Source organism: Neoarius graeffei, chromosome 18 (genome assembly GCF_027579695.1).
Source record: "Neoarius graeffei isolate fNeoGra1 chromosome 18, fNeoGra1.pri, whole genome shotgun sequence".
Classification (NCBI taxonomy): domain Eukaryota; kingdom Metazoa; phylum Chordata; class Actinopteri; order Siluriformes; family Ariidae; genus Neoarius; species Neoarius graeffei.
In genome coordinates this window covers 28,968,868-29,040,956 of record NC_083586.1, presented here as the reverse complement: position 1 = coordinate 29,040,956, position 72,089 = coordinate 28,968,868, and the positions used below count along the sequence as shown (strand labels likewise).

The 72,089-nt window shown below is 41.8% G+C and overlaps 2 protein-coding genes across 2 annotated transcripts; both read right to left on the bottom strand.

Moving 5' to 3' along the window:
• Nucleotides 1–1,853: 1,853 nt before the first annotated feature.
• adamts1 (ADAM metallopeptidase with thrombospondin type 1 motif, 1) lies at nt 1,854–7,216 on the bottom strand. Its single transcript, XM_060898642.1, has 8 exons — nt 6,235–7,216; nt 5,313–5,653; nt 5,073–5,205; nt 4,512–4,969; nt 4,242–4,428; nt 3,973–4,151; nt 3,677–3,852; nt 1,854–3,587 (listed from the first exon to the last, which is right to left on the bottom strand). The coding sequence occupies exons 1-8, from the start codon at nt 6,851–6,853 to the stop codon at nt 2,873–2,875; spliced, it is 2,808 nt and encodes a 935-aa protein (XP_060754625.1). The 5' UTR covers nt 6,854–7,216; the 3' UTR covers nt 1,854–2,872.
• Nucleotides 7,217–23,879: 16,663 nt separating this feature from the next.
• On the bottom strand, nt 23,880–64,508 carry LOC132866071 (A disintegrin and metalloproteinase with thrombospondin motifs 5). Its single transcript, XM_060898641.1, has 8 exons — nt 63,360–64,508; nt 44,806–44,938; nt 38,709–38,876; nt 38,090–38,373; nt 33,553–33,736; nt 32,569–32,744; nt 31,548–31,723; nt 23,880–27,786 (listed from the first exon to the last, which is right to left on the bottom strand). The coding sequence occupies exons 1-8, from the start codon at nt 64,356–64,358 to the stop codon at nt 27,156–27,158; spliced, it is 2,751 nt and encodes a 916-aa protein (XP_060754624.1). The 5' UTR covers nt 64,359–64,508; the 3' UTR covers nt 23,880–27,155.
• Nucleotides 64,509–72,089: the final 7,581 nt, after the last annotated feature.

The window sequence follows — 72,089 nt, the reverse complement described above, 5'->3', positions numbered from 1 at the left end:
TCTATCAAAGTCTGATCTTCACAACACATGTTTGTGGAAGTGTATCATGGCACGAACAAAGGAGATTTCTGAGGACCTCAGAAAAAGTGTTGTTGATGCTCATCAGGCTGGAAAAGGTTATAAAAGCATCTCTAAAGAATTTGGATTCCACCAATCCACAGTCAGACAGATTGTGTACAAATGCAGGAAATTCAAGACCATTGTTACCCTCCCCAGGGGTGGTCGACCAACAAAGATCACTCCAAGAGCAAGGCGTGTAATAGTCGGCGAGGTCACAAAGGACCCCAGGGTAACTTCTAAGCAACTGAAGGCCTCTCTCACATTGGCTAAGCCCACCATCAGCAGAACACTGAACAACAATAGTGTGCATGGCAGGGTTGCAAGGAGAAAGCCACTGCTCTCCAAAAAGAATATTGCTACTTGTCTGCAGTTTGCTAAAGATCACGTGGACAAGCCAGAAGGCTATTGGAAAAATGTTTTGTGGATGGATGAGACCAAAATAGAACTTTTTGGTTATGTTTGGAGAAAGGAAAACACTGCATTCCAGCATAAGAACCTTATCCCATCTGTGAAACATGGTGGTGGTAGTATCATGGTTTGGGCCTGTTTTGCTGCATCTGGGCCAGGACGGCTTGCCATCATTGATGGAACAATGAATTCTGAATTATACCAGTGAATTCTAAAGGAAGATATCAGGACATCTGTCCATGAACTGAATCTCAAGAGAAGGTGGGTCATGCAGCAAGACAACGACCCTAAGCACACAAGTCGTTCTACCAAAGAATGGTTAAAGAAGAATAAAGTTAATGTTTTGGAATAGCCAAGTCAAAGTCCTGACCTTAATCCAATTGAAATGTTGTGGAAGGACCTGAAGCGAGCAGTTCATGTGAGGAAACCCACCAACATCCCAGAGTTGAAGCTGTTCTGTACAGAGGAATGGGCTAAAATTCCTCCAAGCCAGTGTGCAGGACTGATGAACAGTTACCAGAAACATTTAGTTGCAGTTATTGCTGCACAAGGGGGTCACACCAGATACTGAAAGCAAAGGCTCACATACGTTTGCCACTCACAGATATGTAATATTGGATCATTTTCCTCAATAAATAAATGACCAAGTAGAATAATTTTGTCTCATTTATTTAACTGGGTTCTCTTTATTTGCTTTTAGGACTTGTGTGAAAATCTGATGATGTTTTAGGTCATATTTATGCAGAAATATAGACAATTCTAAAGGGTTCACAAGCTTTCAAGCACCACTGTAGTTATAGAAGTGAGTTATTTATAATCACGCTATCTGTTATCACCTAGATGAGGATGGGTTGCCTTTTGCGTCTGGTTCCTCTGGTCCACCATTGCCTTAGGCTTGCTCATTAGGGATAAATATACAAATTCATATGTTTAAAATTTATATCCTGAATTTATATTTTTCTGTAAAGCTGCTTTTTGAAAATGTCTATTGTTAAAAGCATTATACAAGTAAATTGAATTGAATTGATATGCTGTTATACCACAGCCGTTTTGCCAATGATAACAATGTTGTATTTATTAAGGAATGACACATCATTTTTGTCTGTTTATAGCTACCTCAATATCGAGGAACGTCCAGAAAAAAAGTTGTTTCCTGATATTATTATTTTGGATCAAAGCATCAGCCAAATTAATGGAAATGTGTCAGTCATATTTGTTGTACCATGTATGACAAAATGACGTATATTCTCAAGCCTTTGGAGATTTGTAAAACAAAATCTGTCCCTATGATTCCCTTCCAAAACCCTTTAAGCCCATAATAACAAGCACACAAATGATTTCGGTTCACATATCAATGTGATACTTTATTCATAAACCTAAGGCCATATATATAATACTGTATAAATACTCCAATATAATCTACATCCTTCTGTTATTTCAATAATAATAACAACAAATAAAAATACAACAATAATAATAAAAAAGCCACAAGATTATATTTCACAGGCTGTACAAAAATAAATAATGTTTCGATATTCTGTACAAAAAGATGACACCTTCTTGGAAGGCACGAGAGACTTACTTATGAAGTAGTAGCAGGAGAGAAGTCCCTCACCCTCCATATATGCCTTCTCACTCACTCACTCACTCACTCACTCACTCACTCACTCACTCACTCACTCACTCACTCACTCACTCACTCACTCACACACACACACACACAGATACAGAAACCATGTTCTTTGGCATTTCTCCATTCTATCCTTGTTAGTTAATAATGGGGTATGCTTTGAAAACTTGCAAATACAGCAACCTGTGTACTAACTGTGTCGCTATAGTTATAAATACATACATGAAACCTGCTGTGTATTATAGCAGCTTGTGTGTCTTGGTAGTCTGAGATGTTGAATGGGATTCAACAAGGGTTCAGTATGGTCTCATTTACTGCATCTTTCTGTCCCAGCCAAATACTAATAGATTCCAATATGTTCACATCAAATTACCTTTTTTTATTCTACAAATACTCTCATATAGCAACTATCTGTCCAGTCCAGCTCAGACAGACAGTACAAAGACATATGCTAGAGTTTTTCAGACAGCCATTCACTCTAAAAACACACTCACACTCAATGACCTATATGCATGTCATTAGCACCTAAAGCAGCTGAGGTGTCCTTATAGTTTTTTATACTGTTCCTCTATCCCAGCTTTTCAGACAGGTACACAGTGTGCCAGCTTTGTGTCCTGCAACCAGTACTGGAGCAGTGGGAGATATAGCGCTGGTTCAAGGTTAATTGCAGTCACCGTCATGGAGGGCCCATTGGATCCCAAACTTGCATTGATCTGCTTCATACAATGAGTAGCAGAATTTACAGTCAGAGATTGTCTCTAGTCCTAACCAGTCTTAACAAGCACTCTGGATGCATATGTCCAGCAAGGGTCGTGGCCGATCTTTTGCATGGCAACTGTCATGGGGCAAAACATGACCGTCGTGACCCACACAGTGCAGCGGACGTTTCCGGAAGCCTCGGCCACAGGTCTTTGAACAGGCTGACCACTCACCCACTACCCAGGATGGGCAGGCATGTGTGGTACAGGGACGAGAGGAAGAAGGACGCAGCTCTTCAGGACAATCTTGTGATGGTCGACCCCGGGCATCTAGACAGAGGACGTCCCGCTTCTGTGTACCTTCACCACAGGTTTGTGAGCAGGGACCCCATTCACGTAGTGTCCACTCTGCACCTCCTGCTTCTCTGATGGCATTGATGGGACGTCGGTTTGTGGAAGCTGGACGCGGAGCAAAGTAGCTGTACTTGACACGGGGCCGAGGAGAGTCGCCTACAGACAGTACCTGGACTGTCAGTGGCTCTGGAAGAGGAGCAAAACTGCGGAGGCGCTCAAGAGAGGCTGAGGAACCGCTGTAGCGCAGAAGTGCCCCTTTAAGAAAGATGTCAGTCTCCAAAGTTGTAAGCTTGTAGTCACCATTTATTAGGAAGGTGCCATCTTGCCGGCGAACAGCCAGGTAGCTATTGTCATGTCGACGGGCACCAGCGGATCGCTGCTTGACATCAAGGTGGGTGGCACCTGCAGGGATTGTCACAACATCCTGATAGCCAGGTCTGAAAGCAGAAAACATACAGGTCATCTTCAGAGCTTAAGGTTTGGTAAGTAAACAAGGAAACTTATTTATAAATAAGTGTTTGCTTACCTTGCATACTCCAAGGATCCAGACACTTTCTTGCAGGTGGATCCGTTCCCTCCACAAATACCACATTTATCAAATTTTTTATTTGAGCCAATCACACGGTCACATCCAGCCTTAACGCACTGACCTTGAACACAAACAGAAGTGGAGTCGGGGGTGCAGGGAGTTCCATCTTCCACCTGGGGGCAGTAGAAAGTCAGGTATGATGTCTTGTTTCTGACATTATGTTACAATCCTGAATTATTTTTATATATCTAATAACTGCATAGTAGCATTATCTATTAAGCATTCGTACATACTTTTGGCTTGAGGATAAAGAAGTAGCCTGTTCCCTTTGCTCTGCAAACCAGCTTACAGCGGTCTTTGGGTGATACGCCAGCATATTTTGGTACCCATTCAACACCTTCACCTGAGCCAAATGTCACATGGGAGGAAATCTCGTTGTGGGCCAGACACTGCTCTTCACGGAAAGTTAAACCTGGACAGAGGATCAAAAAGTAGTATAAGCTCCAGACCAAATGCACAAACCATGATAAGTCATGCCACATTCTTGAATTACGACACTTACCATTGTTGTCAGGGCAGTCTTCTGTATTGCAGGATCTGTACTGAACTCTTTTACCCTCACAGTATTTGCCTCCGTTCTTGGGCATAGGGTTGTCACATTCCCTAAAAGAGTACTGCACACCACCACCACAGGTACGTGAGCACTCACCCCATGGTCCCCAAGTTCCCCATCCACCATTGACCGGGGTCTGTGAAAACCAGAGGCAGAAACTGTTAGACATCTAACTGTCATCTTGTTTCTAATGCAAACAACACACCAAATGGTGCTTACCTGATAACTTGCTGCTTCACTACTGCTCAAACACTGGCCTGCCATACAGTAGCTGTCATACCCACATGGAGTTCCATCAGCCCATGGAAAGTTCTTGGTTTGGCACACCAGAAGACCATTTGTAGTAGTGACTGTGCACCAGAGAGCTGCACAGGTGGTGCTCAGGTCAGGGCAATGCTGTGACTCCTCACCAAATGTGAGACGGCACTGATAGTCAGCACTGTACACTGAACCTGGCAGGGCTTGGGGTAATTGCTGAGGCTTCTGTGGCTTGTCGAGCAGACACTGACCATGGCCATTATCCAGGAAAGTTGTGATCATCAGTGCACTGCATGGAGACCAGGGCTGCAACTGGTCCAGGTTGGAAAGAGTAGACGCCATCATGTGGGAGCTCCAGGTGTCACCATTGATGTTAGCACACTGCTTCGCATCATCATGGGGCATGTTGAATACATGACCTACAGGACAGTGAAATCAGCTATATAAAATTTTGAATGTTTTATAGTGTAATTTTGTACTTTTCTGTTGTCAGTGGTTCATAGGCAGATGAAGATATCTTACCCAGCTCATGTGCAACAGTGAAAGCTGCCTGAAGTCCGTCATCCTCAATGATGGAACAACTTCGTTCTGGATCACACACTGTACCAACATCAGCCATTCCTAATGTGTCACAAGAGTGAGCACCACATAGATCCTAAGGAAGAGAGAACGAGAAATTATATATATAAAAACCCAAGCCATTTCAACATCTAATTTCAGTAATTATACTGTATTTATTCATTTTGTCGATTGTACACTTACTTGTCGAGTGAACAGGATGGCGGTGTCATAATGTTCTGGGTGACGATCACTGGGAGGGTTGTGCTGTTTTTGCCACTGGCAGAAGTTCCTCAAGGTGAGAGCAGCATTCGGAGAGACGTCTGGTCCCTGTTCTTCGTCATATATCACCATAAGTTTTACCACAGATAGTGTAATAGAGTTATGAATAGTTGGGTGGCGGTAAAGGCGAGACGCTACTGCCATTATGGTTAGCAGGTAAGGCTTCAATCCAGTTCCATGGAACTCCGCCATTGACTGATCTGCCACAATCATGATTTCCATATATCGCGGGGTGGACACAAAACGACGGGCTCGATGGTGTGCTGAAACAAGGACAGGATATGGATATTTGTCGTTAAAAAGACAAGTACTTGTTTGACTGATAAATGACAATTGTTAGTTTTTTCCAGAGTCTTCTATTTGGAAAAGATAAATAGTAGGGTATACTTGTATAGCAAATTGGAGAATCTGTCTATGAAACAAGACAAAGCAGACTGCATGGTGCCTGGTATTATGGTTCACCTTCATCTAAACCTACGTAATAAGTTCCAGTGACGTCTTTAAGAGAAATGTACACCATCCACAGTTCTGGGGAACATATGAGCGTGCGCTGACCTGCAACACGCACTCTCAGGGGGCGAGTTTCCACGTTTCGGTAGCTCCGCCCTCTTCCACTCCCTCCTACGCAATCATAAGCTCGACCCACCCTCCCCCTTTCTCGCCCTCTTCTAGTTAACCCTAAGCTCACTTATAGCAGGGTTTGGTTCCCCTAACTACTTGCACAGTATTTTAATGCTCATGTGCCAGTCAAAACCTAAGTTTGATCGAATTCATTAAGATATTTATTCACACGCCTATTAAATGTTAAAAGGAATCATATTGGAAGCTATGTTATTAAACCTACCTTGGGACTCATTTGGAGTTGATGCGAGCTCTTTAGGCCGATCTGATCGCGTCTCGTGGTGCTCAGGGACTTTCTCCTCGTCCTCTCGGACACCGCACTTGGAGCCACCGATCTCACCATGGAGGCGCCGATTTCTCCTGCGAATGATGTGCAGGTCCCTGCTTGAAACGCTGCTTTCATCGGTGGCATTGACGGGCTGGATGAAATAGTCTTCACCACCGTAACTGAAGCCACCTCTCAGTCCATGGCAGACGTTCAGAGCAGCAGCAGAGCTCTTGTCTCCATTCACAGATCCTGTGTAAAAGCAGCGCGTCTCCTCCGAGCTGTCAAACCCCTGCTGGCGCTCCGGCTTCCCCACCACATGCAACACAAACCCAGGCGCCAGGAAAGTGTGATCCGGCTCCAACTCCAACACCATCTGTTTCCCAAAGATGTCCAAGCGATAGAAAAGCTTCTCCGATTCTTTCTCCTGGGCCTCTGGGCTTCGAGGCGACTCCTTTTCGCTCTTGTAGGAGTTGAGCTTAACTGGGATGAGCGTCGTTTCCTCCCATGCGCTCTGCGCCGCGTTTACGCACAGAGCAGCAATCAAACTCAGCGCAACGCGCACGAAAAACATCATAATCCTTCAAGAAATAGGTCTAGCTTCAGAGATTTATTATTATTATTATTATTATCTGCAAAAAAAACTGACCAAGTCCAGGTGCGTGGATCACGTAAACTGAAATTCACAGAAATTTATTCTAACCTATTGAGATTCAAAAAGCTAAGATCTGAAACAATAATATTAATAATAATAAAAAAAAATCCAGTGCAAACTTTAAATGAGTACCAATGTAAAAATAAATAGAGCAGATTTTACGCCCGGATGAGTCAACTCCTATGCATAGACTTTGAGAGCAAAGAGACTTTTCTCCCGGGTGTGATCAGCTGTCTGGTCTGGGACACTTTCTTTCCCTGCCTCTCCTTTTCTCTTAGACTCGAGCAGAGACCGGTTGGATATATATGCCCCCATCTGGACCACCCCTTTCCTGGAGCCCTTTTGATCTGGCGGCTACGAAATCGTGTGCGCAACCAAACGCAGCAGAGGCCTGGCGCTCAGCCACAATAATTAATCACAGTAGAGTAGGACGATGCTGGCCTAGAACACTCTCCACCCCCTCACCCGACCCCACCACCACCTTTTTATTTTATTTTATATTTCTGCGCATTCAGCCAATGGAATCCGACCATTTATTCCATATGTATATATTTTATAGCTACTATATAACTTTATTTTTTAATAAGTACACCAAGCTATCACTTATAATATAGGCCTCTTTCATAACACTCCACATTCTTTGTATAGGACAGTAAAACAGGGATTAAGTCAAATAGAGATTGGCAGGACAGTGACGACAGGCAGCTGAGCCAGTTCTTTCTCAGTTTCCTTACTACGTGCAGACTGGCCGGCTGGAACAGGAGAGAGGGTCTGCAGTTCAGGGAGAGAGGGAGAGAGAGAGAGAGAGGCCCTGCTACCAAGCTGTTAAGGTGGACTCGTTTTGCTGAACTGTGCTAATGGGCCCCTCTTTCTTTGGTTCCTCCTCCTCCTGCGTGCTGAAGCAGCTGAAAGCCCTTCTTCCCACTTCACTTCAGCAACTTTAAAAACAATTAAGCTCAGATAAACTGTTTCATCTTCATGTCTTTCGGAAACACTTTGTTTCGGACAGGATAATAGAACTCATTCAATTAAGCGGGATAAATAAATGGGGTCGGTCTGGATCCATGTGTCATTGAATGGTGAAAACACTGGGACAGACAAGAAGAACATATCTTCAACTGAGAGAATATAAATGTACGGTAGATAGCAACCAAAGGTGTGGAAATGCGATCTGTTCAGTGTAGGAACACAGCATGCTTTAAACCTTCCAGGTGATCACACCTCACTCTTCTCTTCCATCTGTTCCAACTTGGCCTATATGAAAGAACTTTATTAACCTGTAGCTCCCATACCAAGCATCTCAACACAATCACGACGACGTTCTGTACGTGTACTCCAAAGCTTAAATCAAGAAAGCTGCCTGTCGTTTGTTGATCAGATGGAGGAAAGTGTTTCTAGGAGTTATGTAATCGTAATTTATACGGGTTGTTTGTGTGCGTGTGTGAAAGCAAATCGACCTCCTAACAGACGTCCATGTATTTCTCAACAGCTTTGAAAAGATCTGGTCCACCTTAAATGCAACAGGCCAGTTGAGTTTGTTTTCTGTTATATACAAATGTCCACCAGATGGCACTCAGTGATCATGAGATAATGTGTCTTATCAGGAACGTCTCACAGGTGCTCTTGTAAGAGACAAACATTAGCCTATTGGAAGATTAGATATTAACAGCAATGCACATATTTTAAAATATTAAATGTTAAAAATAAACGTTCTAAATTTAAAATAAACTGTTCTCATATATATATATGAGAGAGATGAGAACAGCTTATTTTATTTATAGATAGATAGATAGATAGATAGATAGATAGATAGATAGATAGATAGATAGATAGATAGATGGGGCGGCACGGTGGTGTAGTGGTTAGCGCTGTCGCCTCACAGCAAGAAGGTCCGGGTTCGAGCCCCGTGGCCAGTGAGGGCCTTTCTGTGCGGAGTTTGCATGTTCTCCCCGTGTCCGCGTGGGTTTCCTCCGGGTGCTCTGGTTTCCCCCACAGTCCAAAGACATGCAGGCTAGGTTAACTGGTGACTCTAAATTGACCGTGAGTGTGAATGGCTGTCTATGTCTATGTGTCAGCCCTGTGATGACCTGGCGACTTGTCCAGGGTGTACCCCGCCTTTCGCCCGTAGTCAGCTGGGATAGGCTCCAGCTTGCCTGCGACCCTGTAGAACAGGATAAAGCGGCGAGAGATAATGAGATGAGATGATTGTCTATATATATATATATATATATATATATATATATATATATATATATATATATATACAGACAGAGTGTTTTACTGGGAAATACTCCACTCGTATTTTTCATACGAACTACATTGGGACATTGAATAACATATTTTCCAATATCCTCACTTGTGAGGAAACTGATGAATTGTTTTGATAAATTTGGGTACTTTTTGTTTGTGAATGTGTCCATATAACAAAAAGAAAATCGCATGTTGGCTTGAAGATATGAAGTTTATCCTCTTGTGTTGAAAAACTCATATTTTTCATATGAACTATATTGGGGATCTGAGTGACATACAGTGGTGCTTGAAAGAGTGTTAGCCCTTTAGAATTTTCTATATTTCTGTATAAATATGACCTAAAACATCATCAGATTTTCACACAAGACCTAAAAGTAGATAAAGAGAACCCAGTTAAACAAATGAGACAAAAATATTATACTTGGTCATCTATTTATTGAGGAAAATTATCCAATATTACATATCTGTGAGTGGCAAAAGTATGTGAACCTCTAGGATTAGCAGTTAATTTGAAGGTGAAATTAGAGTCAGGTGTTTTCAATCAATGGGATGACAATCAGTTGCGAGTGCGCAACCTGTTTTATTTAAAGAACAGGGATCTATCAAAGTCTGATCTTCACAACACATGTTTGTGGAAGTGTATCATGGCACGAACAAAGGAGATTTCTGAGGACCTCAGAAAAAGTGTTGTTGATGCTCATCAGGCTGGAAAAGGTTACAAAACCATCTCTAAAGAATTTGGACTCCACCAAACCACAGTCAGACAGATTGTGTACAAATGGAGGAAATTCAAGACCATTGTTACCCTCCCCAGGAGTGGTCGACCAACAAAGATCACTCCAAGAGCAAGGCGTGTAATAGTCGGCGAGGTCACAAAGTACCCCAGGGTAATTTCTAAGCAACTGAAGGCCTCTCTGACATTGGCTAATGTTAATGTTCATGAGTCCACCATCAGGAGAACACTGAACAACAATGGTGTGCATGGCGGGGTTGCAAGGAGAAAGCCACTGCTTTCTAAAAACAACATTGCTGCTCATCTGCAGTTTGTTAAAGATCACATGGACAAGCCAGGAGGCTATTAGAAAAATGTTTTGTGGACGATTGAGACCAAAATAGAACTTTTTGGTTTAAATGAGAAGCCTTATGTTTGGAGAAAGGAAAACACTGCATTCCAGCATAAGAACCTTATCCCATCTGTGAAACATGGTGGTGGTAGTATTATGGTTTGGGCCTGTTTTGTTGCATCTGGACCAGAACGGCTTGCCATCATTGATGGAACAAGGAATTCTGAATTATACCAGTGAATTCTAAAGGAAAATGTCAGGACATCCGTCCATGAACTGAATCTCAAGAGAAGGTGGGTCATGCAGCAAGACAACGACCCTAAGCACACAAGTCGTTCTACCAAAGAATGGTTAAAGAAGAATAAAGTTAATGTTTTGGAATAGCCAAGTCAAAGTCCTGACCTTAATCCAATCGAAATGTTATGGAAGGACCTGAAGCGAGCAGTTCATGTGACGAAACCCACCAACATCCCAGAATTTAAGCTGTTCTGTATGGAGGAATGGGCTAAAATTCCTCCAAGCCAGTTTGCAGGACTGATCAACAGTTATCAGAAATGTTTAGTTGCAGTTATTGCTGCACAAGGAGATCACACCAGATACTGAAAGCAAAGGTTCACATACTTTTGCCACTCACAGATATGCAATATTGGATAATTTTCCTCAATAAATAAATGACCAAGTATAATATTTTTGTTTCATTTGTTTAACTGGGTTTTCTTTATCTACTTTTAGGACTTGTGTGAAAATCTGATTATGTTTTAGGTCATATTTATGCAGAAATCTAGAAAATTCTAAAGGGTTTACAAACTTTCAAGCACCACTGTATTTCCTGATATTTCTCTCTGATGATGTCACTTCCAGTGTTTTCCTGCTGACTTGATGTGCATTGTCATAGTGACGAACCGGTTCAAAATTACAGTTCTTTTGATTAAATTGCATATTATATTTTTTACATTTCATATTTTATCCCCTTGTTCCTGTATGGCTTTCCTCTGAGTACACCGGTTTCCTCCCACAGTCCAAAGAAATGCGGATTAGGCCAACTGGCTACTCTAAATTGCCCATAGGTGTATAAGTGAGTGTGAATGGTTGTCTGGTTCTGTGTTAGCCCTGCAGTAACACAGGGTATATCCCACCTCTTGCCTGAAGTCAGCTGGGATTGGCTCCAGCTTTTGCCATGACTGACGGAAAAGTGGTGTAGATAATGGATGGATGGTTCGCTTCCTCTTTAAACCCTCTTCAAAGCCTCATCCAGGCTTCTTGGACATTTAATGACTCTTCTTTTCCTAAAGGGGTTCTGTGTGGTACCATTTCTTATATATATGGCATTAGGCTACTGTTCAGAAGATTGTGAGTTGAAATCACAGCATTGCCAAGCTGCCGATGCTGAGCCCTCAAGCAACGCTCCAAATCTTTAACTGCTCAGTTGTATCCTTAAGCCACTTTAGATCAAATTATATGTAAATACTGACTTGTTGGATTACCTTTTATGGTTACATCTGGAGGGACGGCTAAAGAACCCTTAAGGGTTTGAGATTCAACCTTTTATTTCTAAGAAGGTATATGTGACGAGTCATGGAATCCACGGACACATGTCGGCCAAAATGAATCCGAGAATTCTCGGATTCGTTTCGGCTGACGTGTCCGTGGATTCCATGACTCGTCACATATAAGTTAGCAACAGTGGAAAATTACAGGTTAGAACTTATCACAAGGAACCTATTGGGATGTACAGTACAGAGACTTGTGCCCTTATAAAGGTTGGCCACTTATCCTATTTTAGCCTGTTCAGGTAATTTATAAGAAACAGCATATTTGATTATTTTCTGTAAAGTAGCCAATTTTCAGGCCTGCAACGGGGCCACAACCACAGCTCCTGAGCATTAGAGATCCACGAGATGGCACTACCACGTTACATATGTTTCTGTAGTGTTTCACTGTGTTGACTCTTCATTGTATAGCATTTGGCATGGCACCATGTATACTTTGTGTGCTGAAAGCTGTGTAGGAAGAAATAATATTGGCAATGCATTTGGAGTCACTGAATATACCCATTTTGTGAACAGGAAACTTTTTATTCCTGTGTAGTATTTAAACAACACATGAGAAAAACCAACAGCAGTTTTCCACAGAAGCTTTCTAACTTTGAAAGCAAGTAGAGCTAAATGTAGAACTTGTGGAACTGTCATTAAGGTGTAATGCCTTTTAATTAACCTAGCCAGAGGAATGACTATTAGATCCTCAGTTTAATTCATCCATTCATCCATTATCTGTAACGGCTTATCCTGTGCAGGGTCATGGGCAAGCTGGAGCCTATCCTCACTGACTATGGGCATGAGGCAGGGTACACCCTGGACAAGTCACCAGGTCAATGCAGGGCTGATACATAAAGACAAACAACCATTCACATTCACACCTACAGTCAATTTAGAGACACCAATTAACCTAACCTGCATGTCTTTGGACTGTGGGGGAAACCAGAGCACCCAGAGGAAACCTACGCAGACATGGGGAGAACATGCAAACTCCACACAGAAAGGCCCCTGTCAGCCACTGGGTTCAAACTCAGAACCTTCTTGCTATGAGGCAACAGTGCTAACCACTACACCACCGTATTACCCTCAGTTTAATTCAGTGCTTAGATTTACAGTTACATTAAATCATTTGGGGGCGGTGCGGTGGTGTAGTGGTTAGCACTGTCGCCTCACAGCAAGAAGGTCCGGGTTTGAGCCCCATGGCCGACGAGGGCCTTTCTGTGCGGAGTTTGCATGTTCTCCCCGTGTCCGCATGGGTTTCCTCCGAGTGCTCTGGTTTCCCCCACAGTCCATAAACATGCAGGTTAGGTTAACTGGTGACTCTAAATTGACCGTAGGTGTGAATGTGAGTGTGAATGGTTGTCTGTGTCTATGTGTCAGCCCTGTGATGTCCTGGCAAGGGTGTACCCCGCCTTTCGCTCGTAGTCAGCTGGGATAGGCTCCAGCTTGCCTGCAACCCTGTAGAACAGGATAAAGTGGCTAGAGATAATGAGATGAGATGAGATTAAATAATCTGTCAGATGCTCTTGCATGACTTACAGTTACTTACAGTTATTACAGGGTAAAATCCATGCAAACAGCTGAGCAGTTCAGGGTTAATAGCCTTGTTCTAGATCCCAACACTGGCTCTTTTCAATACTAATATCAAGTAATATTATAATGAACTTTGTAACTTTAAAGCAGCAGTTTTTAATGCCCTCTTCTCCCAACTGACCTTACCCACAGCATAGCCAGGTCTGTGCTTGTTTGCAGACTGAGGGTTGGGCATTTTGTATACATTTCAGTAATTATATCCATATATTAAAAGATGCAAGGGACCAAAGTCGAATATTGACAGAATTCAAAAGCTACAAAACTGGGCAGGTCATATGATTCTTCGCTGTAGTAGATGGACACGCATTTCAGAGAGTCACAGTGGGTTCTGCTGGCAACCCTGCCATGTCAATGTAAAACTTCACAAAGCCATTCTCATAGGAAAGTGCCTCATGGGCTTTGTTCCCTCCTATTTAAGAGGAAAGTTTATATGAGCCAATGTGTTTCATAACTATAGCACAAGACACACCGGGTCAGGTTTGTTTGTGCCAAGGGTATACAGGAACATTGCAAAAACCTTTTCTGCTATGATGGTGCAGTTTTGTTCAATAGTCTGCCTTCACCAATTCAGAATTGTAAAGCTTTTAAAGAGTATAAATTGCCCTGCATCCAGTATTTTACTTCTTAATGTACAACCAACTATATGACTATGACTAGTCAGTCATTACAGTATTTTTTGACCAGGTCTGTGACCTACCAGTCATTAGAACCATTTTAGTATTGTTTTTAAATCCTTTTATTTTATTTTGCCATACTTTGACTTGCATCCAGAATTCTTTGAGTTTTCATTTAATGTGTATATCTGGTAATGAGTGCGTGTATGACTGTATGAGGACCCCATTGAAAAGATGTTCATGGTGGCAATTTATGAGATTGTGTACTGTGCACACAATTGGGCTATCCTAAATAATATATTTTTAACACGGGCGATTGCTCTAAGACAACGAGGGAGGCTCAGCCTCCTCTAAAAATGACGAACATCGTGTAGGATGAATTGTGCTAGGCTTATGTTATAGCCGACCTTATAACATTGCTATTTCAGATCCAGAATCATAGCAATATATGTGCTCAACCCAACTACAGTGCGAAATCATTCCGTTATAACTTTCCCCAGTTCGCCTAATGTGTGCGTGAGTTTTTCCCCCTCGTGACAGCGCGATGCAGCCCAGCCTCAGTGGATTGGGAGCTATGTGCTTGTCAATCTCAAAATGCAAGACGATTATTGGACAAATACTGCGAAAATGCCCGCCCACGGAGTCTCACGGACTCCTAGCCTCAATGGACTTCAACGGCATTTGGGAGCTCTGCGCTTTTCAATCTCAAAATGCAAGACGATTATTGGACAAGTACTGGGAAAATGCCCGCCCACGGACTCCGAGCCTCACATGGGAGGGACATGGCAGTTTCCGCGAGGAGACTGGTGATTGGTGAAAGCGGCCGGATATTTTCTTTGATTGACAGCTCGTTTGAACTATAGACAAGCAGCGGTACAGTGTTGCCAGATTGGGGGGTTTACCGCCCAATTGGGTGGTTTTAAGTGCATTTTGGCGGGTTTTGAACATATTTTGGGCTGGATAACGTCAGCAGTATCTGGCAACATCAGTTCAGTCTCATGCGGATTCGCAAGTGCTGTGGTGTATTGTAAGAGATCAGCTTACATTTTGATTTAATTCATTACATACGGTTTCTACCAGCTTTTTTAGTTTGCATATATTTTCATTGTAAATAAAGTGTAAATATAGTGTTGTCAAGTTTGCTATCTTAGTTCCAGAAATTTCGTTTATTTGATTGACTGAACTTGAACTTGAGGGGGCTAGTCAGCTAGCAAGAAAGCTGCGCATGGATGCCAAGCATTGCTGATTTAATTTTGGCGAAGCCATTTGCCAGTCTTCCTTTCGAGGAAAAAATTTAAATTAAAGAGCAGGGTAGACCAATGCCTCAAATTGACTTGGTGAAAAAGGTAGGGAATAATACTCATTCCTTTCAGCTCTCCTGGTATGAGAAAGTGAATTGGCTAACAGCAAGTGACCCACATCAACAACAGTAAATAGGCTACTTTAGTAATATGTCATGGATGGACCAAAAATATAGAATCTATTTAAAATGTTTATGCTGAATATATTATATTGGAATATATGTTTTTCTGGATATGAATTAAACACCGCTACAATTTGGAAAACATTTTTAAACAAAAACACAGCCGAGGTCAATTTTTAAACAACATGCCACAATTTTAAAATATAAAATGTTAAAATACCCCCCCCCCCCCCCCCAACACCACCATCATGTATGTTGGACAGTAGGCTAATGGGCCAAAAGAACCTGTTATTTCACAGTTTGTGACCCTGCCAACAATCAGCCAGATCAGAGGCAAGAGTATGGGCAAAATTGATGTGTTTTTTCTTTTAAAATCTGGAAATATCGTAACCGACCAGCCTCCCCTGTTTGAAAGACTACCAGCCGCCACTGATTTTTAAGTAAGTAAGCACCAAGAGCGAGGCATGGGATGGTTTACTCTAATATGTCACTCCTGATACAGTTTTCAATACTAGCTTCCTCCGACTACATTACAGTTTTTGCACTATTTTTTTTTCAAGCAGATATGGCCATCCATTTTGGTTAAATGATGGCTTTGTGTCAAATGGTATATGTTTCCTTTGAATGGTGTAAATAGTTCCAGGTCAGTTAATGATGGAAGATACCTCATTGTGGCTTGCCATTTTCATTCACAACAAAAAATGTTTGCATTTTTTACAACCCTAGCAAAATCAACCAATACACATTCAAGTACTGTATATAGTGTAGAGTAAACAGTACATAGTGCACAGCATGCTATTTGAGACATATTTGTTTATGTATGATTCTTGAGTTGCATTTTAATGAAAAGGGACATAAATTATCTTTGGCTGGGGTCAGGGCTTATTTCTCTGTTGGAAAAATGACCACAAAAACTTGAAGTCAAGAAACTATTCAGCTCCACAGTTCTCTTTAAAAGTATCTTTGTCCTCAAATTCACATAAGCTAAAAGTTGTTGATGCATATTTTTCCTTATATTATGAATAGTTCATTTTGCAGCTGTCTGTTATACGGTACATCCAAAAGTATTGGCACCCTTTATAAATTGAGCAAAAGTGATTGTAGAAAATAAACACTACACACAACAATTCAAATGTTCCAGACAGTCAAAAGGAAAAACTGTTTATCTTTGTCACAAAAATCATTCTCATTAAAGCTATTTTTGAAACATTTTCAATTGTTGATTAGGCTTGGGCGGTATCCATTTTTTCATACCCCGGTATATTCCTGACTAAATACCCCGGTATGCCAGTATTTACGTTTTTTTGTGTGTGGTTTTTTTATATACACTATTGTAGGCTTTATTTCATATCTTCTTCACATTCTATAGTAATTTATGTTTCTTTGTTATTCTATTTTTTTGTTATCTATTCTGTTTTAGATATTCTGTATTTGACATTATAAAACAAACATTTGAAATGTTTAAAGACATTTATTTAAACTACCAGGATGACATGTTTTTGAACTCAGTGCCAAGCAATCAAGTAGGCCTATATTAATGTTGGAAATAAAAACACACATTAATAAAAATAAGAAGTGCAAATGCCAACAAAGCCAGCAGAAAACAAAACATTGCATGTGAGTTCAAATCACATCTTTTGTAAATCAAAAGAAAATAATTTGCCTCATTCAAGCAATAACAGGTAGCTTTTTTCCACTCAAACAGGCAAATAGGCTATACAAGTAATGAAATAAAGCTATTTCGGGCTGTTAGTAGGCTGTGCCCATTTAGAAGAAAATTAGGAATGCACTAAAAGCCTCTTTATGCAAAGCAAACGGGTTAGCATCCTTAGCTGAGTGATTGGAGAGAACTTGAAACATAATGCAATTCAGTGCAATAGCCAATCCAAGGCAGAAACAACAAACATGAACAGAAACCATACATGGGGCCCCATGCTCCCAGTAGCCTAAATGAAAATAATTCGCTAACTAAAATGTACATTTCTGGTAGTGGTAGGCCACAAGCAATTCTTAATTTCTATCAAACATTCTTTGCCTGGGCGGCACGGTAGTGTAGTGGTTAGTGATGTCGCCTCACAGCAAGAAGGTCCTGGTTCGAGTCCTGTGGCCGATGAGGGCCTTTCTGTACAGAGTTTCTATGTTGTCCACGTGGGTTTCCTCCGGGTTCTCCGTTTTCCCCCACAGTCCAAAGACATGCAGGTTAGGTTAACTGGTGACTCTAAATTGACAGTAGGTGTGAGTGTGAATGGTTGTCTGTGTCTATGTGTCGGCCCTGTGATGACCTGGCGACTTGTCCAGGGTGTACCCCACCTTTCGCCCGTAGTCAGCTGGGATAGGCTCCAGCTTGTAGAACAGGATAAAGCGGCTAGAGATAATGAGATGAGAGACATTCTTTGCCAAGAACACCAGCATATTTACTTTATCTGGCTTCAGTTGGCAACGCTGTGGTGTGACCGTATTTCCTGCTGTACTGAATACGCGCTCAGATGCAGCGCTTGTTGCGCATATGCAGAGGTATTTGCAGGCAACTTTTGACATCATTGGCAAACGTGTTTCATTCAGTTTCCACCATTCAAGCAGGTTTTCTTCAGCATGGATTGTGTCCTCTCGCGCATATACTGACAGTTCTGCCTGTGCACGCTCCGCTTGGCTCACCTTTATCATTTGGCAGAAAACCAAAATGCTCCCAGACAACGGCTGAGGCATTGGCCTTTTTGACTAATTCTGCACCGCCATCATTTGCAGTCGCCATCCTCACGCACTGACTGGGCCTTATGACTGGGCCAACTGTCGCTGCTGCCTGTTGACCAAAGATTCTAGAATCTTTGCTGTTGACCCGCAAACTGCCATCTAGTGGCATGCGTGCGCTGTATCAGAGACGGTTGTACTATAATAAAATGACATTACAGTCGTTTCGAGTAAGTTGGATAAAAATACAAATTTATTTATTTTTGACGGTATTAAAAATATATCGATGGTATTTGTCGTACTGTGGTACACGATATTTTCACCATACCGCCCAAGCCTATTGTTGATTATAATTCTGGTCAGATTTTATCTGACGCCACTTTCCTGAGAGCAGCTCAGAAAATGAGGCACCTGAACCTCACCAGATGTCATTAGAACTACAATTGTCACTGTGTGTTATGGTCAGATAACTTTTTGGTTATTGGGATCAATTTTTCTGGTGATTCCACAGTTACCCCTCTCCATCTCTCTGACCACCACTTCATTTAATTCTCCCTCCCTCTTCCTCTCCACCCATCATCCTCCCCTCCTACCCCTACTGTTACAGTCCGTTGAAACCTCTGCTCCCTCTCTCCCTCCTCTCTTGCCTTCTTGGTCACTGCCTCCCTCCCCCTGCTTGAATCCTTTACCAGTCTCCCCACTGAATCTGCTGCATCCTCCCTGCTCTCCTAATCACTGGACACATTATCTCCTCTTGTTTCCAGGCCAGCAAGATCTTCCCCTTCTAGTCCCTGGATGTCTGAAACACTTTCCTCCTACAGGATCAGTCTCCGTGCAGCAGAGAGGGAGTGGAGAAAATCCAAGGCTCCTGCTGACCTTTCCCATTACCAGTCCCTCCTTGCTGAGTTCTCAGTCTCACTCCAATCAGCCAAGATGAAGTTTTATCACTCTAAAATTCACACTTCCATCTCCAACCCTCATCATCTGTTTTCTCTCCTCAACTCTCCACCACCTGCACCTCAGTCCTCCATCACTGCAGAGGACTTTGCAGTCTTTTTTGAGGAGATCATGGCCATCCACAACTCCTTCACCACACCTGCCTCACCCTCCCTGTCCCTTCCCCCTTGCTCTCTGCTTTTCCCTCTCTTTTCATTTCAGATATCTCCCAGCTCCTGCTCTCTCACCATCCAACCACCTGTGCCCTTGACCCTATCCCCTCATCTCTCCTCCATACCATCATTCCTGACATCCTCCCATTTATCACCTCCCTTATCAACCCCTCCTTGTCCTCCAGATACTTTCCTTCCAGCTTCAAATGGGCCCACATCACGCCTCTGCTGAAAACACCCACCCCTCTATCATCCATAACTACCACCCTGTTTCTCTTCTCCCCTTCCTGTCAAAGATGTTTGGACATGCTGTTGCAAACCAACTCTCCTCTTTTCTCTCACAGAACAACCTCCTGGAGCCTCACCAGTCTGACTTCTGAGCCGGACACTCAACCAGGACTGCACTTCTCTCAGTCAGTGAGGCACTTCATGCAGCATATGCTGCCTCCCTCTCCTCTGTCCTGATCCTCCTTGATCTCTCTGCTGCATTTGACACTGTTGATCACTCCATCCTCCTGTCATCCTTATCAGCTCTAGGGATCTGTGGGACAGATTCTACTGTGGGACTGGTTCAAGTCCTACCTCTCTGGTCACTCCTTCCAGGTTGCCTGGTCTGGTACTGTATCAGCGCCATGCCCACTTACTACCGGTGTCCCTCAAGGTTCAGTCCTTGGGCTGCTTCTCTTCTCCCTCTACACCCAGTCTCTTGACCCAATTATCTCTGCTCATGGTATATCCTACCACTGCTATGCTGATGACACTCAACTGTTTTTCTCTTTTCCTCATTCTGACACACAGATCTCTGCGTGCACCTCTGCTTGCCTGCGTGACATCCAGAGCTGGATGGACAACCATCACCTGAAGCTCAACCCAGGCAAGACAGAGGTAATCTACATTCCTGCTCCATCCTCTCCACCCCGGGCATTGTCATCTCCATGGGGGACACCTCTAGGTCTCCTTCACCCAGTGCGAAGAACCTAGAGGTTGTGTTCAATGACAAACTCTCCTCCTCAATGAACATCGCTGCAGTGACCCAGATGTGTAGATTTCTCCTCTATAACATCCAAAGGATCTGCCCTTTTCTTACCACCTACTCTACTCAGCTCCTGGTTCAAGTGCTGATCCTCTCCTGCTTGGACTACTGCAACTCCCCCCTTGCTGGCCTTCCAGCTTCTGCCATCAGACCCCTGCAGCTCATCCAGAACACTGCAGCTTGCCTGGTCTACAACCTCCCTTGTTCTTCCCATGTCACCCCTCTGCTTGCTGACCTGCACTGGCTACCTATTGCAGCTCGCATCAAATTTAAGACATTGGTGCTAGCTTATCAGGCTCTCAAGGGGTTAGGGCCAGCATACTGCCAGAGTCTGATCTGCCCCTACACACCAGCCAGATCCCTTTGCTCCGCTGCTGCTGGTCACCTGGCCCCTCCTCCTCTCCACTCCTGCCCAGCCCGCTCAAGACTGCTGTCTGTCCTTGTTCCCTGTTGGTAGAATGAACTTCCCATTGAGGTCAGAACTGCCAACTCCCTGACCACCTTCAAGCACAGGCTGAAGACTCACCTCTTCAGGTTGCACCTCTCCCCTTCTTCCCAGCCCACTGTGTAACTATGTTTCAGTCTTGACCAACCCAGGCTGTGTAGTCTAGCCTGGGGTTAGCTGTTTTGAGTTCTCTCTTTAGTTATACTTTATATGGTTGGTTTGTTTCCTTGGTTGTTTGACTATTGGGATTCCAACAGCATATTACACTAGGTATTGGTGTCACTTGTTCAGTTGGCACTAGAACTTTCTTGTCTACAAGTTCAACACTTCATGTACCTGACTTTTGCACTCATTGTACATTGCTCTGGATAAGATTGCCTGCTAAATGCCATGTAATGTAATAATGTAATGTTATGCACACCATCAGCAACAAAAAGAAATAAAAGGGACTGCATACAGGAAAGATCACCTGATACTCCACTGTAAAATATGGTGTGGGGGGGGGGGCTGCCATGCCATAGCCATAGTAATCTTCCCCCTTTCACTGTACAGCATTGAACACACCAATCCCTGCACTTGATGCCATGTTCTATCTCCGCCCATTCTTCTGACTCCCTGTAATGGTATTGGATACAGAGATGATACCGGATACCAAATACAGTGATGTCACGACTGTGCTTAAAACCCGCGGCGAAATCGAATTTCTTTCTCTCTGGCGGTGGATTCCATGCATGAAAGAGAAGCCGATGCATCGGTGCTACAGAAGGACAGAGAACAAAGAACAAGCTATTGATACTGGACCTTTAGCCAAAGTTCAATGTATTTGACCTTCACATAGTTGTAATAATAACTGAACCGGTTAGTTACTGCAGCCCATGCAGTGTTTCAAAGAGAAAAGGCGACCGGATCCCTTTTCCCTTTTTCAACGTCAGCGAACTATAAACAAGATTCCTTCCAGATCATCGGACAACCGACAGGACACCAAAGATCTTCAGCTGACGAGCTGTAAAAGTGAAAGGAACAGAACTGTTTTCTTCTTGGACCTGCGCTCTGCGCTGTCTTCGGATAACAGAAGGCGCACTTTCAATCGCCAACCAAGAGCGATCTCAAGTAAGGCTGGCATCTGGGCAGTTGTTAGTCTTAGTTGTGGCTAGTTAATGTGAAGAGTGTTGTTTATTTGAATTCATTCATGGTTTAAATGTACGCATTTTGATTCACATGAAAGTCGGTCTTAGACCGCGTGTTGTTTGATTTACTTTGTTTACTATCTGTATTTAGTTAGATCATGCATGCATTCTCTCTCTCTCTCTTTTTAACTCCCTCCATCATACCCCACTCCTCAACATTGGGATTTCAGGAGTAGCTAAAGTAGAAGTTGGGTTTAAGGCCTAGCTGGACTAGTTTAAGCTACAGATTCCTTTGTGCGCTCTCCTTGCTGACCATCCCCCTCTAGGCGGGGGCTGGCATAAGGCTCGCACATTCCATTCACATTCCATACACACACTCACACACTCTTACACACACACTCTCTCACCCCCCCCCCCGCCCCACACACAAACACGTGATTTCCCTATCACATTTTAACATCCACTTGCCCCTACACTGTAACACTGGCATATAGCTTATTACTTCTGATCACCATTAGTGCCTTAATTATCATATACACTACTGATTCTTATTTGTATATATTGTATCACCATTTATATTGAAGTATTCCTTGGCTGCTATTGTTGCTATATCTGATCAGCATTAGTTTGCTAATTCATGTCAGCTATTTCAATAAATGGTATCTTTGGAATAAACTGTGTCCTGTTTATTGCTACAACATCCACTGAATGCCAACCTCTGCCAAACAAGTATTCTAATTGCCTTCACCCATTTGGTTGTTATATGAATGTTATAGATCTAGAGTAAACATATTACATTAGAGCTACAATACTCAATAAACTATAGCAACATCACCATTAAGTTATTCCATTGATTTTAATAGCTTAGCTATAAACTATTAGACACTTGAATTAATGATTAATTAATTTATGAGACTGATCCCTTTTTACATGAGACTGATTTGATAAGCCTATTGCCCCTACAATGGAGAAGGATCAGTGACATTTTGGGGCTGTTTTATGGCTGGTGGGTCAGAGGATCTTTGATGGCATCATTGATTTGGATAAAAACATGTTTATATACAGGATATACAGACTTGGCCAAAGAGCTTTCAACAAGGTGATGAACTAAACATACACCCAAATCAGTACAGAAATGGATAAAGAAACAAGTTTTCCTATGCCCATCTTTGTTTCCTTCTTCCTTCTGAAAATTGAGGTGAGTCAATATGCACAGTATATACAGTATAAATATAAACAAGCTTAAAATGTTCAGCATGGAGGAATGGTCCAAGATCATCTACAGGAGTCTCCTACCTTGTTAGACATGACAAGAAGAGACTCGCTGCTATTTTCTCCTGGTCAGTCACAAAATATTTTTCTAAGGGTACCAGGAATTTTGAAACTGCTTTTTGGGAGAAAACAACCCCCAAACAAATAATTTTAAAGAAATCTATCCAACAGAACTATCCTGTAGTTCCAAGTTCTTTTTCATGAAGGGTGCTAATAATTCTGGAGGGTAGTGTATGATCTAAACACTATGAGGCATGGGAAGTATATGATTAGTGATGATGCCAAGAAGAGCAGAATAACAGTAGAATAAAACACAACAGATCTGAATTTACTCTTTATTGTATTTCAATTGTCTCAGCTGGCTTAAATTGTGTGAAATGTGGATTCAATTATAGACACATAAATAGTGATTAATTCCAGCTGGCTGAGTTCAACAGGGGCGTCTACATCCAGAGCAGTATTTTTTGTTGAACGGAGTGGAATGAAACTGACTGATGTTGACCAGCCAAGGTAAGAAAATACTTAAGTTATGAGATTCTGTCACATCACATCAGTCTGATAGTAGAAAATAATGGGGTTTGTCTTTTTTTTTTTTAAAATATACTCTCTATTGCATTCTTATATTGGATGTGCAAAATCATATGAATGTGATTCTCTATAGAATATGATTGTGCAAGGTAAAAGTATAGAAAGCCAAGAAAGAAACAATTAAATATATAGATTTTATATACTGTACATATTCTGAAGATGATTTGAAAAGAAACAACAAACATTTTTAAAAAGGAAATACTCTGCTTAGTCATATATTTATATTCCTTATCAAATACAAAAAACAATAAATAAATTCATCAAGTTTTTTTTTACATACCAGTTACACACACAATAAATTATGATTTCAGTGCTGTGTTTTTGTCATTCAGCAAAGGAGTTTTTCCATGGCGATGATCAGACAGTACTGCATATATAACAAACAGAACTGAAACCTCAAAGTTTTATGTCAACTGAAGCTTCAGCTTGAGTGGACAAGTGTCTGGCATGACATGAATTTTAAACAGAATTCCACTTTGTGTTCTTAATATGAATGCATTTGAAAGCATAAAACAAACAATAATGTGAAGTATATGATATACTTTAACAATCTGCAGTGATCTCTTTTAAGTATTCCCAACTTACACTGCAAAAAATGATATCTTAGCAAGTGAAAATATCTTGAAAATAGTTGAAACAATCTAACATTTCCTATTAGAAGAATACAAGACGCCAATTCTGAGATTATTAAACTTAGTTCTAGATTGCAACCAACTTATTCTAAGATGTCTTATCAAGTAAAAATATCTGTCCATGCAGCAAGATAATTTCACTAGTATTAAGTAATTTTCTCCTCAAATTCAGTTTTCAATTTTTTGCAGTGCAACTGTGCTATTGTCAGAAAAACTCAACTAGATTATACAATAACAACATAATTTTCTTCAACCTGTGAAATTTTCTGCTAATTTGAATAGTCTTAAAGGTCCATTATGTTGGATTTATGGGGATCTATTAGCATAAATGGAATATAGTATTCATACGTATGGTTTTAGTAGTGAATAATTACCTGTAACTACAAATCATTGTTTACATAAGCTTAGAACAAACCCTTTATAACTATATGTAAGGCATGGGTCCACTTCCATGGAGTCACCATGTGGCGCTGCTACGGTAGCCCAGGACGGACAAACCTCTACAGAGTGCCTTCCCAGTTTCATGATTTTATTAGTGGCTTTGTGAATCTGGATGGAAGCACCAGAAGGAAGACAAAGAAGAAGAAAGAAGAGGAATCAGTGTTTGCTGGTGCTAAGAACCCCAATTTTGAGAAATGGAGGATCACAGTTATTATTTAGCATAAGAAAAAGTGAGGGAACGTGACTTGGAAGTATGTTATGGGCACCTGACGGCCACTGTATGTTCTAATACATGTATGGAAAGGGAGGAAAAGGAGGCGTATAGTTGCAATCAACTGAATCCTACATAGTGGACCTTTAATATTCAAGGTTAAAGGAATACAAAGGCACCATCAGGTTTAAAACCCTAATCTCTTGATTACAAGGTAAACATGTAAAAGATGCTGCTAACACTTCAGGCTCACTTAAAAATGACCAAGCAAATTGTCAGCTTTTGTCTAATCATTTTGAATTAGTAATATATTAACTTTGTATGCTTAAAATTGTGTGTATTGGTTAGCTAGTTGTACCAAGCTGAAGACTAAGACTTGATGTCAGTCTAGTATGCTTTAAAGACAATTGCCTAATATTCAGTCTATAACTGTGTGTATTATATTAACCAATTAATACATTTGTTTTCATGAACACCTAATGAACAGATATTATAGTAGGAATCTTATAGTCTCTTTTTTCAGTGGATTGCCTAAATACAGACAGGTGACAAAGCAAATGAAAACACTACATCCTTTATGCAGCTGCACTTGCTTATGCTCTTATCCACAGTGACATACAACACACCCAAAGCAGCCTGGGAAGCAGTTGGGGGTTAGATGCCTTACTCAAGGGCACATCCCTGCTGGTCCAGGGAATCAAACCAGCATCTTTTTGGTCCCAAAGCTGCTTCTCTAACCATTAGGCCATGGTTCTCCCATGGCATGGTTTGTGTCCATGGTAAATAAATAAAAAATATTTCTTCTGATTGACCCCTTATAATGAAATATTTCTATCCTATTGAGAGTAATCTCTTCCCAGGACATGTCTCCCTCATCCACAGGACATGATGGCTCACTGAATGGTTTGTTGAATATGAAAATGATGGAAATCATATGCTATGGCCTTCACAGTCACCATAACTTAGCCCAACTGAACACCCATAGGAGCTTTTGGACCAACATTTGGGAATAACATATGGAAAGATCAATGTCACGGTGCATTGAAGCTGTTAAGGCGGATTGTGGTTGCCCATCACCTTAATTTATTTATTTTTTCTTTGTCACCTGTGTGTATTTAGCTGACTCAACTATTAATTTGCCTGTAGTTGAAAAACAAAATGTGTCCAAGTATTTCCAAGTTGGTTGAATTAACGACTTGAAATAAATGTAACAAACTTCATTTTTATCCTGAACTTACATTTTTATATTAAGCTTTATTTACTACTTGTCAGGATAACTTTGAGTGTATTTTTGTGTGTTGTTTTATTAACACAGGTCACATGTCTAAAATGGTGTAAAAAATGGCTTTGCATGTTTAGTATGAATGCATGTTTAGTATTAACATCATACACGTCCACCATTATTGCTATAAATGTTTATGCATGTTCTAATGGAAAATGTGTTAAATTAACACGTTTGAGAAAAGTATGGTTTTTTTCAGTCCATTCCTTTTTTTCAGCAGGAATCCAGGGCACATTAATAAAGGGCAGCTATAAACCAAAGAATGAGTAATAAAGACATAGATGAGCTCACACTGTCATAAATGTGATAGTGCTCAGAGTTTTTCAAATATGTGGTACGTACATTAAGTGAGTGAGAATGTATTGGAACATGGTGGGCATGTTTCCAAAAGTTTCCAGTCAGTCCAATGTCAGAGTAGTCTTTAGTACAGTCCAGTCATGCATAAATTGCTCAGACTCCATTCACTTGCATTTCTTTATGATGAACTCAAGATTAATTTCTACTGACTTCTCTGGGTTGAAGTTTAAATTTGATGTAGTTAATGAGCTGAAATGCACTGAACCCCATAGAGGGATGGCTGGTCAAAAAGATTGTGGTTGGCATAAGATGAGTGGCTACATACTGCTGACTCTTCAGTGATTCCAGGCAGCAGATGAAGTGAAGTAACTGCATTAGAGGCCAAGGCAGGCACTCCTTGTCCAGGGTCATAATGCTAGAAAAAATAATTTCCACAGTGACAAATTTCAGGCAAGAAAGAGCATTTGAACTTCAGAATGTTCTGCTCTATAAGACACTATGTGCTCTAGTTTGTCTGTCTGTCTGTCTCTTCTTGAGACCTTTCACCGCAGACCCGTAAGTAGAAGAAGCACGCATCTGTGTGCACCACGTTTTCCCAATTACATTTCCATCAGGAGTTCTCAGCACTTTTTAACCAGACAGTGTTTAAAGGCTGAAGGTCTGTCCCCTAGATGACATCCCTTAGCTAGCTTTCCCTGTGGGTCCTTGCACTGGACTGTACGACTTTGCCAGCCCGTATCACAAGTCCTGGAACAGGTCATCCATGAGCCTGTCACCCACCGTGGCCCAGGTGGGGTCGTTGATGGAGGTTCTGTTGTGGGTATAACCTTTGTGGCCATGGTTAAGACCTCGTCTGAGGACAATGCTGCAGGTGTAGCAGAAAACACCAAGGTTGTCCGAGGTGGGAGTGGTGTTTTGCGAGGCAAAAAGAAGCTGTAACGTATGTCTAAAGGCTTCTTTGGGTTAGTTGCTAATACCTGCACTACAAGGCTCTCTCGGAGAGCCTCAAGCCCTGTGGTGTGAAGAGCCTCATTGTGTTGGCTCCAGCCACTGTAGTTAAGCATGGTGCCGTTCAGAGGGATTATTGTCTCTGAGGTGGAGATCATGAACTTGCCATTCAGAAGGTACTCTCCATTGGGCCGACGCAGGGCTAGGTAGGCAGTAAAGTGAGCCTGACTTTTTGGCTTGTATTGACGAACTTTGATATGAGTTGAGCCCTCTGGAATCTTCACAACATCTGTATATCCCTTACTGCATGTAGGAGGAGAGGAATGGACAGGATGGAAATCAATAAGTTTACAGAAAAGTTTAACACAAAATGGAGACATATAATGGAGACATAAATAAAATATGCTTATAAATGACATAAAAGTTCCACAAATACACCACTTCTGTGCACTCCTGTTTAACTCAGGTGGCTCATTCAGCATATAAGTTGATCTCATCTCATCTCATTATCTCTAGCCGCTTTATCTTGTTCTACAGGGTCGCAGGCAAGCTGGAGCCTATCCCAGCTGACTACGGGCGAAAGGCGGGGTACACCCTGGACAAGTCGCCAGGTCATCACAGGGCTACATGGACACAGACAACCATTCACACTCAGATTCACACCTACGGTCAATTTAGAGTCACCAGTTAACCTAACCTGCATGTCTTTGGGGGAAACCAGAGCACCCAGAGGAAACCTACGCGGACACGGGGAGAACATGCAAACTCCGCACAGAAAGGCCCTCGCTGGCCCGGGGCTCGAACCTGGACCTTCTTGCTGTGAGGTGACAGCGCTAACCACTACACCACCGTGCCGCCCCATATAAGTTGATACTGTAAGGAATTAAAACAACAGTTGTTGTTTTAAAGGAACAAAAGAACCAGACCAAGTAATTTAATTAGCAACATTTAGGGTACTTGCTTTTAGGTTACATAGGAATTTAGGAAAATTGGAAAAGGGCATGGAAACAGAAAAATAGGAATTCCAGTGGTCGTTAATCTTGTAATGTGTGAGGCAGCAAAAAAAACAAGGCTTGGTTGTTGTCTCATCTTTCTGGAAAAACACAAATTTAGAGGAATTGCTAGTCATTAGTTTTGGGACACACATGATATTGATCTCTCTTTGTCCCACAGCCTTTATTTGTACTTTCAGCTTCTACTTGCACAAGAGAATGTCTCATGCTTGTAACATCTTTGCCAATGTGCTTTACGTCCAGTGCTTATATCAGATTAAAGAGTCTAAGTGCTAACTTTACAGTCAACTCTATCGAGAAGTTATCTATTTCGCAACACAGCATCAGTGATTTAATCTTCTACCATGTTATTTAGATGACCTACAACAGAAAAGTCAAACATTCTTCAGTTGTTTATCCAAAATGAAGCACATTTCAAATCTTGAAAACATCAAGCATTTTTTAAAAGCCTGTAACTATGTGCTCTAAACAAAATCAGATGTACCAAGTTCTTAGTATTTCCAGCATTTGACCATGGATTGTTCTATTGTCTGGTGGTAAGAAAGTCCTATAAAAAAGAAATGGCTGAACTAAACTGCATAAAAATAATATACCATTGATTATGTGCTTCTGTCTGTACACTGCCATGTTCATGTTATGTCATATTTCAGCCTCTTGGTGAAGTCAGGATTGTTGATTTTTGCCTAACCTCGCCTGAACAGCTGGAACTCTGAAATAGAGCGCCATTCCATTACACTATTCCAAGTAGGAGGTTAGATATTTTGAATTTCCATCTGGAAAGTCATCTGGAATACTTAACAGCCTCTGATTATTAATCAATTATTTATCTTAAAACACATTCTTTGGTAAGTACTATGAATTATTCAGGATTTCCAGTTAATCTAATAGGATAGCTTATGTAGTTACACAAGTAAGAAATATATGCCTGGACAACACTGTGGAGTCCTGGCCCTGGTTTAAGGTGTTAAAAATGAGGCTAGTCTTACAGCAGATCTTCCTGTGCACAGAGCATACTTAAGAGAATGTGGTAATGAATCAACCTGATTTTTGATGACTTTTGCGACTGTATTACATCCAACTGGGGCGGCACGGTGGTGTAGTGGTTAGTGCTGTCGCCTCACAGCAAGAAGGTCCGGGTTCGAGCCCCATGGCCGGCGAGGGCCTTTCTCTGCGGAGTTTCCATGTTCTCCCCGTGTCCGCGTGGGTATCCTTCGGGTGCTCCGGTTTCCCCCACAGTCCAAAGACATGCAGGTTAGGTTAACTGGCGACTCTAAATTGACCGTAGGCGTGAGTGTGAATGGTTGTCTGTGTCTATGCGTCAGCCCTGTGATGACCTGGCGACTTGTCCAGGGTGTACCCCGCCTTTCGCCCGTAGTCAGCTAGGATAGACTCCAGCTTGCCTGCGACCCTGTAGAACAGGATAAAGCGGCTACAGATAATGAGATGAGATGACGTCCAACTGTACATACAAATGACATACGTATACCACCACAGGGTACCCTATCATAAGTGCAAGGCAACGTATCTCAAACACTTGACCACCGGATAATGAAATTTGTATCTTTATTTGTTTTTATCCAGTGGTTATTTGTAATTTGCTTTTGAAAAAATAATGTATGATTATTTACTAAGACATTTTACACTCACTGGGAGCTCTGCTTTTAGGCAGCGTCTATCTATCAGTCTCTTTCTCTATCTATCTATCTATCTATCTATCTATCTATCTATCTATCTATCTATCTATCTATCTATCTACACACACACACACACACACACACACATATACATACATACACATACATATATTATATATATATATAAAATCCGAAAAGTAGGCTCTTATGTAATTTGATGCTCAGATACAAATATTTACTTTCTACAACATTTAATTTTGTGCTGGAAAATGAATGTTTGGAAATTAACATTTTTTTGTACTGACTCAATAATGTAGAAGTCATAAAATAGAAATCTATAACAAAGTTATAACAAATAATAGAAATAAATAGGGTGCCTAAGACACCCCCCCCCACACACACACGCACACACACATAATTTACACAGTGTTGTGAAGATCTGAAGTTTATCGTTGTGTGGTAAATGTATGAATCACAAGTGAGCGAAGCAAACGAGATATATTTTCAACACGAGAAGAAATTTCATATCTTCATGCCACCGTATTATGCTCTTTAAATTATATAGACACATCCACAAAAAAATACGCAAGTTAATCAAAATTATTTATTTTCATTTTGAACTGGTTCGCCATTTTGACAACGCATGTCCAGTCAGCAGGAAAACACTGGGAGTGATGCCATCAGAGTGAAATACTGGGAATTATTATACATACAGGATACTTTTTCAGTGGAATAAAAACATGTATTCTATTCCCTTTTTGCGAGGTTCATTCATTTGGTTTGATAGCATGCAATATTGTTATCATATCGCTTATCCTACGTGTATTACGCCACTCTACCCAATGGAGAATGAGCGGACAATATTGTTAGAATATTGCACATTGTCAAGACAACACAACGTCACATGTCGGAGACGTAAAACTTCCACATAATAATAGTAATAATAGCTGGCTTTGAATGGTATAACAGATATATTCCATTCGGGTAGCATGATATTGAACTCGTCTTTGACTCGTACAACGTCATGCTAGCTGAACGGAATATATCTGATATACCATTCAAAGCCAGCCAATATTATTTAAATATGCCACTCAAATCCGTGATGCATTTTGTATGAAAAATGTGAGTTTTTCAACAAGAGAAGATAAACTTCATATTTTCAAGCCAATATGTGATTTCTTATTATTATATAGACACATTCACAAACAAAAAGTACCCAAATTTATCAAAACAATTCACTGATTTCCTCACAAGTGACCTACTGAGAAATATGTCACAATTGCCTTTGGTGATGTCCTAGATGTAGCATGTATGAAAAATATGAGTGGTGTATTTCCCACTACTTGAAACAGAATCTACATTTAAATTCATTCATTGCCACATGGATTTGACCACAAAGAACATAGTGTTTTCCTACCTCTTCTTGGTGAAGTTGCCAGCCACTCTTACACAGCCTGTGCCGTCACCACCGCAGATGCCACATTTGTCATAATGCAGCTTGGAGCCTATTATTCCATCGCAGCCAGTGCGCACACACTTCCCTTTCACACACACTGAGCTGCTGTAGGGCCTACACTCTGTCCCATCTATCACCTAAGAAAAAAAGGTTTTATCACTTCCAAATGTTGAACTGATCCTTTTGCCTCTGGCATTATCTTGATTATTAACTACTTTCTATAGCAGAAAAGATTGATGAACATTCTATTTCATATTTATTTTTTTTAGTTTAGTTTAGAGCTGGTTTGAGTATTTCATTAACTGCTGATCTCCTCGGTTTTCACTAAAAGCACAGAATGGTGTGAAAAAAAATCAGCAGCGGTTCTGGTAGTAAATGGTCAGAATGGTTCGAGCTGACAGGAAACCTATGGCACCTCAAATAACCACTTTTTACATCCATGGTGAGTGGAAAAGCATCTTAGAACATACAAAACACTGAATCTTGAAGCAGATAGGCTACAACAACAGAAAACCACATTGGGTTTCACTCCAGTCACTCAAGAACAGGAATTTAAGGCTATTACAATTGGTGCAGGTTCACGGATACTGAATGGTTGAGGATTGGAAAACAACCAGGAGATGTTTTTGCAATATTCAACTGTCTAGATTAGGTGAGCCTGTGCCCACTGTAGCCTCGGATTCCTTTTCCTGTCAATGTGCTCTTCTGCTGTTGTCCATCTGCCTCAAGGTTCAGCATATAATGCATTCTGATATGCTTTTCTGCTCACCATTGGCTGTAAAGAGTGATTATTTGAGCCTTTCCATCAGCTCAAACCAGTCTGATTACAGTTGATACTAAAAATGTCTAATATCAACTGCAGGACAAATCTGGACTAAGAGTCATTTACAGTCTTATCGTAACTTCTGTGTTCAAAAATGTTTGACTGGTTGGTACATATTTTATATATGGAATATTTCATAAAGAATTATGCTGAACTTACCCTTTGTGAGAACACTACATAGTAGCCTGTGCCTTTGGCCCTACACGTTAACTTGCACATGTCCTTTGGCAGCACACCAGCATACTTGGGCACCCACTCGACAAAGGTCTTCACACCTTTAGGGTCTGTTTGAGGCCCATTCCTCGCCTCACACTGTTCCTGCCTAAAATTCTTATCTAATTCAAAGCAAAAAATCACATTAGAGTGTGTGTGTACAAAGATAGGAATACGTGTTTTGACTAGACTGACTTTTTTTTTAAACAAAAACTGCAGCTTTTATTAAAAAACAAACAAACAAAAAACCCCACCTCACTAAAGAAGAAGAAGAAGAAAAAGAAAAAGAAGCCTTTATTTGTCACATGCACACTCAAGCACACAGTGAAATTCATCCTCTGCATTTAACCCATCTGAAGCAGTGAACACACGCACACACACCCAGAGCAGTGGGCAGCCATACTACAGTGCCTGGGGAGCAGATGGGGGTTAGGTACCTTGCTCAAGGGCACTTCAGCCCAAGGCTGCCCCATGTTAACCTAACCGCATGTCTTTGAACTGTGGGGGAAACCGGAGCACCCAAAGGAAACCCATGCAGACACGGGGAGAACATGCAAACTCCACACAGAAAGGCCCCTGTCGGCCACTGGGCTCGAACCCAGAACCTTCTTGCTGTGAGGCGACAGTGCTAACCACTTACACCACCGTGCCGCCCTAAAAGAGCCAAAAGGTTTCCTTTTGGTTACTGAGGCTAAGTTCAGGGTCAGATTTAGGGGTTTATGCAAGTAATTTTAGGTGTAAGTAATATAGGAGTAGTAAAATGAATGTGTGTGTAATTGGCTAGTAGAGATATTACATACAGTTCATGTATGTACACTGTATATAGCAACACTTGGATGCTTTGTCATTGCATGCATTCATGAACCATCTTGGAGTCATATGTTTCAGTGTGTACTGCATATGGGTGTGTATCTAAGGGTTAGCTCTCACTTTGCATGGGGCATGGAGTGACGTTACAGGACCTGTAGATGGCTCTCTTTCCTGTGCAGTAGCGTCCGTTATTGCGAGGAGGGGGGTTGTTGCACAGACGCTGTGTGAACTGTACTCCGCCACCGCATGACCGAGAGCATGTACCCCACGGCCCCCAGGAGCTCCAGCTACCGTGGTTAGAGGCCTAAGAGGAGATAAAAACAGAAGGAAAGTGAGTTATTAGGAAAATATTGCCAATTCTATCAGAAAGTTATGACTTGAGATGTAAGGCTTAAGTTCTTTGTTAGTGAGCATAAGGATGCCAGTTAAAATCCCAGCACGAGAGTGCAAATGCAAATGTGGAGAGTCCAAATAGGCCTTTTCATGAGATGACCTTAAACCACACATGAAATCCTACTGCTGAATGTAATTTATAACAAACTGGTTCAAGATACTGCAGCAAGAATTCATTAAGTCCTTGAAAGTTGCCCGAAATGAATTGTGTCATTGCCATGGATGTGGAAAAGCAAACATGAATTGCACTATGACATCAAAGTTTTGCTTGCTGGAAACATTATGGAGAACATAAATAACACACATGGAATTATGTTGCAAACAAACAAACAAACAAACAAACAAACAAACAAACAAACAAAAAAGTCTCATCTCATTATCTCTAGCCGCTTTATCCTTCTACAGGGTCGCAGGCAAGCTGGAGCCTATCCCAGCTGACTACGGGCGAAAGGCGGGGTACACCCTGGACAAGTCGCCAGGTCATCACAGGGCTGACACATAGACACAGACAACCATTCACACTCACATTCACACCTACGGTCAATTTAGAGTCACCAGTTAACCTAACCTGCATGTCTTTGGACTGTGGGGGAAACCGGAGCACCCGGAGGAAACCCACGCGGACACGGGGAGAACATGCAAACCAAACAAAAAAGTGTTTTAAAAAATATATATTTCATATTTTAGATTCTTCTAAGTAGCCATTGTTTACCTTGATGATGCTTTGTACACTATTGGCATTATCTTAACCAGCTTCAAGAGGTAGTCACTTGGAATGCTTTTCAATTAACAGGTGTGTCTCATCAAAAGTTAATTAGTGCAATTTCTTGCCTTCTTAATACATTTGAGACCATCAGTTGTGTTGTGTTGAGGTAGTGTCGGTATACAGTAAACAGCCCTATTCGACAACTGTAGTAATCCATATTATGTCAAAAACTGCTCAACTAACTAAAGAGAAATGACAGTCCATCATTACTTTAAAGAGGGCATATTATGTAAAACTCACTTTTTCTGTGTTTGTGCACATACATTTAGGTATCTGGAGTGCCTACCAAATCGTAACCTTTGAAATAAGACAATCCAGTCACTTTCTTTGGGCTGCCTATTTCAGAAAACATGTGCTCAATAAGCTGTTCAGATTTGTCTCCCCTTTCTAAGGGGAGCTCATTAGAATTACGCTGCCCCTTCATCTGAGTATCTCCACTCATGACTTGGGAACTATAAATGAATATTCATGAGGAAAGTGGTACCTGAATGGCAGGTAGAAGAAGAGGGTGGGGTGAGGAGTGGCTCATTATTATTTAAAGGGACAGACACTCAAATTAGCCATTTTGAACATAGCTGTTTAGATAGGGTGAGAAGGGAGCTATGGTGTTTTATCCTTGTCATATTTTGACCAAAGAATGTCAGAGACATTTCATTAAGACCTCAGGGAACTGTGTCAATTGGTGGAAAAGGGGTATAATAAAGGGGTATGTCACTTTTAAGATATAAAGATCAGTCAATCCAGAAAATTGCAAGAACTTTGAATGTATCTTCAAGTGCAGTTGCAAAAACTATCAAACACTCTGATGAAACTGACCTTCATGAGGACCGTCCAAGGATAGACAGACCAAGACTTGCTTCTACTGCAGAGGATAAATTCATTAGAATTACCAGCCTCAGAAAATATCAATTAACATCACCTCAGATTAGAGCCTACATGAATGCTTCACAGAGTTCAAGTAGCAGACACATCTCAACATCAACTGTTTGGAGGAGACTGTGTGAATCAGGCCTTCATGGTCAAATTCCTGCAAAGAAACCACGCCAAAGGGAACCCAATAATAAGAAGAGAATTGCTTGGGCCAAGAAACACAAGGAATGGAATTAGACCAGTGGAAATTTGTACTTTTGTCTGATGAATCCAAATTTGAGATATTTGTTTCCAACCACTGTGTCTTTGTGAGATGCAGAAAAGGGGAATGGATGGTATCTGCATGTGTCGTTCCCACCGTGAAGCATGATGGAGGTGGTGTGATGGTGTCAGCGTGATTTGCTGGTGAGACTGTTGGCGATTTATTCAAAATTGAAGGCACACTTAAGCAGCATCACTACCACACCATTCTGCAGTGGCATGCCATCCCATCTGGTTTGCACTTACTGGGACCATCATTTGTTTTTCAACAAGACAATGACCCAAAACACATCTCCAGGCTATGAAAGGGCTATTTAACCAGAGTGAAACAGTGCCGCATCAGATGACCTGCACTCCACAATCACCCAACCTAAACCCAGTGGAGATGGTTTAGGATAAAATGGACTGCAGAGCGAAAAAAAAGCAGCCAAAAGTGCTCAACATCTATGAGAACTCCTTCACGACTGTTGGAGAACCATTCCAGGTGACTAGCTCATGAAGCTGATTGAGAGAATGCCAAGAGTGTGTGAAGCTGTCATCAAAACAAAAGAATGCTACTTTAAAGAATCTAAAATATTTGACAATTTTCTTTGTTTACACTTTTTTTGTTTACTACATAATTCCATATGTGTTATTTCATAGTTTTGATGACTTTAGCATCATTCTACAGTGTAAATAATAATAAAAATAAAGAAAAAACATTGACTTAGAAGGTGTGTCCAAACTTTTGACCAGTACTCTATATATAAACAAGAGTCATCAGGAGATGACATATCCCCCGGCCCCCACATGAAACCCCACTCCAAATTTTCCAAAGTTGAATTGGTTGCCATGTAAATACGGAAAAAAATAAAAATCACAGAAATCCCAAAATGTCAAAAGGCACAACTCCTCTAGTCATGTAACATAACTGTCAGGTTTTGTGAAAGAATTCCTAATAGTTTTTGAGTTATGCTCCAGAAACTAAAATGTTTACAGACAGACAGACAGATGGACGGATATAGCGATAGCTATATCCCCCCGCCTTATATGCCAGGGGGTTAAAAGACTAACAAATACTTCAAGCCATCTGGATCTGTAGCACTTGAGACACTAAAGTACATTTTGTCTTGAAATTGCTTAATGGCAAAAGAATTCAGCTCCAGCGGTAAGTTAAAACATCTCTCTGAGACTCCTTTATGTATGAATGTGTGCACACCCATTCCCTTAACTAATAAACAAGCATGAACAACAACAGCTCAAAAACTGTCTTAATTGAGTGATGGCACACTACAAACCCTGGACACTGTGAAGACGCAATGCACATTGAAGGCAAATTTACCAGAGGAAAAGGGGAAGTATGCATGTGTGAGTCTTAATGGAACACACCAGAGCCACATTTTCCCAATTCCTTAGTACAAACAAATAGACATGAGGAAATACTCTCAAAGAGGACATTCTTCTTTTAAAGAAAATGAGACTCTGACACTTCATTACCTACCAGACAAAAATACCCAAGCAGAGAAGGGCAGAGGAGTACATAAAATTCCTCAAGTCTTGCAGGATTACTCTGCTTGATCTTATCCTGGCTACCTTAGGCTAGAAAAATGCCTTATGACTACATCACTAGAGAGTTATGCACAATAACCAAGGGACAAAAAGTATGGGTAGTGATTTGGTACTCATAACTTATTCAACAAACCTCTTTGACCTCGTTCAGTTTCTTCTCTTATTTCATGTCACTGGAAGATTCTTCTCTTATCTCTGTTTTCCATCGTAGTAAAACTACTGCATTAGAGAATACCCTTTCTTGCAAAGTCAAAAACAGTTGGCACTTCCAGGTTTGACCTGCTTCTCACATTCCTCCTTCTCCTATATTCATGGTGAGAAGGCCCACACACCTTCATGGCTCATTTGACTTGCTTTCCTGCTTACACTTTTCTTAATGACCTCTCCAGTTCATCTGTCTTCAGCTTTTTGTCTCTAGTTCCACCCCATCTTTCTTTACTTTGAATTCCTCCCTGTCTTTGACCATGCAATGTCTCTCTTAGGATTTACTTTATTTCAGCGAGCCTGCTTTACTTTCCCTTTGACATGCTGTCTGTCTCTTTCTCACATTCCAGCCCAAGTTCATGCTGGGGAAACTTCTCGATCCACCCAGTGCCTCCTGGAGAGCTGTTCCACATTCTTTTAACACATCTAACCATGGACTTTTCTCTAGTGCTCTTCCACTCTGTGATTGCAGTATATCAGGCTTGGCCCCTCAATACAGGATTCCTAAAAACACCCATATGCCTTAAATGAACTCTGCTCATTCACAACACTGGTAATTTTATAGATTATCAAAAACTTTCTTCCCCAGTGCACCATGCTCTCCCCAAAACCCACCGAATAGTGCCTCTTGCGGGTCTTGTCCACACACTTCCCATGCAGGCATATCCTGCCCTTGCCACACTGTGTGCCCTCAGCCGCTGGCAGCTTCTTGGTCAGACACACCATCTGGCCCTTCCTGATTACAGCGCACCACAAACGAGCACATACATCCATGCCTGGGCACACTGTGTACTCGGGCCCGAAGGCTAGCTGGCACTGGCGCATTGCATCATAGCTCTGACCAGGAAGTTCCTCAGGACCAAGCAAAGGATTATGTGGCGTATCCAGCAAACACTCCGCTGCAGTGGAAGAGAGCAGAATTGGGCAGTCAACAAAAATAATGTGCTAGTTAAAGTTTTTTTTTTTCCTGTCAGATCACACAGAACACAAGCAGCTTTGGTTATCTCTGAATGGTTTCAGACATGCAGCTCATTTTTTGGAAATGTTTTATAAGCCCCTTAGAAGAGTTGTGATGTATTTAAAATTAATGCATTTGGGAGAATGACATGTCCATGAGAAGGTTTGTGGTTGTAGAATCTTTTTTTTAAATCCACATTTTAATGAAAACAGGGCTTTATGTTATGTTTTTACTTTCTACTATGTCTATCAATAAAACTGTGATGATTAGTCCCACCATTTCCATCATCAAAGAAGTCAGTGATGGTGGCTGAGGTGCAGCGGCTCCAGGGTTTGGAGGCGTCGATAGAGGTCAGGATTGAAGACATGAGTCTCTTGTCCTCTGTGGAACCAAACCTCTCCTCACAGAACTTTGAGTCATCGTGAGACAAGCCTAGAAGGTGCCCTGAAAACATACATATACGTTAGATTGTTAGTGAGTGACTTGTGAGTAATTTGTGGGTTAGAGCACTAACCCATCCATCATCTGTACTGCTTATCCATCAGGATCATGGGGGATGCTGGAGCCAATCCTATCTAACACTGGATGAGAGGCAGGTTACACCCTGGGCAAGTTGCCAATCTATCACATGACTAACACTCAATCAACAAGTCCTCAGAATCATCACAGTTGAATATTCATAGTCAGAGACCTATTTATTTGAGGCTATAGAGACATTATTGTTAGTGAGTGACTTGTGAGTAACTTGTGGGTTAGAGCACTGATCCATCCATCATCTATACCGCATGACATAACATCTATATAACATCCATGAAATGTAGCAGTCAGGATTTAGACCTCATCATAGCACAGAGACAGCATTGGTTAAAGTAGTAAATGACCTACTGTTGGCGTCTCATCAGGGCTGTGTCTCACTGCTTGTGTTGCTTGACCTTAGTGCAGCATTTGATACCATTGATCATTCCATTCTATTGGATAGACTAGAAAATGTTTAGAAAATATTTAACTGCTCGCTATCAGTAAGTTGATGTAAATGGTGATTTTTCTAGACATACTGAGGTAAAGTTTGGTGTTCCACAAGGTTCTGTCTTAGGCCTACTGCTTTTTTCTTTTTTATGTTACCTCCGGGTGATATTATTCGTAAGCATGGTATTAGTTTCCACTATTATGCTGATGACACACAGTTGTATGTTTCTGCAAAACCTGATGAGAGACACCAACTTAATAGAATTGAGGAATGTGTAATGGACATTAGACACTGGATGTTTATTAACTTCCTTCTGCTTAACTCTGACAAGACAGAAGTACTTGTACTAGGACCACAGACAGTTAGAAGTAGGTTTTCTGATTACACAGTAACTCTGGATGGCCTTTCTGTTTCTTCACGTGCAGCAGTAAAAGACCTCAGGGTGATTATTGACCCCAGTCTTTCATTTGAAACTCATATCGATAACATTACCTGGATAGCTTTCTTTCATCTCAGAAATATTGCTAAGATAAGAAATTTAATGTCACTACACGATGCAGAAAAACTAGTTCATGCTTTTGTTACCTCCAGGTTGGATTATTGTAATGCCTTACTGTCTGCATATTCCAATATGCATAAACAAACTCCAGTTAGTTCAAAATGCAGCAGCAAGAGTCCTTACTAGAACTAGAAGATATGACCACATCACCCCTGTCTTATCCATGCTGCATTGGCTCCCAATCAAATTTCATATTGTTTATTTACTACTGACCTTTAAAGCACTGAATGGTCTCGCGCCACAGTACCTGAGCGAACTTCTGGTCCTTTATGACCTGCCACGTTTACTTAGATCAAAAGGTGCAGGCTATCTGCTCGTACCTCGTATAGTGAAGGCTACATCAGGGGGTTAGAACCTTTTCTTACAAAGCCCCACAGTTATGGAACAGCCTTCCAAGTAGTGTTTGGGAATCAGACACAGTCTCAGCGTTTAAGTCTAGGCTGAAAACATATCTGTTTAGTCAAGCCTTTTGTTAATATTGTTTGAGGTAAAGGAGTAGATCTGGAGGGTCCTCAGACATATGGCCCTTTTCCACTACCCTTTTTCAGCTCACTTCAGCTCGCTTCAGCTCACTTCAGCCCGACACGGCTCGCGTTTCGACTACCAAAAACCAGCACGACTCAGCTCGCTTCAGCCCTGCTTAGCCCCTAAAACTCGCACCGTTTTGGAGTGGGGCTGAAGCGAGCCAAGCCGTGCCGAGTGAGGCTGGGGGCGTGAGCAGACACTCCCCTGTGCACTGATTGGTGAGGAGGAGTGTCCTCACATGCCCACACACGCCCCGCGAGCGCGCTGGGATCTGTAAACACCGCAAACCCGGAAGAAGAAGAATTACGAGAATTTCTGAAGCCTTATGCGCCTCGCCTCATCTATACGCTCTTGCCAGTATCTGTCCGCGTTGTCGGTGACAACAAGCCACAGCACCAAGACCAGCAACACTAACGACTCCATGTTTATTGTTTACTATCCGGGTCGTGAGACTACCACTTAAAAGCTCACTGATGTCACTGTTTGCGCTGCTTAACGACATCACCTGACGTCCACCCACTTTCGCTAACTCCACCCAATGTGTCCACCCACTTCCAGCCAGCATGGTTCAGCGCGGTTGTAGTCGAAATGCAACTCCAACAGCCCCGCTCAGCTCGACTCGGCACGGCACGGCTCAGCCGCGTTTGTAGTGGAAAAGCGGCAATAGAGTGTTTTGGTAAACTGGGACGTATGGATGCTGTCAGTCCCCCACTCACTTGCTCACTTGAGTTTGTTGATGGTGTAGTGGCTGGCTGCTTTATGTCCCGGGGCTCCCTCATGCCTGTGTTACCTTCTGGCGCTCCCCTTTTAGTTATGCTGCTATAGTTAGTTTTGTTGGAGTCCCTGCTTGCACTCAACACAAAATGTATACTGTTCTTATTCATCAGGTGACATTGGGCATACCTAACAATCTGTCTCCCCCCCGTCCGTCTGAGTTACATGTCAATCCTGAGATCGAGATGCTGACCTCTTCTGCTCCTCGGACCTGCTTGATCCATTCTGATGCCCTATGTCTGTCTGGAGTTTCATCACATTGCTCCTGTGGAGGACGGCCCCATATGGACAGTCGAAAGTCACACTTGGAAGACGCTCTGGACACTTATAGTAATGCTTTTATTGCTGAGGACTACAGTTGCTAACTTTAGGACTGCAGTTATCATGAACAGTTTTGCACTCAAGTTTCCATCAATGAAGAGTTATAACATCAATGAAACAGACTTCGTGTTAAATCTGTTAAAAATGTTATAATCACGTTGTCTGTTATCACCCAAACGAGGATGGATTCCTTTTTGAGTCTGGTTCCTCTCAAGGTTTCTTCCTCATGTCATCTGAGGGAGTTTTTCCTTGCCACCGTTGTCACAGGCTTGCTCATTGGGGATAGATTAGGGATAAAATTAGCTCATGTTTAAAGTCATTAAAATTCTGTAAAGCTGCTTTGCGACAATGTCTACTGTTAAAAGCGCTATAAAAATAAACTTGACTTGATTATGACCAGAATTATGAAGCGTCATGATGTCAACTAATTTGGATTTACAACCCCGATTCCAAAAAAGTTGGGACAAAGTACAAATTGTAAATAAAAATGGAATGCAATAATTTACAAATCTCAAAAACTGATATTGTATTCACAATAGAACATAGACAACATATCAAATGTCAAAAGTGAGACATTTTGAAATTTCATGCCAAATATTGGCTCATTTGAAATTTCATGACAGCAACACATCTCAAAAAAGTTGGGACAGGGGCAATAAAAGGCTGGAAAAGTTAAAGGTACAAAAAAGGAACAGCTGGAGGACCAAATTACAACTCATTAGGTCAATTGGCAATAGGTCATTAACATGACTGGGTATAAAAAGAGCATCTTGGAGTGGCAGTGGCTCTCAGAAGTAAAGATGGGAAGAGGATCACCAATCCCCCTAATTCTGCACCGACAAATAGTGGAGCAATATCAGAAAGGAGTTCGACAGTGTAAAATTGTAAAGAGTTTGAACATATCATCATCTACAGTGCATAATATCATCAAAAGATTCAGAGAATCTGGAAGAATCTCTGTGCATAAGGGTCAAGGCCGGAAAACCATATTGGGTGCCCGTGATCTTCGGGCCCTTAGACGGCACTGCATCACATACAGGCATACTTCTGTATTGGAAATCACAAAATGGGCTCAGGAATATTTCCAGAGAACATTATCTGTGAACACAATTCACCGTGCCATCTGCAGTTGCCAGCTAAAACTCTATAGTTCAAAGAAGAAGCCATATCTAAACATGATCCAGAAGCGCAGACGTCTTCTCTGGGCCAAGGCTCATTTAAAATGGACTGTGGCAAAGTGGAAAACTGTTCTGTGGTCAAACGAATCAAAATTTGAAGCTCTTTATGGAAATCAGGGACGCCGTGTCATTCGGACTAAAGAGGAGAAGGATGACCCAAGTTGTTATCAGCGCTCAGTTCAGAAGCCTGCATCTCTGATGGTATGGGGTTGCATTAGTGCGTGTGGCATGGGCAGCTTACACATCTGGAAAGACACCATCAATGCTGAAAGGTATATCCAGGTTCTAGAGCAACATATGCTCCCATCCAGACGACGTCTCTTTCAGGGAAGACCTTGCATTTTCCAACATGACAATGCCAAACCACATACTGCATCAATTACAGCATCATGGCTGCATAGAAGAAGGGTACGGGTACTGAACTGGCCAGCCTGCAGTCCAGATCTTTCACCCATAGAAAACATTTGGCGCATCATAAAACGGAAGATACGACAAAAAAGACCTAAGACAGTTAAGCAACTAGAATCCTACATTAGACAAGAACGGGTTAACATTCCTATCCCTAAACTTGAGCAACTTGTCTCCTCAGCCCCCGGACGTTTACAGACTGTTGTAAAGAGAAAAGGGGATGTCTCACAGTGGTAAACATGGCCTTGTCCCAACTTTTTTGAGATGTGTTGTTGTCATGAAATTTAAAATCACCTAATTTTTCTCTTTAAATGATACATTTTCTCAGTTTAAACATTTGGTATGTCATCTATGTTCTATTCTGAATAAAATATGGAATTTTGAAACTTCCACATCATTGCATTCCGTTTTTATTTACAATTTGTACTTTGTCCCAACTTTTTTGGAATCGGGGTTGTAGATAAATCATCATCTTTCTTAGTCCATGGATTTGCTATAAAAACACAGCAAACACAAACACGCTTTAACTGCTGTGTGTTCTTTCTCTCTTCGTCTCTAATCAGGTCTACAACATGGTTCTATAGTTCAACAAAACTCTTGTTTAGTCTTGTTTCTACTTTGACTTAATTCAATTCATTATCGAGTTAACAAGACCTGTGTTTGTTGAAGCTTGAGTTTTAGAGCAGGGAAAATATTATTATATGGTGCAGTGCAGTTTCTGAACACTTGTATACACCGATCAGCCATAAAATTAAGAACTCTGACAGGTAAAGTGAATTACATTGATTATGTTGTTACAATGGCACCCGTCAATGGGTGGGATATATTAGGCAGCAAGCGAACAGTCAGTTCTCAAAGTTGATGTGTTGGAAGCAGGGAAAATGGGCAAGTGTAAGGATCTGAGTGACTTCGGCAAGGGCCAAATTGTGATGGCTAGATGACTGGGTGTGAGCATCTCCAAAATGGCACATCTTATGGGGTATTCCTGGTATGCAGTGGTTAGTACCTACCAAAAGTGGTCCAAGGAAGGACAACCAGTGAACTGGTGACAGGGTCATGGGCGGCCAAGGTTCACCAATTTGCATGGGGCACGAAGGCTAGCCCGTATGGTCCAATCCCATAGAAGAGCTACTGGAGCACAAACTGCTGAAAAAGTTAATGCTGACACCTTTCTGTTTCAGCCAGCATTAACTTTTTCAGCAGTTTGTGCTTAAGTAACTTTTCTGTGAGATTGGACTGTATGGACTAGCCTTCGTGCCCCATGCGAATCGATGAGCCTTGGCCGCCCATGACCTTGTCACCCGCTCAGTGGCTGTCCTTCCTTGGACCACTTTTGGTAGGTACTAACCACTGCACACCGGGAACACCCCACAAGATGTGCCATTTTGGAGATGCTCAGACCCAGTCATCTAGCCATCACATTGTGGCCCTTGTCAAAGTCGTTCAGATCCTTACGCTCGCCCATTTTTCTTGCTTCCCACACATCAACTTCGAGAACTGACTGTTCTCTTGCTGCCTAATATATCCCACCCCTTGACAGGTGGCACTGTAACAACAATCAATATAATTCACGTTAACTGTCAGTGTTTTTAATTTTATGGCTGATCAGTGTAGAAATGCTTTATGGTGTTTGGTCCATACCAATTTCATGTGCAACAGTGAAGGCAGCGTGCAGGCCATCGTCTTCTATAACAGCACAGCTCCTCTCTGGAGAACACACCGTGCCCACATCAGCCATGCCCAGTGTATCGCACGAGTGATGTCCGCACAGATCCTAAAGAGAGCATATACATGCATGACTCAAGTTCATTTGAGAACTTCACTGGGCATTTTAATATCAAACACATTCTAATGAAAACACACAAATATATGAGGGTAAGTCAAAAAGTTCTAAGACAGATGTTATAATTTCAAAAGGAATTCAAAAGAATTAAAAAAAGGAATACAAAGAAGGAATTCTCAGATGGAAACATCGCTTGCAGAAGTGTTTAGACTTAAATGGAGGATATTTAGAGAAATAGCTTTGTTATTTTCATAAATAAAGATTTTTTCCTTTGTCTTAGAACTTTATGACTTACCCTCGTACACATACGCTGTATTGCAACTGCGCACACAACAGTGGCAGCTTTACTGCAACTGTACACACCAAAAACTCTTTTAATGACAGAGCTCTGGGCTGTAATAATAGCAATAGGAAACAACTTTAAATTACACCAACTTGTCTGGGGCCTATCCATGCCCACTGATAATTTTGGTGTCTTGCTCATTACTTCTTATTCACACTGATCTATCCACCCATGTGTTTTGTTCTGGTTGACTGAGGTATTGATCTTTCTTTTCTTCCTTTCTCACATGCAATTACACCTTCAGGGCTGATTATTGTTCAGCAAGGGAGCGATCAATTAGGTGATCAAGTCACCATGCTCTCTGATTCACATCTCAATATGAATACACACATACAAATGCATGTGGCTGCCAATAGTAATAGTTAATTATAGTACTTTTTGAACTTTAGAATTATACACAACCCCGATTCCAAAAAAGTTGGGACAAAGTACAAATTGTAAATAAAAACGGAATGCAATAATTTACAAATCTCAAAAACTGATATTGTATTCACAATAGAACATAGACAACATATCAAATGTTGAAAGGGAGACATTTTGAAATTTCATGCCAAATATTGGCTCATTTGAAATTTCATGACAGCAACACATCTCAAAAAAGTTGGGACAGGGGCAATAAGAGGCTGGAAAAGAAAAAGGAACAGCTGGAGGACCAAATTGCAACTCATTAGGTCAATTGGCAATAGGTCATTAACATAACTGGGTATAAAAAGAGCATCTTGGAGTGGCAGCGGCTCTCAGAAGTAAAGATGGGAAGAGGATCACCAATCCCCCTAATTCTGCGCCGACAAATAGTGGAGCAATATCAGAAAGGAGTTCGACAGTGTAAAATTGCAAAGAGTTTGAACATCATCATCTACAGTGCATAATATCATCAAAAGATTCAGAGAATCTGGAAGAATCTCTGTGCATAAGGGTCAAGGCCGGAAAACCATACTGGGTGCCCGTGATCTTCGGGCCCTTAGACGGCACTGCATCACATACAGGCATGCTTCTGTATTGGAAATCACAAAATGGGCTCAGGAATATTTCCAGAGAATATTATCTGTGAACACAATTCACCGTGCCATCTGCCGTTGCCAGCTAAAACTCTATAGTTCAAAGAAGAAGCCATATCTAAACATGATCCAGAAACGCAGACGTCTTCTCTGGGCCAAGGCTCATTTAAAATGGACTGTGGCAAAGTGGAAAACTGTTCTGTGGTCAGACGAATCAAAATTTGAAGTTCTTTATGGAAATCAGGGACGCCATGTCATTCGGACTAAAGAGGAGAAGGACGACCCAAGTTGTTATCAGCGCTCAGTTCAGAAGCCTGCATCTCTGATGGTATGGGGTTGCATTAGTGCGTGTGGCATGGGCAGCTTACACATCTGGAAAGACACCATCAATGCTGAAAGGTATATCCAGGTTCTAGAGCAACATATGCTCCCATCCAGACGACGTCTCTTTCAGGCAAGACCTTGCATTTTCCAACATGACAATGCCAAACCACATACTGCATCAATTACAGCATCATGGCTGCGTAGAAGAAGGGTCCGGGTACTGAACTGGCCAGCCTGCAGTCCAGATCTTTCACCCATAGAAAACGTTTGGCGCATCATAAAACGGAAGATATGACAAAAAAGACCGAAGACAGTTAAGCAACTAGAATCCTACATTAGACAAGAACGGGTTAACATTCCGGCGGCACGGTGGTGTAGTGGTTAGCGCTGTCGCCTCACAGCAAGAAGGTCCAGGTTCGAGCCCCGTGGCCGGCGAGGGCCTTTCTGTGCGGAGTTTGCATGTTCTCCCCGTGTCCGCGTGGGTTTCCTCCGGGTGCTCCAGTTTCCCCCACAGTCCAAAGACATGCAGGTTAGGTTAACTGGTGACTCTAAATTGACCGTAGGCGTGAATGTGAGTGTGAATGGTTGTCTGTGTCTATGTGTCAGCCCTGTGATGACCTGGCGACTTGTCCAGGGTGTACCCCGCCTTTCGCCCATAGTCAGCTGGGATAGGCTCCAGCTTGCCTGCAACCCTGTAGAACAGGATAAAGCGGCTAGAGATAATGAGAGAGAGAGGGGGGGTTAACATTCCTATCCCTAAACTTGAGCAACTTGTCTCCTCAGTCCCCAGACGTTTACAGACTGTTGTAAAGAGAAAAGGGGATGTCTCAGTGGTAAACATGGCCTTGTCCCAACTTTTTTGAGATGTGTTGTCATGAAATTTAAAATCACTTAATTTTTCTCTTTAAATGATACATTTTCTCAGTTTAAACATTTGGTATGTCATCTATGTTCTATTCTGAATAAAATATGGAATTTTGAAACTTCCACATCATTGCATTCTGTTTTTATTTACAATTTGTACTTTGTCCCAACTTTTTTCGAATCGGGGTTGTATATAAAGCATCTAGACAAAATAGCCCATAATACTGAAGTGGGGAAAATTCAACAGAGTTTTGAAAAATATTTATTAAAACACACACACACACACACACACACAATTACATAAGCAGTCATCCCCGTGACTATATAAAATATGGAGTGTAGAGAGGTTTTTCTCCCTTTCATTACTCCTGTAGCAACAACTAGCAATGCAAACAGAAATGTTATTAAATGTCATGTCTTGCCACTTGAAAGGAGAATCCTTCATTCTTATGGTACAAATATGTGTTTAGTGAATTGGAGTTCACTGCCTCTCTTGCAGGAGAAACTGTTGTAATGATGCACAAATTGTGATGAATGCAAAACAAAACAACAACTGTTACGGCTAGGCTCAAACCATGACAAAGAGGAAGACACAGGGGTAAAGTTCAAATAATAATTAAGTTATTATAATAACAAAATACAAGAAAAATCAGCAAAGTGGAATGCATGAATGCGTGAACAATGAGCTCGTGCGTGTTACATGCAAAAAAAACCAAAAGAAAGGAAAAAAAAAAGAAGCTCCCCCGGGAAACGGGGAAAAAAGTGGTTTTAAGGACGTGGCGACACCGGGCCCAGGTGTCGCCAATTCCCGGGATGGTCTGCAGCCACGCCTACAAGAAACACACATACACACACACACACAAAGCAAGACAAACACAGACAAGGCCAGCAGACCATCACACCCCCTCCCACAAAAGCGGGCTCCTAAAATGGAGTCCCGCCCACCAGTCAGGGCTAACAAATAAACAACCATCCCAACAAAATTAAACATAATAGAAATTAATTTGAACATTTGGACACATTAGACCAGCTACTATACAATTATCTAACCCTCTTAATAAATTCACAAACCATAACCTGGGGATGTTAACGTCTGTCCCACAGCTCAACACACACAACCTCTCCCCAACTCGGCAACCGGTGCACCTAGGAAGCATATTTAAGAGTACAGGAAGGGGCAAAAGGCAAAGAACTGTGAGAACAGAGAAGTCCACCACGCCTAGGGGGCCCTAGACAACGCGTCTGCCACCACGTTGTCTGTCCCCTTGATGTGGCGGATATCCAGGCAATAAGACTGCAGGAAGAGAGACCATCTGATTAGTCTCTGATTCGGACAATGTAAAGAATTAAGAAATGTGAGTGGATTATGATCTGTAAAAACCAATACAGGAGTACTACCACCAACATACACATCAAAATGTTTCAAAGCAAGAACCAATGCCAAAGTCTCCTTCTCCACAACAGAATAATTCCGATGATACACATTAAACTTTCTTGAGAAGAAGCTAACAGGCTTGTCTATGCCACACTCATCCTCCTGAACCAAAACAGACCCTGCACCCACAAGACTAGCATCGACAAAGAGCTTAAAGGGACAATCAAAACATGGTGCTGCCAAAACTGGTGCATCACAAAGGAGCCTCTTCACCTGTTGGAAAGCCACATGACAAGCAGGAGAAACATCAGACCACAGTTGAGCACCTACCAAGCCATTGCCAAGAATCACAAAGATCTCTTCAATTGGCAATGCAGGACAAACAGCAAGTGCAGCCTCACCCTGAAACAAGTCACAATCAAGCATTACTTTGTGTAGTGGCACAAGCATAACATTTAAACTCATTCCCTGAACTGGCACTGAACTGCCCAGTTCAGAATTTTCAGACAGAGGCAACACCTCAGCTTTAATAAAAGAGTCAAATGCCCCTGTGTCTCTCAAGATTTTAACAGGCACTTTTACATCACTGCCAACCAGAGACACAAACCCCGTTCTAATGAATGGCAAATAAGAATCAAGTGCACTGACAGAGTGTATTAGCTGTGGCTCGCCATCAACCATATGGCTATCAACAGCAACAGGTTTATTAGAACGTCCAGGTGCGGCCAGGCCTGCACCCTTAGGGCGCGAACCTGGAGGTGGCTTAGTATTACCAGACTTGAGCATGTAACAATCAGCTTTCCAGTGGCCACGTTTATGACAAAAATTACAAATCTTATATGCATTACCAGAACCACTAGGCCCACTAGTAGGCAGAGGAAATCTGTTTGAACGATTAAATAATTCAGCAGGTGTACTACCACTACTGGCCTGAAAACGATGATCAGATGGAATGTTTTGATGGATTAACACAATCATCAGCTAAAGCAGCTGCTTCAGCTGCAGTACGAGCCTTGTGCTCACATACATAAGTGGCAACATGATGAGGAACAGAATTTTTAAATTGTTCTAACACAATTAGGTCACATAGACCATCAAAATCGGACACTTCGACAGAAGAACACCAGCGGTTAAAATAAGTTGTTAAATCCCGTGCAAACTCTAAATGGCTCTGTCTTGGCCCCCTTTTCCATGATCTAAATTTCTGCCTATAATGCTCCGGAACACGCTCATATGCTTTCAGTACAGCTAATTTTACCTTATCATAGTCTTGACTATCACCAGGCGACAAGGCTGAAAACGCCTCTTGCGCCTTACCAGTAATCACACACTGAAGCAATAATGCGCGAGCGGAATTGGGCCAGCTTTGCGCATCAGCTAAACGTTCAAACAAAAGAAAAAATGTATCAGGATCGCTCTCGGAGAATTTAGGCACTAAACGCAAATTACCCCGCACGTCAAAACCCAGTGTGTCAGATTGATCGACGCTAGAATGTAAGCCAGAGTTTAACCGAGGCGCAGGTGTAATTTTGCCCTCCCTGATAACTTGGAGCTTATGTTCTAGATCTAAACACGTCTGTTCAGTCTCCTGACGCAACTTTTCAACTGCTAGATCTTTCTGGAACTCCGCCTCAATCTTATACTTCTCATGCTGAATTTGTAACAGTAACAACTCTTTCCGCTGATCAAAACTCAAGCCTTCCATTGATATAGCCAACGGAGACGTAATTGAAACTGGTTCATGCTCAATTAACACACCTGTAGCGACTAAGTTACTCTTCACAATTGCCTTAACCTTATCCTTTGCAAATTGACCATTTACCTCCAGCTGATAATGCTCTGCTAACTTAAGCAGCTGATCCTTCGTACACTGGTCTAATATCTCCTCCGACGGAGAAGCAATAAAATCTTTAACTTCCACCGTCGGCATTATACCGCAGTGCGCAACGTTAAACAAAACAAACAAAATTAAGTGTCTGACTCCATGCACAAGACCCCCAAACTGAAGGCCAAACAAAAACAATGCCTGTCCCGCTACCTACAAAGCCCCACAACCTATTTAAGCTGCTGCCTAGCTCTTCATGTAGCTACTGGCGGTGGGTAATTAAGTGCCAAAGCCCAGTAGGGAGAAAAAGCAACCAGAAACTGGCGACTCCTCTCACACTATGGAAACACTCCCGAGACAATTGCTCTGACCGCTTTCACCACAACACTACAAACACCCCCCCGACGAAGTCCAAAGGGACAACGCCGCTCCACCTAACAAGGGACATTCATCGCTCATTTAACTCGAACCAGTGCAACAAGTCAAACACTTACCTTATTAAGCGTTGCGCACCGAGGCAGAGCTTCCAAACTTTACCTGAAACAAAACTGCGCCTCCTCAAACATAGAGACTTCCTGTTTCATTAGCTCTACACCTGTAACCTGAGCTAAACGTGAGGGAATACCCACTACGAAGGGACATACCTAATGACGACATGCCATTCACAAAATTGACCCGCAACGCTTGCAGATCAAAAAAACTGCATCAAACAATTAAAAAAAAAAAAAACGGGTTCTAAATTTGACGAGCCCCCATTTGTCACGGCTTGGCTCAAACCATGACAAAGAGGAAGACACAGGGGTAAAGTTCAAATAATAATTAATTTATTATAATAACAAAATACAAGAAAAATCAACAAAATCAGCAAAGTGGAATGCATGAATGCGTGAACAATGAGCTCGTGCGTGTTACATGCAAAAAAACAAAAACAAAAGAAAGGAAAAAAAAAGAAGCTCTCCCGGGAAACGGGGAAAAAAGTGGTTTTAAGGACGTGGCGACACCGGGCCCAGGTGTCGCCAATTCGAAGGATGGTCTGCAGCCACGCCTACAAGAAACACACATACACACAAAGCAAGACAAACACAGACAAGGCCAGCAGACCATCACACAACAAAAAACCAACCTCATCTTTTAGGCCCACTTTACACGGGGACGGTCTGAAACAAAAACGAAAAAGTCCGTTTTCGTTCTCACTTTTTTCCACGTCTACACGACCGTTTTCAAGGAGGAAATCTGCGTCTATACGGTGACGCATAAATGTGTGGAATTCAATTGGATGTGCATGCCAGGCGGCTAGGTGGTGCTGTGAAAGACCTCCACTATGTCTGCACGCATGCGCAACGTCTTCCGTCTTGTCTGATCTGCACATCTGCGCCGCGAAAATTTTGACTACTCTGGCTATGGTAAGTAAGAAAGTAAGTAAAAAAGTAAGAGCATACTATACCCGCCTCTGTTTATTAACAGTATATGTGCAGATTCGGTATAGATGTTCGAAGGACTCCTGGACGTTTATTAAAGCTGCCAGAGCAGCTTGAAGGTCCGTTGGATCGATGTAATCAGACATGCTCTTACTTTTTTACTTACTTTCTTACTTCCCGGGCTGTCATGTACAGTATATGACATATGTATGACGTAAACACGTACCCAATGTGAGCAGATCCGAGCAGAGTTTCGCGTATTGGGTAGTTTAGACGGATATGCAACGGGGACTGTTTTTAACTTATCCACTCTGGAAGGCGTTTTCAATTTTTTCCGTTTTTCAGCCTTGGAAACGCCGTCCCCGTGTAGACGAAAGGCACTTCCGATAAAATATTTAGTCGTTTTTACCTGACAGCGTCCTCGTGTAAACGGGCCCTGAGATCCACTGATTTAAGTGGATGTGTAGAATCCTGAATGGGTTACATGCAGAGGGCTATAATATCATTTGCAGATCTTTGATGTTTTTGTCCTATCTGTATAAGATGAGCAGAATTTCCCTAAATAGCAGTCTTAGGATTGTTCTGGAGGATTGTTTTAAGTATAATTTCAGCCATTGTTATGAGTAAGGTGATAAGTGAGCTCATAGCAGTGTTTATAGCTCTGTGCATCCTTACTTTTAAAGATTCACTATGTAGGATTTAGTCAAGTCAAAGTCCCACTCATGCCAGAATCTGTTTTTTTTAGGCAGTCTCCTATCCCAGTACTAACCAACTTTTTAAGGCATATGGGTGTGGCGCCGATCTCCGTTTCGATAGCCCTCGGCCTCTCGCCTATACAGCTAGGGTTACAGTGGGGGGCTAGTGCTCTGGTAACCATGAGAGTTTGACTTCCCCACTCGCATCTGTATTACAGCATGCCTTGCCAGATGGTAGTAGGTACCATTTTTATGATGGTCTTTGGTATGACCCGACCACGAGTAGACCTCGTGATCTCCCGGTCAAGAAGTGGACACGCTAACCACTAGGCCAACTCGCAGTCACTATGTAGGATTTAGGGGGATCTATTAGCAGAAGTTGAATATAGTATTCATGTTTTCGTTCATGCATAATTACTTGTAACTATAAATAGTTGTGTTTTCGTAAGCTTAGAAAGCACCCTTTATATGTACATAGATTGCTGGTCCACTTCCACGGAGGTGCCAAGTTGTACTGCTACAGTAACCCAGAATGGACAAACCTCTAGAGAGCGTCTTCCATATTTCACATTTTTACGTGGCTTCATGAATCCAGAATGAAGCAACAGAAGGAAGATGAAGAAGAAAGAAGAGGAATCCGTGTTTGCTATGCTGAGAACCCAAATTTTGAAAATTGGAGGATCATATTTATTATTTAGCACAAGAAAAAGTGAGGCCACGTGAATGTAAGTATCGAAAGAACACTACAGGCACCTGACAGCCACTGGGCTTGGAAAGGGAGGGGTAAGGGAGGGGCAATTCAGTTGGTTGAAATCAACTGAATCTTACATACTGTAGTGGACCTTTTAATAGTGAAAAATAGAAGGAACATCTATGACTTTCCTAGGCAATCCACAGTTATAAAATGAATTTTATTTATCTCAACCTTCATCATTAATCACATAACTACACTGCAGTTAGTCCCTGGAACTGTCTGTACTTTAGGTCACCCTGGAATTGGGTCCAATGGAAGATAATGGATTTGAATGTGGCAGCACAGTGGTGTAGTGGTTAGCACTGCCGCTTCACAGCAAGAAGGTCCTGGGTTGGAGCTCAGCAGCCAACGAGGGCCTTTCTGTGTGGAGTTTGCATGTTCTATCTGGGTCTGCGTGAGTTTCCCCCACAGTCCAAAGACATGCAGGTTAGGCTAATTGGTGGCTCTAAATTGACCGTAGTTTGTCTCTATGTGTTAGCCCTGCAATGACCTGGCGACTTGTCCAGGGTGTACCCTGCCTCTCACCCACAGCCAGTTGGGATAGGCTCCAGCTTGCCTGCGATCCTGTAGAACAGGATAAGTGGCTACAGATAATGGATGGATGGATTTGAATGCAGGGAATTCTCCATAAATAATGTGAAAGCAATTTTCCTAGAAGAACCTCATTCACCCCTATTTTTTTAATCAAACGTACATCAAACTCTATATCTATATAATGGAAATCAATCATGGAGATGAAATACTACCTACCAAAGGCTGATTATACCCTCTGAATGCATATTTACCCATTTGCTCATGCTGAAAAGAGACAAACCACATTTATTTCAACATTTCACACACAAGCTTATGTAAACACATACACCCACAAACAAGCCACTTCCCCCCCACACCCAGACCACATTAGAGAAAGGTGCTCTTAAATACCAGGTTCTCTGAAGACTGAGTATGTTCACTAGACCATCTTAATCTAAAAATCCTGATGGGTAGATTTCAGTGATTATATCAGTGGATGGCATGAATGTTGTGTACTTTGCAAAGGCCAGTGTGAGGACAGTGCTGATTGCCCTAAAGGCTAAGTCTGGGTGTTGCACTGCACTGTGCAATCATCTATTACATTATGTGTGATCTCTGAGATGGCAGATCCCTGAACTACTATAGCTAAATATACATAACTGTGAACTGGATGTACAATAATAGTTATATACTAGAAAAAAATCTATAGATAGGTATACAGTACCAGTCAAAACTTTGTACACCCCTACTCATTCATAGGTTTTTCTGTATTTTGACTATTTTCTACATTGTCGAACAATACTGAAGACATCAAAACTATGAAATAACATAACATATGGAACAGATATGGAATTATGTTGTAAACAAAAAAATTGTTTAAAAAACCCAAAATATATGTTTCATATTTTAGATTCTTCAAAGTAGCCACTGTTTACCTTGATGACGCTTTATCTTAACCAGCTTCATGAGGTAGTCACCTGGAATACTTTTCAATTAACAAGTGTGCATTGTCAAAAGTTAATTAGTGCAATTTCTTGCCTTCTTAATGCACTTGAGACCAAACAGAAAATAATAAAAATACAGTAAATAGCAAAATTGCACAACTTTAGTGATCCATATTATGTCTAAAACCGCTCAACTAAGTAAAGAGAAACGACAGTCCATCATTACCTTTAGACATGAAGTGTCTTTTAATTAATAAAACTAATGAAACTGTTGAATTAAAAGGGGTGTCCAAACTTTTGAAAGGTACTGTAAGTGAGTAAAAGGATTAATCTTTATACTATTCTACATTTTCTTTTCCTCACATTTCATGGGATTCCTCATCCAATATCCAGCTAAGCTCCTTTTTCTACCCTTTTTCTGACACACCCTCTCACATAGATCCAATTTATTTTCTTTCACTTGTTCACATAGCTTATTCTCAATACTCTATCCCCTGCAACTGACCCCTTTACTGCTGTTTTGTTGATTTTGAACATGGATCTTTCACAGACCTATGAGAGAAGGGCACAGACAGACATAAACAGAGATGGAGACAGAGAGCGACATGGCACAAGATGGAGATGAAAATATGGGCAGAAAGAGGCAATTACACAGACAGTGATTTGAGGAATTCCCTTGGCTGCATGCCAAGGTTTTAAAGGAGTCCAAAAGGAAATGAACGTTTCTGAAATATTCAGAGAAAACAATATTGGCAGTGACAACAGAGAGGAACATATACTATGTGAGGAAAGAATCAAAACAGAAGCTGGAGATTTTGATCCAGGGCCATTTCAGAGTTAGAGTAAATAGCCATGACAGTCAGTTACAGAACCTTTATAGTGGCACAAGACAGAAATTCCAATCAAATTAGGATTTAAGACAAAAATGGAGGATGGAGAGGAATTATAAAGATAACAGTTTACAGTTGGGTTTGGAATATTTCGTGAGACAAAGAGTCTATCGCTATCTCTAGCTCACAAATGCACTACCACAACTTCACTTACAGCACCATTGCAGGCTCGGTCAGCCCTCACACTTGGCATTCATCCAGAGCAAACATGTTGAGGAGAGACAGGAAGAGTGGTATTTAGGTGGAGAGAACTGTAGATATTTGATGCTAGGTGTGACCACACCACAAGATTCAGTCAGCTGTTTCTGATTTGTTGTTCTTTTAAGGATGGGTGAAAACGGCTCCACTTCCTCTTTGCTTAGTTCCACACTCAGCCGTCTTACTTCTTCCAAGCATGTATTTGTTGTTTTTATCTCATTTGTAAGAGATAAGTGGAATTTCTCTTATCTTCATTATCATCATAAAATTGCAGACCAGCAGCCACAGCTTCATACTGTATGTTTCCAATGAACATGGTTAATGTGTATATATATTCAATGATGAATAAAGTTATCTTCAAATGAATAAACAAAAAGGCCCCCTCCCATAATGTCAACAAAAATTTATGAGCAACTCCAGATCCATGGTAGTCAAAGACTACCATATTGAGTTTCTCAAAAGTTCCCAGAACGAATCCAGCAGTGTTGCTTCCTGACTCTGGCACACATCCCAAAGCTTTTTGCCAGGCCGCTAGCATTATGGTTCAACATAGTCCATCCCAAATTTGTGTGAGGTTTTCAGCATGCTGTCAACTTCCAGTACAGGGAGAGAAATATAGGATGTGTGAAATACTAGACCCTGATACAAATATTAGTGAAGAAATTCACAAGAAAATAATGCCTCCCATTTTGTTAGTGTTACACATTTAAACAAACAACTAATGCTTGTGCTGTATGGTGAGAGAAATCTTGTCTTCTGACTGTTGGTCGCACTCCATGACTCTCAATGCCACTGTGAAAATCAGATCACAACGCTGCTCACCGAATGATACTTCACAACACTGTGTGCACTCTGTAATACTGTCCAAGGTAAAATGATGCCACTAGCCACCTCTGTGTGACAATGTTGACAAGGATAGTGCTCAGTTTGCACAGTTTTATGTGCTGAAACTTCAAAAGGAAAGAAATGGTCCAAAACACGAAAACACAGTTGATGCCATTGCCACTTTTCAATTACTGCTGCTTCTATTACCTGGGCATTTTTATTATATTTTTTCCTCTCTAAATACTAGCTTGCTCTTGGATTTAAACTTGGGAAACAAGCCAGTCACTCTCTGTGTGTAGTCTACAGCACATATGGTTACTGAGCAAATCACACAATGTTGCTAATACAGCACGACACTATACTATTAATGAGTGTGTCCAAACGTTTGAATGGTACTGTACATACATACACTCACTGGCCACTTTATTAGGAACACCCATACACCTGCTGTTTTATGCAGTTCTCTAATCAGCCAATCCCTTGACAGCAGCACAATACATAAAATCATGTAGATACAAAATCAAGAGTTTCAGTTAATGTTCACTTCAAACATCAGAATGGGAAAAATTGTGATCTCTGTGACCTTGACTGTGGCATGACTGTTGGTGCCAGATGGACTAGTTTGAATATTTCAGAAACTGCTGATCTCCTGGGGTTTTCACACACACACACACACACACACACACACACACACACACACACACACACACACATACAGTCTCTAGAGTTTACACATAATGGTGCAAAAGAACAAAACAAAACAAAAAACAAACAAACAAAAAAAAACATTGATTGAGCGACAGTTCTGTGGGTGGAAATGCCTTGTTGATAAGAGAGGTCAGAGGAAAATGGCCAGATTGGTTCGAGCTGCCAGGAAGGATATAATAACTCATATAATCACGCTTTACAACTGTGGTGAGCAGAAAAGCATCTCAGCATGCAACAGCAGAAGACCACATTGGGTACAACTCCTGCCAGCCAAGAACAGGAACCTTAGAATCAAGAACAAATACCTATTAAAGTGGCCGGTGAGTGTACATACATACATACATACATATCTATTTTAATTTATTGACATCAGAAATTAATAGAAACCTAATTGGAATACATTTATCTGCCATTGTTTATGCTCTCACACATTGTGTCACATAATTTAGCTCACGATTCACACACAATTCATCCAGAAATGTAAAAAATTGTCAGCTACAGCAAAATGATACCAAAATCATACAATGTAAGCCTAGCTTAAATGAACAAACTAATAATAAATTATATGGATTCTAAGATGGGCGGCATGGTGGTGTAGTGGTTAGCGCTGTCGCCTCACAGCAAGAAGGTCCGGGTTCGAGCCCCGTGGCTGACGAGGGCCTTTCTGTGTGGAGTTTGCATGTTCTCCCCGTGTCCGCGTGGGTTTCCTCCTGGTGCTCCGGTTTCCCCCACAGTCCAAAGACATGCAGGTTAAGTTAACTGGTGACTCTAAATTGACCGTAGGTGTGAATGTGAGTGTGAATGGTTGTCTGTGTCTATGTGTCAGCCCTGTGATGACCTGGTGACTTGTCCAGGGTGTACCCTGCCTTTCGCCCGTAGTCAGCTGGGATAGGCTCCAGCTTGCCTGCGACCCTGTAGAACAGGATAAAGCGGCTACAGATAATGAGATGAGATGGGATTCTAAGATTCCTGTTCTTGGCTGGCAGGAGTTGTACCCAATGTGGTCTTCTGCTGTTGCATGCTGAGATGCTTTTCTGCTCACCACGGTTGTAAAGCGTGATTATATGAGTTACTATATCCTTCCTGGCAGCTCGAACCAATCTGGCCATTTTCCTCTGACCTCTCTTATCAACAAGGCATTTCCACCCACAGAACTGTCACTCACTCAATGTTTTTTTGTTTTGTTTTTCACACCATTCTCTGTAAACTCTAGAGACTGCTGTGTGTGTGAAAACCCCAGGAGACCGGACACTTTAATAGGAACTTGTTCTTGATTCTAAGATTCTTGGTTTTGGCTGGCAGGAGTGGAACCCAATGTGGTCTTCTGCTGTTGCATGCTGAGATGCTTTTCTGCTCACCATGGTTGTAAAGAGTGATTATATGAGTTGCTATATCCTTCCTGGCAGCTTGAACCAGTCTGGGGTGGGTTTCCCAAAAGCTTCTTAATGCTAAGAGCCTCTTAACTAGGAGAGAGTGTTCATTGTGCTGCTCGCTCTACCATTTAACGATGATCTTTGTGCCACGATGCTTTTGGGAAACTCGGCGCTGGCCATTTTCCCCTGACCTCTCTTATCAACAAGGCGTTTCCGCCCACAGAACTGTCACTCACTCAATGTTTTTCGCACCATTCTCTGTAAACTCTAGAGACTGTTGTGTATGAAAACCCCAGGAGATGAGTAGTTTCTGAAATAAGGCCAATTTATGCTGACAACCCAGTCCTCGCAGATAGCGTCGCAGACAGTGTCTGCGTAGCCCCCCCACCTTCGCAGACGCTCTGCGCGCACCTCCCAAAAATTGTGACCACCGCAGAAGCCTCGCAGACAGCGTCGCAGACAAGAGGGCTCTGATTGGTCCACTCTACATCCGCTGTACACGCACTTCCGCTTCCCTACTTTCCCGGTTTGGTTTGTTTTCACGACTGGCATTTTTAAAAACACGAGCGAAGATGGAGCAGCATGAAGAGCGGTTGATTGAGGAAGTACGTACATCTATACGACTCCAGTTCTAGTCATTATAAAAAAAAAAGTTCTAGTCATTATAAGTAACCGGAGGATAAACACTCCACTAACCACACCCACCAACTACTCCTAGCGACTTTGCGCCCCCTTGCGTTGTGCCGGTGAATAACATCGCGCACGCCTATTACTCCCCGCTCAACGATAAATTACAACTGTCTGCGAAAAGCTATCTGTGAAAGCCTTGTCGCAAGAGCATGCAGAGGCCTATACTCAAACCAGTCCATCTGTCACCAACACCCATGCCACAGTGAAAGTCACAGAGATCGCAATTTTTCCCATTCTGAGGTTTGAAATGAACATTAACTAAAGCTCTTGATTTGTACCTGCATGATTTTATGCATTGTGCTGCTGTCGAGGGATTGGCTGATTAGAGAACTGCATAAAACAACAGGTGAATGGGTGTACCTAATAAAGTGGCCAGTGACTGTTTGCAAATGTGTGACCTTAACTGTAGATGTTATGTAACAGAGGATAACTGGCCAGTGGGTGGGAATTAGCAAATGACTAAATTGGGAGAAAATGGGGTTTAAAACCCCCTTATTTGTACACACAGTTGATAAATGAGAGCCCAGGACATTTTCAGTTTCTCCTTGACACCAGGCTTGAAACTGAATCTGAATCAAACAGCATTCAAGTTGACTCAGAGACTACTTTGTTAAGAACACAACTGAATACCAAATCTTTTCTGGCACACAGACCATCTGAAGCTACTCTTTGCATCCCATTCTTGTCCAGTCCACTTCACAGGCTGACAACTGAGGCATTGTGCTCCATCTCTCCTGTACTGTCAGAACACTCGTGCATTCGTCTCCTGCATGACATAATATCTTATAATGCCTCTCAATGTGCCTCTTGTTCTGGCCTCCTCTGTCATCCTCGCATGCTTGAACTCACACTGAAGCTGAAAGAAGGGCTAAAGGGATTCTGAGAAATGAGTGTTGGTGTAGGGAGGGGGCTTGTTTTGTTGTTCTGTCTACTCTTTGCACACCAAAATGCGACTCAAAAAACTAGTGCCGAACTTACTTTGAATTCTCTTTACTATACTTAATGATGTAATGTGGACAGTTAGAAACTGGAATGCATTTTGTGAAGTGTACATTGGTAACATCTGTGCTTATGGTTTCATGTCCACACTGGATCCTTTAGGAGAGTTTGTTCTTCTAAACAAATCGATAAAGAGTCTGTGGAGTCATAGACTTCACCCATGCTCTTCACTATGCACTGCACCGAACTTTGAGATATAATGGGTGATTTTTAAAAAAAAGTACTAAAACTCAGGTCTTTTGACTTTGGGTGTTTTATAATTATTGAAAACTGTAGTGTGAAGCCATCCATTTGTTAACTAGCAAGTTTTTAAAAAAAATAATTAGTGAAGCACCAATCCCACTTTATTTGAATGATACCAAGTTCTGACTATTGGGTGATATTGATCTGATACTAACAACATTTTAGTAACTAAGCTAGCTCTGCGTGAGATTTTTGATCGTGATGTGCTTTAAGTCAAGTTGTCCTATGTTCATGTACATAAGCATGATCTGTGGTGTCAGTTAACAGTGTAGCTGTTCATAGCCAATCGTATACTATAATATATCAATGGATCAGCTCCTAAAATATATGTGAAAAGTCAGCTGATACCCATTTGACACCCATTAGTTTGGTGCACGCCAACTTGATGAAAAAGCTATTGGTGCATATTTCTTTTTAGATGTCATTGTAAATTTTATATTTATTAATTTAGCAAATGCTTTGATCTAACATGTCTTCTAACTGAGCTGAGCAGCTGACAGAGAGCCCAGCACTGCTAGGTGGTTGGGCCAGTTGGTCTGAAGTCTCAACCTTCTGATCAGTAGCCTAGAGCATAAACTGTTTCACAGCGTAAATATCTTACACTCTACCAATTGAACCAGCCAGGCTTCATTTGCTTCAGTAATTACAGTCACTGCATATGTACTTGGGCATTGTGTAAACTGAGGACATGAAGGGTGATGATTCTGTAAGTCTATTACACACACACACACACACACACACACACACACACACACACACACACACTGTGGATTGGTAGCTCCTCCTCTTGGGGTTTTTCATGCTTCTTTTGCCTGCTGTACCCTGTTGACATGGTAGAGACAACCACAATAACCACACCCACAGACGCTGCTCCACCAGGTGTGTAAGCATCACTCAGCCAGAGAAATGCACTGGCATGGCTTTGCCTTACACCAGTCCAGCACTGTGTGGCACTGCCAAAAGAAAGCAGGCTGTCAGTGGAATATGGCATTAGTGAGCCCTGCCAAGGGGAAGCAACATCAACCTAGTGCCAAGTGAAAGCACCTCAGAGCAAATTCCACTGAGAATCCCAATGCCAAGAGAATCATAACTAAGTGTGGGATCTGTTCTTTACTGAAGAGGACCTCACATGATTCACATATGTTGAGAGTTTGGTTAGGCAAAGGACACTGCACTTGCAAGCAGGGATGAAAGCTTACCACATGAGAGGGGGTGACAGAGGCACAAAACATTGTACTTTGCTGTGGGTTTGGTTCAAAAAGGGGGGAAATTTAGACAAGGGTGGTCTCTGAGAGTACAAAATCCATAAGGAACGCAGAAGGGATGAGAAGTATTTGAAGTTAAGAAAATATATTCATGTAATACAATTATTTGTATGCTGACTTGTGTACATTTTGTTAATTTACACATATTTTGAAAATGTACATCTTCCAACAGTGCTGGGATATGGACGTACCAAATATTTTGAAAATGGGACTCTTTCAAGTGTGTGTGTGTGTGAGATTCCAAGTGAGATGCTTCTATGTCTTGTATGAGAGGATGTGAGGCTTGTAGGTTGATGATGTTTCATTTACCTCTAACAATCATCCCTTGGTTTTGGGAATCCCTTAGAAATCACTCACATGGACCCAAAGTATGTTTTTTTTATCACAAAGATGAGGCTGCAAGCATATTCTAAACATAGAGCGTTACAAGGGCTATGTATATAATTACAAGCGATGTCTGTCTGCATCATATGCTACTTTGAATGACTGGCAGACTGTATGTAATGAAGTAATGACTCATAAGAACAAGAACAGCACACAAAAGACATTTTTGCAGAGTTCTGAACTGATGAAATGCCTTTGTCTTCTTCTGAATGTTACTGAGTCGATTCATCATGACAAAACCAAGCATTCTATGGGTGTTTTTTTTTTAAATGAAATGAAGCATGTTTCAACTTTGGAAAGCCTTAGGAATCAGGTATTTCCTGGTTTCCTGGAACTGTATAAACATGACTGAATCAAAACACTTGCACGTGGAAACCTGAACTTTTACTGCCCCCAAACCCACACACTTTTAAGAAAGAAAGAAAGAAAGCACAACTTTATTCATCACACACTTGTGAAATTCCTCTCTGCATTTAACCCATCTGAAGCAGTGAACACACGTGAGCAATGAGCACACACATGCTAACAGCGCACGGGGAGCAGTTGGGAATTAGGTGCCCTCAGCCCAAGGCCGTCCCATATTAACCTAACCGCATGTCTTTGAACTGTGGGGGAAACCAGAGCACCCGGAGGAAACCCATGCAGACACGGGGAGAACATGCAAACTCCACACAGAAAGGCCCTCGCCGGCCGCTGGGCTCGAACCCAGAACCTTCTTGCTGTGAGGTGACCGTGCTAACCACTTACACCACCGTGCCGCCCACAGATGTCTTTTTCTTTTTACCTGTCTGGTGAAGAGAATAGCTGCGTCGTGATGATGCTGATGGTCATCACCCAGTGGGTTCTGCTGGTTCTGCCACTTGCAGAAGCTCTTGAGGGTTGCAGCAGCGTTCTTGGACACATCAAGACCTTTCTCGTTCTCTGTCAACACCGTGACCTTTACCACGGAGATACGGATAGGGTTCTCGATACTGGCGTGGCCGTACAGCCGCGATGCGATCGACGCCAGTGTCAGCAGGTAATGCTGTAAATCGTTGCCGTACTTCTTAACCATGGACGCGTCTGCCACCAGCAGCAGCTCCACGTGCCGCGCGCGCGACACCGATCTTCTGCGGCGCATCTGCGAATGCGCAAAATCCACCCAAAACCTCCTCCCGTGCGCAGCGGAATCGTCACGCATTAACACCCCATGCGCTTTACCTGTCCTTCGGGGTTTCCGTGCGCGACCATTGCGCCGTTTCTGTTCGCGCGTGCCGCAGCTTTTGCGGTCCGTCACGGCCTCGAACCTGAAGCTCTGCCAGGTGTAATAGTGCAGCGCGCGCTCTGGGTTCTTCTCATGCTCTTTGCGCGCGACGGGTCTGATTCTGTAGCGGTCATGATTCACGGCGAAAAATCCATCCAGTCCTGTCGTGCACATGTTAAACACCGCTAACGATTCCGGATTCGAGTCTACAGTTCCCCGATATAAACAGCCGCGCTGCAGAAATCCCACGCTGTCCGGAAAACCAAACAGCACCGATTCGTCCCGTTCCAGGTCAAGCTGAAACCGCTGATCATCCAAATACAGGAGGTAACCCACTCTTCCGCCTCCGTGATAGAGCCGGTCGATGGCACGCACGAAGTCGCCGGTCTTCCGTACAGGTGCGAAGCCCGACCCATTGACAGGTGGCGAGAGTCTCGAGGAGTCCGGAAGCGCATCGGTCACGCGCGGCAACGAGAAGCATAACAAAACAATCTTCAGCGACGCAACGCCGCCGGGGACAGAATAAAGTGCCACAGTCATCCTCTCTCTCTCTCTCTCTCTCTCTCTCTCTCTCTCAGAAAGAGCACGGCTCACATCCACACATAAACAGGCTCTTAACTTGACTTAGGGATGCAATTTAGCGAAATGTAAACGACCGCTCCGTGATGTGCACGCGCATCTTCTTCATGCATCCGCACAAAAGTCGGAAGAGCCGAAAAAGAAACGCCGGGACGGAGAGCGCGCGAGAAGTGACGCTAAACATGAACAACCGTAAAGTTTTCCTCTTTAAAAGCATGCGCGCGCGCACACACACAGAGAGAGAGAGAGAGAGAGTCCTGCCCCCTTACTGCTGAACTCTCCAGTACACCTCCCTCCTCATAGTGCTCTTTTTGGCATCGTCCAAAATACGCACGCTAACCTACTAAATACTATGTTAAATGCCGTGTCTAGTATGTCTGCTTCGACAGATCATTTAGTGCTCTAGTAAGCAGTTTTGCACTCAGCCTCTCTCTCTCTCTCTCTCTCTCTCTTTCTTTTTGCACTCGCGCTCGAGTGTCTCCTGGAATCAAAGTCAAGTGCTAACTGTCTGGACCAAGTCTGTCTGGCGCCGAGACACAAACAGCAGCAGGTTAATGTTCACGCAGAGGCCCAATAATTGGTGCGAGAAGACCTGAAAAAGTTCACCTGAAAACTTGCTCGTGTCCACTGTCATGTTTGGCCTGAGCAAAACAAAAAAAAGGAAATGCTGTTTTGCCTTCCCTTGTCAAAATGTTTTTCAGAATTCTATAGAAACTCTATAGAAAATCCTATAGAAACCCCTCTTTCTATACAATCTCTATAGAACGCTATAGAACTAATACTCTATAGAAAATAGTTTCTATAGAAGTTGTATAGAAATAGTATAAATTCTATAGAAGTCGTACTCTATAGAAAACAGCTTCTATAGAATCTCAACAGAATTCTATATAAATAGTAGTCTATAGAAAACGATTTCTATAGAATTGATACAGAGTTCTATAGAAGCTCTACTTTATTAGGGCCAACAGAATTTTATAAATTTCATAATGGTTATTTCCATAAAAACACAATTTGGTGGATTTTAAAGACCCTACAGAAATTCCAGTCTGAGACAAAAGGCCTTGCATCCAAAGAACAACTTTAGTACTTATCTCCAATAAAAATGTTCTTTATTTCATTTACTTTATCTCACATAATAACACTTCTGATCAACAACTCAATTGATCCAAATGTAAATTACAGTTTAAGACATAATTTAATAAATGTACTTCCAAAATAAACACTGATATCCCTTGTCAAAATGTTTTTTAGAATTCTATAGAAACTTCGTTAAATTCTGTTGACTTTCTATAGGAATTCTATAAGATTTCTATGTATAATCTCTATAAAATTTGTATTAAACTCTATAAAATTTCTATTAAAACCCTATAAAATTTCTACAAAAAGTCTATAAAAATTCTATAAAATTTCATTTAGAAATTTTATAGAATTTTAATAGATTTTTTTCTATAGAAATCTATAGAAAATTTTACCAAGGGTTAACACATCGTTTTAGGGGCGGCATGGTGGTGTAGTGGTTAGCGCTGTCGCCTCACAGCAAGAAGGTCCGGGTTCGAGCCCTGTGGCCAGCGAGGGTCTTTCTGTGCGGAGTTTGCATGTTGTCCGTTTGGGTTTCCTCTGGGTGCTCCGGTTTCCCCCACAGTCCAAAGATATGCAGGTTAGGTTAACTGGTGACTCTAAATTGACCGGAGGTGTGAATGTGAGTGTGAATGGTTGTCTGTGTCTATGTGTCAGCCCTGTGATGACCTGGCGACTTGTCCAGGGTGTACCCCGCCTTTTTCCCATAGTCAGCTGGGATAGGCTCCAGCTTACCTGCGACCCTGTAGAACAGGATAAAGCGGCAAGAGATGATGAGATGACATCGTTTTAGTTGAACACAAGTGCATACTAATCCAGAAACAGAATACCAGATGCTCCAGAGGATCAGGACTCGTACTGTGCCTTCTCAATTCTGAATAAGGGCAAAAACTGGAATATTTTGTGCATGTAAAAAAATAGTGATTGTTCACTCTCTCACACACACACTGAGTTTAAAAGCTAAAGAATATTAGTGACAACAAATCACTCTTTTTGTGTACATGTTTGATTTTCACTCTTTTTTACTGATATAGAATTGTCTTCCATCATTCTATTTCTGTCTTTCCCGCTTAGCCTCATGTTTAAATCTGCTTGAATATCTTTTATTTGTTATCTGTTGCTACACTTTATGTCCAAAAGTTTGTGGAGACCTGATCTTCACACCCATATACAGACCTTCTCCAAACTTTTGCTTTAGCATAATTGTATGTTGTAAGATTTCCCTTCAGTGGAATTAAGAGGCCCAAACCTGTAACAGCAGGAGGTTAATGTTCACGCAGAGGCCCAATAATTGGTGCTAGAAGACCTGAAAAAGTTCACCTGAAAAGTTGCTCGTGTCCACTGTCATGTTTCGCCTGAGCAAAACAAAAAAAGGAAATGCTGTTTTGCCTTAACACATCGTTTTAGTTGAACGCAAGTGCATACTAATCCAGAAACAGAATACCAGATGCTCCAGAGGACCAAGACTCCTACTGTGCTTTCTCAATTCTGAATAGGGGCAAAAACTGGAATATTTTGTGCATGTAAAAAATAGTGATTGTTCACTCTCTCTCTCTCTCTCTCTCTCTCTCTCTCTCTCTCTCTCTCTCTCTCTCTCTCTCACACACACACACACACACACACACACACTGAGTTTAAAAGCTAAAGAATATTAGTGACAACAAATCACTCTTTTTGTGTACATGTTTGATTTTCACTTTTTTTTGCTGATGTAGAATTGTTTTCCATCATTCTATTTCTGTCTTTCCCACTTAGCCTCATGTTTAAATCTGCTTGAATATCTTTTATTTGTTATCTGTTGCTACACTTTATGTCCAAAAGTATGTGGAGACCTGATCATCACACCCATACATAGGCCTTCTCCAAACTCTTGCTTTAACATAATTGTATGTTGTAAGATTTCCCTTCAGTGGAATTAAGAGGCCCAAACCTGTAATAGCAGCAGGTTAATGTTCATGTAGAGGCCCAATAATTGGTGCTAGAAGACCCGAAAAAGTTCACCTGAAAAGTTGCTCGTGTCCACTGTCATGTTTGGCCTGAGCAAAACAAAAAAGGAAATGCTGTTTTGCCTTAACACATCGTTTTAGTTGAACAAAAGTGCATACTAATCCAGAAACAGAATACCAGATGCTCCAGAGGACCAGGACTCATACTGTGCCTTCTCAATTCTGCTTTTAATAACACACTTGAATAATACCAGCTTGAAGTATAATTTTGCCAAATTACAGCTCGTCATTTTTACAGCTCAGTTTGATTAAAGTCTCTTCTTTGGTTAGGAGTGAAAAGCCACATGTGGACTTGATTGTGAGAGGCATTTTTTACTCGGGTATGAGGCTTTGAATTCAGTATCACAAACATTTGTGAACAATCACTACTTTTTACATGCACAAAATATTCCGGTTTTTGCCCTTATTCAGAAAAAGAAAGTATACCTACTAAGCTGTTTACATGGTGAATGAAAACAAATAGTCCACTAATATTCCTGTGTACATGCAGCTGTGTGTAATCTGATTGTCTGTTTGGTTTGTGTTCAACACACAGAGCTGACTGTAAACAGGCAAGAGGCCATGTGTCGTAAACTGCCATAAAAACCCCAACTGAGACACATTTTCCGAATGTCCAAAGAATGCTCTTCAAACCTGGATAATATCAGCATATTCCACATTTCTTAATCAGAAAATGTTACAATTCGGAATAAGACCAAATTTGGAATATCCAAATGGAATATGCTGTTTACATGACCCATATAAAATTCTGAATATCGTCATATATATAATTTACCAGCTGGGAGGTCCGTATTGTGAAATACCGTGACTGAGGTCTTCAAAATACTGACCGAGGCCTCTGGGCTGAGGTCAGTATTTACAAGGCCAAGGTCACGGTATTTCATGATACGGACCGACCTTAAGCTGGTAAATAATATATTTATTTTTTCTTTACCTAATTCTAACAGAAAATGAGAGTGCCTGAAAGGGAAACCATATTTAGAACAAACCTGCTAAAAGCTCGTCAAAAACACACCCTGGCTGCTTGTGGACAGTTTCCCTTCGCAAAAACCTCGACCAACTGCCGTTTACGGGCCACAAGGATTTCTCTTGACTTGTTGAACTCAGGGTCCGTGAAGATATTTAGTTTCGAGCTGGACTGATTCAGATAGCGCTGGATACTTCTCTGGAAAGACGTCAGCGAGGACGCCTCGTACACATCAGCATTTTTCTTTGTTGTGGACATGAAAAAGTTGCACAGCAACATGTATTCGCCAGGTATGCCTTCCACCTTTTGACCTTCATTTAGGTTTCTACAGAACTTCCCAAAGACATTGAGGTCGTAGGTTGTCTTTTTTTGCTGTATTTTCTGACCTTTGCTCCTCAATAAACTGCTGGATTTGCTCGGCATTAGCAACAGTTACAGGTTTTCGGCTTTCTCCTGAAATGTTTTCTTTTATTTCGTCTTCATCAGGGTAGTAAAACTAGCTTTTGCTATGAACACTGTTGTTATCGCCATCCATGCTGTAAAACTAATGCGATTATACTGAGAAATGCAAAAATAAATGTTGACAAAAAATTGCTACTATGTTTGTTGTTGTTGTGAATGAGTGAGTTGCCAAAGGTCTGTAACCGGGGTCCGTATCGTAGGATTCCGGACCGCTCACGAGCCAATCAGAGCGCACGATTTGATGGAAACCAGGCTGTGAAAAAAATAGTGTGTATGTAAACATAGTGAGTATTACTCAAAACAAGTGCAGAGCAGAAGAAAAAACTTGTACCCCCCACCCATCCACCCACACACCCACAAATTTAGTGCTTTGTGATGAGTCATGTAAGAGGGGCTTAATACTTGTTTATATTACCTCAAGCTACCGCTATTGCATGCCTTTTGTACCAGAGCCAAGTGATGTAGTCCACTCTGCATTATTGCCTCCCCTTTATCAAAGTGGAAGTGCCGACGCTCAGTAATCTACAATTTTTACAGTGTATCAGCTAACAGTGAACAATAGCCTCATCTTGTTGTTCTTATTATTGACAGATTCCGTTATAGGGCACCTCCCTGTCTCTTTCTCTCCTTCATAGTGAAGACCTTTTGACATTGTCTATATATTTTTATATCCTGTTGTGTCATGAGGGAAGTAGATAAAGAGAAACAGAATGATAAAGACTAACACTGTCCAGGTGATATCTGTCAGCTGACCTCTGTTTAGTGACGAATGCCAGTGGGATCCTTTAATTTGTCTTTATGTATTAGCATTTCATATCTGTGCAGTAACAGCAGTCAGCAAAATGATTATTCTGAAACCAGTGCCACTGATCTGTGTTTCCAATTTGTAGGAGATTTTTAAGTGTGGAGAAAGGGTGTGCCTTCAAAAAGGGATGAATGATATTTGGAATAATACACAGAAGATGGAATTCTACAGATTGTGTGTCACAGTGTTATTACAGTGTTGATAACAAACATGACAGGAAGAAGCTATGTAAAAAAGCTGGAGCAAAGCTCAGGGCACGTGGACAAAAACATGTACACACAGTCATGTCATGCGCTGGCACGCATTGGCCAATGTGTTAGTGTTGTTCCCAACACACACACACACACACACACACACACACACACACACACACACACACACACACACACACACACACTCTCTCTCTCTCTCTCTCTCTCTCTCTCTCTCTCTCTCTCTCTCCACTGATGTGCTTCAACACCACCAAAATTAGAGAACTGCATATAATCCAAATCCTATGAAATAAAGGCATATGGACTAGGAAGCCATATGGACATTGTCCACCCTTCTCTCTCTCTCTCTCTCTCTCTCTCTCTCTCTCACACACACACACACACACACACACACACACACACACACACACACACACAGTTACAGCGCACTCTAAATATAGTGCACTATAGTGCATTATTAAAAAAAAAATGCATATGGACATGCATGCCATGACACGTGCCAAAAGAGCACACATATTGCACACACACACACACACACACACACACACACACACACACACACACAGTACATCCAATAGCACAAACCAAAAGTGGAGCAAATTACATAACTGGAGGGTTGATCCACAAAGCTAATGCTCACGAGTGCATCCTTACAGCTGCATGACCATCTCTCTCTCTCTCTCTCTCTCTCTCTCTCTCACACACACACACACACACACACACACACACACACACACACACACACACACACACAGTTCAAAAGCTAAAGAATATTAGTGACAACAAATCACTCTTTTTGTGTACATGTTTGATTTTCACTTTTTTTTGCTGATATAGAATTGTCTTCCATCATTCTATTTCTGTCTTTCCCACTTAGCCTCATGTTTAAATCTGCTTGAATATCTTTTATTTGTTATCTGTTGCTAACTTTATGTCCAAAAGTATGTGGAGACCTGATCATCACACCCATATACAGGCCTTCTCCAAACTCTTGCTTTAACATAATTGTATGCTGTAAGATTTCCCTTCAGTGGAATTAAGGGGCCCAAACCTGTTCCAGCATGACAATGCCCCTGTGCACAAAGTCATCTCCATCTTCTTCTCATGTGTCAGCCATAGTTGACTGTTTACTGCAGATTTGTTAACTAGCACAGGAGAGCTACCCAAGGTGGATGTCAAGGACATAGAGCAGTTTCCCCCTAACTATTCACACCTATGGGCAATTTAGAGTAGCCAGTTAACCTAACCACGTCTTTGGACGGTGGGGGAAACCAGAGCACCTAGAGGAAACTCCACACAGAAAAGCCCCTGTTGGCCATGAGGTTCGAACCCAGAACCTTCTCACTGTGAGGTGACAGTGCCAATCGCTGCCATCATGTCACCCAGTGATCTCCATAAAGACATGGTTTATCAAGGATGTTGTGGAAGAACTTCAGTGGTATGATGGTTGAAAGTATGGTTTCCATGTTACCATGTTATATGATGTTGGTGGGATACTTTATGGCACATGCTTAATATGGACTCAATGTCGGGGGCAGTAATGGCTGGTGGTGATATTAGGTGGGAGGCCTAAAATCTAATAACTTTCAATAACAGTGAAATTGAAACTAATAGGGTTAAGCGATGCATTACAGCATGAGGTTTCAACAATGGCATAATTATTAATGATGTGGGGGTGACTGTTTCACACACACACACACACACACACACACACACACACACACACACACACACACACACACACACGTAAAGACTGATCAAAGTCCCACCCGTGCCAGGACCTGATCTTCCTAGGCAGTCTCCTGTCCCAGTACTAACACTTAGCGCATTGGACGGTGCCAATCTCTGTTTCCATAGTCCTTGGCCTCTTGCCTATTACATACCTGGGGTTACAGTGGGGGCCTGGTCCTCTGGTAACCATGAGAGTTTGACTCCCTACTTGCACTTGTATTGTGGTGTACCGTGCCAGATGGCAGTAGGTACCATTTTGATAATGGTCTTTGGTATGACCCAACCACGAGTAGAACTCACAATTTCCTGGTCAAGAGGCAGACATGCTAACCACTAGGCCAGCTCGCAGTCCTTAAAGGCTGATAGGCAGCTGCATTTTATGATCACAATTTCAAGCCCGCAGTGTTCAAGGTTTATGTTGTGTTTCTTCCA

Excerpts from the sequence above, each read along its gene's own strand:
- adamts1 (XM_060898642.1), bottom strand. The coding sequence starts at position 6,853 with ATGATGTTTTTCGTGCGCGTTGCGCTGAGTTTGATTGCTGCTCTGTGC. Across the intron at positions 4,429-4,511 it reads GTGAAGCAGCAAGTTATCAG|ACCCCGGTCAATGGTGGATG; the intron begins GTAAGCACCATT and ends TGGTTTTCACAG. Across the intron at positions 3,588-3,676 it reads GGATCCTTGGAGTATGCAAG|ACCTGGCTATCAGGATGTTG; the intron begins GTAAGCAAACAC and ends TTCTGCTTTCAG.
- LOC132866071 (XM_060898641.1), bottom strand. The coding sequence starts at position 64,358 with ATGACTGTGGCACTTTATTCTGTCCCCGGCGGCGTTGCGTCGCTGAAG. Across the intron at positions 32,745-33,552 it reads CACTCCATGCCCCATGCAAA|ATAAGAATTTTAGGCAGGAA; the intron begins GTGAGAGCTAAC and ends GCTTTGAATTAG. Across the intron at positions 31,724-32,568 it reads ATGTAGTGTTCTCACAAAGG|GTGATAGATGGGACAGAGTG; the intron begins GTAAGTTCAGCA and ends TTTTTTTCTTAG.